The sequence below is a fragment of the Diabrotica undecimpunctata genome, chromosome 3, assembly GCF_040954645.1.
Source record: "Diabrotica undecimpunctata isolate CICGRU chromosome 3, icDiaUnde3, whole genome shotgun sequence".
Lineage (NCBI taxonomy): Eukaryota > Metazoa > Arthropoda > Insecta > Coleoptera > Chrysomelidae > Diabrotica > Diabrotica undecimpunctata.
Window position 1 is genome coordinate 8,272,084 of NC_092805.1, and position 72,089 is coordinate 8,344,172.

Below are 72,089 nucleotides of genomic sequence, written 5' to 3' on the forward strand. Positions count from 1 at the left end.
CTGCATATTCAGCTGGTACATAAATTATTTTGTTTTTCAGTTTCCTCTCTATGGTGGCATGCATTTGAGTCCGCTTCCATCTGGGTATGGCCTACCTGTAGATACTTTTGCTGAATCGTGACATTGTTTAATGTTGCCACCTTTAGTAATACATTTGCCAATATTACGTTTCTATTTTGCGCTGTACATCCATCGCTGTACAATATAATTTTAGTATCCTGTCCAGGTTCTCTGTGAATACTCGGCAAAAGTTTCTCTGTAATAAACTTGACAATTATGGTAGCGTACTTGTCAGAGGATAACCCACCTTCGGTCTCGTTCCAGAGATAACGAAATCCGTCTTTATTTTTTATATTAAATAAATAGAAATTGTGCGTGCATATATTAGTTTTATAATATAGAGATGACACATTAGATTTAGGTGCCAATAACACAGCTTGCGTGTCCATTGTGAATACGAATTCTTCTGTATTTTTATCCTGCACTTTTTCAAGTCTAGCTTCATTCTTTCTTTCTATGTGCTCATTGTGTTCTATGTCAGGTATATTTCCGAGTTTGTGAGAAAGGCACTTTTCACATTCATCCTTTTTTGGCTTAAACAGATATATTTTCAATTTCTAAAGTGTTGCTAAATTTAGCAATAGACGGAGGTTAGGTATTCCGTGGCGTGCACCAGTCTAATGTGTAGAAATTGTCCAAGGCTTTTTTTGATGTCCACTCTGGCAACAAATAAAGCTTGGCCAAACTTTTGCGGCAATAATGGGATTCCATTTTTGGAATATGATTCCAAATCTCTGTAAGTGATTTCACTTATACTCCGTAGGGATTTTTTGTTGCGTGTTGATTTGTTTTGTAAGAAATATTCTCTTTGCCTTTTTTTCCAGTTCCAGATAGTCATTTTGGTGTTTTGAAACATCATTCAAGACACAAAGTGTTTTGAAATATCGTTTGACAAACTCTCACGCGGCATTCGTTAGTCAAGTTTAAGTTAAATACCATTCTGCTTTTTCTTCTTGTTAATAATGGGTCTTTTATGTCTCTTGGCTGTTTTGTGGGTATCTCTTATACAAGACCATTCACGAAAACCCTTTTTTCCCCCCAAGTCATCCTCCAAAGCATTTCAAATATAGTTTTCGTTTGTTCTTCTGAAACTTCGCTACATTTTAAAGCACTTTTATCAGTTGTCCTTCATAAGCATCAAGGTTTAAGAACTCGTTTATTTTTTTGTGTTCTTTCCCATTTCCCTTCAATTTTTTTACGCCCAGTATACTGTTGCCCATTTTCCCTGTGAAGCTTGTTCATTTGATCTTTCCATGTAGCTTTATTTACCTGACACCTTTTCCTTCTCTTAATTCTCCTTGGTTCTTCTTCACTGTTAGGATCAGAGTGCTCAGAATAAGGTACAAGTTGTGCATTCATGCAGTCGCTATCATCACTGAAATATTTGTCGATCAAGCTAGTATTTTAGTAATAGATAATCACATAGTAAATCAGTAACAGATTTCAAGAAAACAGACGAATTATTATCTAGACGCGCAACAGTCATAATCTCTTGGAGTTAGCCACGTTTCGGTTTTGTTATGCTAGTGTTAGGAGTTGACCATTTTACGTGTTCGCCGTTTTCTCCGTAATTTTAAAAGCTAGGGAGATATTTTATTAAACATAATGTGAGCGACAACTAGCAGCAGTCGACAACGCCAAAACCTGTATTTCGGTAAAAAATGGAGTTAGCCGATTTGCAAGTTAAGCCATCGATATAAATATTCGTTATTAGAGAAATAGACAAATAGACAAATAGAGAAAAATTTCTTCTTCTTCGTCTTCTTGTAACAGGACGAGTTATTTCTGTTATTTATGTAATTGTATAGTTCAAATGCTGTTCCAACTATTTTGTGGGCCTGTGAATGGCTTTACCTTTAAATCTTAACAATTATTACGGGCAAAATATTGCCAACTGTCCAACAACAAAAAGTGTTCTATTTGACACGATGTTCTTCTTCTTCTTTTTCATTCGTGTATGTAAGTTTAAAGCCTGTTTCTTCTTTAATATTGGCCTCCTAAATTGTTGAAATTATCGCACCATCTTTTTCTTGGTCTTTCTTCAATTATCTCGTGCTATTCGTCTATCCTCTACTAATGTTCGTTACACTTCTGTTTCCGTTTTGTCACCCATCGGTTAATGTCCTCTATATTGCATGCTCTTCTTATGTTTCCGCTTCTCTCCCTATCCAACAGACTTTTCCCTGATATTCGTCGAAGTATTTTCATCTCTGTTGTTTCTACTAGTCGTCTTATTTTAGATGTGTCAGGTCTTGTCTCATTTTAAGCTTTGTCGTCGTACTTCTTCGTCAAGATCTCCGTAACTACTTATATGTATTTGCAGATATCTAAACCTTGCTTCCTGCTTTATTATTTTTCCATCAATTTCGATTTTACATCATAGTGGATATTTAGATGTTGTCATATATTTGTTCTTTTCTGCTGATATTATCATATTGTATTTATTGACTGTTGTATTGAAGATATGTGTTAATCTTTGGAACTCGTCTTCTGTCTCGGCGATTAATGCGGCGTCGTCTGCATAACATACTATTTGGATTTCTTTGTTCCTCATTCTGTAACCATGACCTTGGCATACTGCTTGTATTATTTCGTCCATTATTATATTAAAGAGAATTATATTAAAGAGAGAAATCTTTGTACTGGTATACACTGTGTTAGTTTTCCAATTATCTTTGCCTGTATTCGATTGTGAAACTAGATGTTTTCGATAGTTTGTATAATATTGATTGGTATGTTTCTTTTATATAGTAGCTGTAAGACGACTTCGACTTGGATCCGATGGAAAGCCTTTGTCAGGTCTATAAAACATAGCTATGCTGGTTTATTGTACTTGATGGCCTTTTATGAGATTTGTCTTAGTACAAATACGGCGTCTACGCAGGATCTTCCGGATCTTAATCCTTGTTGTTCACCTGCTAAAGTTGTTAGTTCATTGATTTTGTTGATTAGGACTTTTGTGGTAAGCTTAAGTGCGGTGTTCAGTAGATTTATACCTCTATAATTATTGGGGTCTTTTTTATCTCCTCTCTTGAACATTGGTATCATTATGCTGTTTCTTTATGCGTCTGGTATCATCTTGCAGTGCAATATTAATTTTTGTATAAGTTTTGTCACCTCTAGGGTTATACTTTCTCTTCCGTGTTTTAGAAGCTCGTTGGTTATTCCGTCTGGTCCTAATGACTTTCTATTTTGTGTGAATTTATTGCTATCTCTACTTCCTGAAATCTGATTTCTATTTCGTGTCTTAATTCTTTCTTTTAAACAGTTCTATCAGATATCTTTCCCATTTGTTTGCTGGTATGTTATTGTATTCATTCAGTTCTGCCATTTCTTTCCGTTGGTTTCTTGTATGAATCTCCATTTTTGTTTTTGTGTACCGTAGAAGTCGCTTTCCATCCTTTTTGTAAACTGTTTCCAGTGTTCATTTTTTGTTCTTCTTACCAACTGCTTTGTTTCATTTCGTATTGTTCTGTAGGTGTCTCGGGATTCTGGAGTATTTAAAGTTTTGTACTTGGCCGTGTAGGCCTTTCGTTTCTCTTTACATTTCTCTTTTATTTTTTTTTTCTGAACTATGGTTGTAACGATAATATTTTGCTTACCATAGGGTAAGAAAATAGGGGTAGTTATAAAATTGGGGACAGAAACTAATGGGGGTCAAGATAGGGCAAGCAAAATAAACGCTACTATGCGGACGGGCACTCAGGGGTTAGTTGGAGAGCTGGGGTCGTGGATAAGTAAAAGACAGGGTGTCGGATTGGGGTAACTACCAGAATATGAAACAAAGGGATACTTACATAAATCTGCTGGACAAATGGACAAATAAAGACAAAAAGAAATGCCTCTAGCTGTTTTTATTCGGACGCCGCTTCGAAGAAAACTTCCTGCTGGAAGAAAGAAAATTTCTTTTTCCCTAAAATAAAGAAACACAAACAGGGGTTAGGATATTTTTCTAAAGTAAAATAAACAAAATGGTTGGTGAAACAAATCAAACGTTTATTTTTGTCTCAAACAAACAGTTATCAAACATACAGATTGCACAAAAATTATTAAAAGTTGCAAAATACAAAATTACAAAAAAACTTACATGTGTTCTATTTGTTTACAAGTGAGCATTGCTACATAACTTGTTACAAGTAAAATACAACTATTTATACAGATCAACCTTTGTTTTTACAAACAAAACAAACTAATCTCACAAAATATGAATCATATGCCAAAGCTGTCATATGTCAAATTTAACAGAGAACAATTAAAATGACAGCATAGCCACACCCTAAAATTAACAATACGAATAAATTATTAAAACCTTTTATTTATACTATTGACTATTTAAATTATGAAAGCAATGATTAAAAAAATGTCTATTTTTATTTTAAAAGTTTAAACACAAAAAAAAGTGACCTTGATTTTCACATAAAATAAGCACTAAAATTTCTGAGATTTAAATGAAACTATACTGGAACCTCTGCTAGACAAAAGGGATTGCTTCACTTCACTTCACTTCTGGGAAGACGACCAGAGACAAATATAGATGGGGTTGAAACCAACTCACCGGCACATTGGACTATTGGACACACGAAGCTTTTTACAGCATTTCAAAACTCTGGTACATGGCACAAATCCTTTAATATTTGACAAAATAGTGGTTACTCTTTCCTAATCTGTCATATTACAGAGAGTAAATTTTCACAAATTCCACAAATTTTGCAGGTTTTGACAACCTAAACTGCCCACACGTCCGTTCAACCTGACTTCGTTCCCAAAACCTCCTCAACTCAACTGTCGTTTTCGTTTTTATTTCAATCGCCGGTTAGCAACACCCCTTCTTCTCCCGCATTGCCTACCATTTGCTGAATCCACCCGAAAATTAACCTTGAGACATTTTTCAACTTAAATTCAACAACGTAAACAAAAATAGCAGGAAATATATCTTAACATTTTAACTGCCTTGCAAACAGACAAACAGGGGCGTTTTTAGAAACATATCAATATTTCGTAGTTAAAAGAAAAATTTAAAACGCTACATGGTGTATTGTTGTTGTTTCTTTTGTTCAGTATGACTTTGCGTTTTCTTAAAGCTTCTGTTGCTGCTTCTTAAATGTTGTTTTTAATTTTCTCCCACCTCGTATTTATATCTTCGATACTGCGTCTATTTGTTTCAGCTGTATCTTCTGTGCTAGCCTCCTTTTGTACATTTCTCTTGAGAAGTCGTTCCACAGTGATTCTACATTGAATTTTTCCTCGGTAATTTCTGGTAGAAAATATTTGCATTTTTATTTTTGTTAGTACTAGTTTAGTTCACGTCCTGCGTCTGCTGAGTTCGCATATCTAGAATCCGCTTTGGGTGGATTTTTCTATTAGTGACTATAAAATCAATCATAGCTTCTAGTTTTCAAATGTATATTTATACTTTAGCTTATGGTCGAAAAATATATTATTGATTCTCAGTTCGTTAAAAGCACAGAGATTAGCCATGATTTCTCCATTTGCGTTGACATGGTTTTCAATAAATCTTTGGTTTACTCCTGAAACTATGTAATATTAAGATTAGTTTCAATGAATACGGTACAAGAAAGAAGAACTTTAGGTAAAAAGTAACTTGTGGCTGCTAGATGTAAGACTCTGATGCAAAATTCAAAATGACGTAATATTATAACAATATATATAGAGACAATTACCAATAAATTGCATTATTGAACTTCGTCTTTTCGTTTCTATATTCATCAAACCATACAACAATAGTTATAATACAACTTTTTCATTCTTTTAGTTTTTCTTCAGCTTATAATAAGAATTTATGAAATTTAAACAATAGCATTATTTAACAAAATTTACACAACAGGAATCATCCCCCGAGAAATGGTAAAGTCAACATTGATATGCCTGTCAAAGGAGGCGAATACAAAAGAATGCAAAGAGTAGCGAACAATTAGTCTCATGTCACGCATGGTAAAAACTCTTAAGAATTATACACAACAGAATACATTCCAAAATATAATTATACATTAGCGACAAGCAATTGGACTTCCGTAACGGTGTTGGCATAAGAGAAGCACTACTTTCTTTTAATATTCGTTTTTAAACGTTTAAATACTGATAAGATCTTTACGTGTAGTTTGTAGACTACAACCAAGCCTTCAATGGTGTGAGACGTAATAAACTGATGAAAATTTTCAGATCAACGGGATATAATATGAAACCTCTATTACCATCAGCAAGCTGCAGTGAAAATTTAGTGCCAACTATAGCTGCCCCAAGGCCAAGTAGATAAAAGGGAGTTTTTCTAACAATCTTTTTTATTCTTACACTATTATCTAGCATAGAGGGAAACAATTTTTAGCTTAACTTATGCTATCATCTTTATCATCCTTATGTATAAAAAAATGTTCTAAAAATGTTTTTACCTTATGTCGCGCACAATTGTCTTTTAATTACATCCTACAAATCCATTAAATATTTTACTAACTCATATTCAAAATGTCAGGAATATAAAACAGTTTAAAATTAGGTTAAAAATATATTACAGATATCTTACAGAAAATTATGAGTTAACTGGCATTAAGAAATATAATAATTATGTATGCGGATATTAGACTCATAATTATTGTAATTGTTTTTTTTATTTATTGCCATTTCATTTTTGGGAAAACATATTGTAGGGATATTTTATATTATAACACATCCATATCATAAATAAATATTGTTTTGATTGTGAAAAGAGAGAGAGAGAGAGAGAGAGAGATAAATTTATTGTTTTTAAATGAGTTTACATTTATAAAACATAACATGGTATAGTACAAATAAGATACATAATACATTAAAATTAATCCCTTCTTAATACAGCATATAAAATTGTGTCCCTGATACTTAACGAACGACTGGCACGGTATACTGACAATATAATAGAATCCTACCAAAGAGGCTTCTTGAAAAATAAATCTACCATTGATCACATATCATCCATCAGACAAATATTAGAAAAAACGACGGAGTACGACATAGACTGCCATTACATCTTCGTAGACTTTAAGGCAGCGTACGATACTATTGACAGGCCCCAATTATATTCGGCGATGATCGAATTAGGAATACCAAAAGGATTGGTAGAATTAATTAAAATGACAATGATGAAAGTCGAATGTAAAGTGCGCATACAAGGGGATGTTTCAAAACCATTTAAAACCAACAGAGGACAGGGAAATGCGCTATCATGCACGCTGTTCAACCTAGCGTTAGAAAAAGTTATGAGAGATTCGGGAATAAACTTAAAAGGTACGATATATACCCGTAGTATACAAATAATGGCATACGCTAATGATATCGTCATAATTGGAAGAACCGAAAATGAAGCAGTGGAGGCTTTCACGCGTATCAAAAATGCCGCAGAAAACATCGGACTTCTGATTAACATCCAGAAAACTAAATATATGCCGGCCATATCAAGAATTCAACAAAATAACTTAGTGTTGCACGAAACGATAAAAATAGTAGCAGAATTCTGCTACTTAGGATCACTGGTAGACTACAAAAATAACACATCCAACGAGATAAAAAAAAAATATGCGTGGCTAACCGCTGTTATTTTGGCCTGGGCCCTCAACTAAGAGCGAGAAGTATGTCAATAGCAACAAAGTGCAAACTTTATAAAACAATAATATGCCCAGTGCTCACATACGGATTGGAAACATGGGCAATGACGACCCGAGATGAAGAGTCACTGCGAGTCTTTGAAAGAAAAGTATTGAGGACCATATATGGCGGAGTAAACGAACAGGGTCTGTGGAGAAGGCGATATAACTTTGAACTCTATAGACTTTTTGGTGGTGCAGATATTGTGAAGACCATCAAAATAAACCGCCTAAGGTGGGTGGGGCACGTTATGCGGATGGATGAGAGTGATCCCACTAAAATAACTATGCTAAACAGGCCGGTCGGAAGAAGAAGAAGGGGGCGACCTAAACTCAGATATCTGGACGATGTACAGGAAGATCTGAGGGAAATTGGAGTGAGGGGCTGGAGAAGACAGACACTCGATAGGGAAGGATGGAAGAATGTTTTGAAGCAGGCCAAGGCTCACGAAAGGCTGGAGCGCCAACTGATGATGAATACATTAAAATACTAATTATAAAATTTCCATTATTAATAAAATAAAAAAAAAATATATCAATTAGCGCAACTGTCCTCCAAAAATTCCTCTATACAGTAATAATAATTAGATAATAAAAACTTCTTGATTGCTCTGCGGAATCCAAAATATTGCTTGAGGATCTTATATCGAGTGGTAGGTGATTAAACACTTTCTTACCAGTGTAAATAAATGATTTTTTAATTAATGTAGAAGAGGGAATTGTAAGTGTAATTGGAATAACATGTTTTCGGCATTTGTAGCATAAAATTTCTACTGAAATGATCAAGAGAAAAGCTACCCCAAAATATAATACCGTATCTTAAATTAGATTCAATTAGGACCACACAAACACTTTTTGCAATCTTGAAATCTAAATGGTGGGCAACTGATTTGACCGTAAAGCAACCCGATTTTTTTTTTCTTAAATATACAGTGTAATGCTTAAATTTAAGTTTATTATCAATATAGAGAACTAAAAATTTGTTTACGGTGTCAAAACAAATGCCTTCATTGTCCAGAGTAATGTTGTTTAGATCACTCGTAAAAGAAATTAATTTGGTTTTTGAGAAATTAAATGTCAAATGATTAGCTTTGCACCACTCTAAGATTTTAAGCATATCACTACTAATAATCTTGTTTGGTAACTTAGAGTCCTTGTTTTGCTATAAAATTGTGATGTCATCTGCAAATATAGTAAACCAGCCATTATTGTCGAGGTTAGTTATGTCGTTAAAATATATCAAGAAAAAGATAGGACCCAAGACAGAGCCTTGAAGTACTCTTCTTCTTCTAGTGCCGTCTCCACTAATGAAGGTTGGCTATAACCATGGCAAATTCGTACCTATCTTCTGCTTTTCTTAAGGACGTTTGTGTGTTTAACGTGTTTAACGTTTAACAAACAATTTAACAATAAGTCGATTTATACAAGATAGTTTAACAAACCTCTTTTTACCCGACGCTATACCAGTGAATAAAATAGTTTTAATGCTTTCAGATCCTGCGGCATATATGTTAAAAGCTGCTGTTCATTTAAAGATTTTTTATCCTAATTTAATTCATTGCACTTGTGTAGCCCACGGGGTAAATAGAATTGCTGAAGAAATAAGAAATCTGGTTCCGTTGGTAATTAATTTTAAAAATTTTATGAAAAAAGTTTTTGTAAAGGCTCCGTTGAGGGTGCAAATATATAAAGAAAGACTTCCCGGTGTCCCTTTGCCACCTAAACCAGTAATTACAAGGTGGGGAACCTGGCTTGAAGCAGTTTTTTTTACTTTGAACACTGCAATGAAATAGAATTAGTTATGTCAGAATTTGATGATGATATTTCCGAAGTCATTCGAGAAGCAAAAAAAATATTAAAAAATCCCAAATTGAAACAGGAACTCGCTTATATCAATGAAAATTATAAATTAATAGTTACCACAATTACCTTATTTGAAAAACAAGAGATAAATTTATGTGAGTCAGTAAAATTAATAGATAATTTAAAGACGAAAATTAAATCGACACCTGGAAGTAACGGTCAATTAATTTAAAAAAAATGTTTTCGACAAGAATGAAGGTTTTTCGTTTTTATCTAATGTTGCTAAAGTTTTGAATGGCACATTTTCCGAGGAATTTCAAATTATGCCAGATTTATTATCCGCTCTGAAATATGCTCCAATTACATCTGTCGATGTCGAACGTTCGTTTTCAATGTACAAATTAATTTTAAGTGATCGAAGACATAGTTTTAAGACCGAAAATATTGAAAAAACATTTAGTTGTTTCTATTAATGATAAAATTTTAAGTGGTTACAATGTTTAATTATTAACTTACAGTTATTTAGTTACTAGTTTATTTATACTAATGTTATGATTATGGTGTGTAAATATACCTGCCTTAAGTTAATATTACGTTAGTTCACTTTGTACAATAAATAATAAGTTATATTCCTTTATTGTCGATATTTTGCCTAAATGTTAATATTCTTGCCTTTTTTAATAAAAATCTTTGCCTATATAAGCGCCTTTTTCTTTAATTTTTGTTGCCTATAAATCCGAGGTTTAATAATGATATAATCGATTTCATTTTTGACACTGCCGTTTAGTGTAGAGTACTCACCTACTCCAATTGTTTGGAAATTTGGACAATTGTATCCTAAAATAATGTGCATAAGCATTTAAGTACAGGTTTAAATGTTTATTCGTATTTTCTAATGCACCAATAGTTCCATAGTGATATGCTGTTGAGTTAAATTGTTCTATTTGAAACAATGAGCGTCTTTTCATAAAAAATCTTGACATACACTGTGCTCCTTGTCTTGGTGGTGCTTCATATATCAAGATATGATTGATTTGGTTACTGTTTCAGACTCTTTATTTCTTATTACGTATTCTTGGACGTATTTGCTCAATTCGCATTGCAGAGTAAATAATACATACTTATTTCGTTCAATGTTCAGCTATGGTGAACCTACTAAGTCTGTAAATATTATGTCAAACGAACCGTCGGCTTTGACGTAATGGTTAAGGGTCATTTCACTATTAAGTACTTGTACTTTTGGTAACCATTACATCGTTGTAATTGTGTAATTACAAATGTTTATAAAACTGTGCACATCGTCCATTTTTTCCTGTCGTTGGATTAAATTTTGCAGTCCCTGGCATTCATTCCTCTTTTTATTTTGCGAGGATCGACGATGTGATGTTGGGTTAGCTCATCATAATATCGAAAGAAAGAACAGAAATAACTTAAATTGGTCTCTAACAGCAAGGACTGAACAGTTACATTAACAAATGGCTTCCAAAAAAATTTGTTGGGTTATGATATCGTCTACCACTGTATATTTTACCTTTATGATTTCTCACACTGTTTTGTTTTTAAACTGTTCAATATTGGTTTTATCTTGCACAGGTTTTTGTAGGTTATTGTAGGTTAGGTTATGAAATAGTTTCAATTAACGAAGTATAAAAAATTAAAATATAATATTAGTTATTCCATAATCCACTTTATAAAAACGTTTTCCTTAATGTACAAAAATAGTCCAAATATAGACGATACGTAAATGAAATAATGTAGATGGCATAAATGCAATTGGCAACAATTTAAATAATCTACCTTTATAATTTAAGTTCTAATTGAAATTAATTGTTGTACTGTGATGTTCACAACATTGTTACACTTGTTTACGTTACTGCTCCGCTACTGGAATTGAAAACTCTGGTACATTAGGAGTGTCTGTATTGCCAATACCGGAATTTATAACTTTACAGCAGGAACGAACTAGGGGATAGAAATTTTTTATTTATTTAGCTAGAAATTAGAAACAGAAAGTATCTTTTTATTATTAAGTATTAAGAAGAATTTAGATACTGTTACATATATGTACACTGACCCCCAAAAGTAATGGGACACGTGAAATTCCAAATTTTTGCCCTTTTAGTTTTGTTGAACTGCCCTGTACAATAATTAAATATATTTATCAAAATATAGTTGCTATTCATTTGTTATTATAAAACAGTTAAAAAGTCATTTTTTTTATCAGAACATCATTCTACCGTAACATCATAAACTCTTCTTGTAGTTTTAGCCATTCTAATTAATACCACTGTTCTGGCACATTGCTTTTTCTTTGCATTTTTGATAACAGCCTGTATAGTGCCACCCTCGTTCTGAGTGTGGCCTTTTTCCAGAAGTCTGTGAACAATATCAATGTGAAAAAGCAAACATCGAAAATACAAAATGATTCCTAATTGTCCCCCACAGTTGTCTGAGTAGAATATTATCGTTTTAACACTGTTGCCTTAAGACGAATTACATGCTATGATCTTTTCTGATGGATATTCTCAAGTTAAAGTTGATTTTATGTAATCGAATGAACTATCTTACAAGTAAAGTCGTCCTAGGAATGCAACTCAACAATATGGGCAATATCATATTAAAGTCGTCTACTTTAAAATGTATAATGTATGTCTGAATTATCAATATAAATGAGTCAGATAAAATTAAATTATTAGAAGAATTTTTCACCAAGTAACAAAAAAACAAAATTTGTTTAATTTACTAATGTTTGTATGTTGAGAACGATTTCCGAAGTAGAAATTGAAACGACAATAAACTTACTTTAACCTTTAGTTATGGTTTATTCCCATTTAAATAGTAATCACTTTAACATGTCACAATATAGCTTTAGAACAATATCAAGACACGATGATTTTCTACGGTTGTTTTTCATAAATCGGAGATACTATAAAACGCGTACACGTAATATTGGTTGCATAACTATATTTATTGAGATTACGAATATGATTCCTTCCTGGGGCAGAGACCATTATGTTTTATTGTTTTGCACTTGTAACTGAAAAAGTGGACAATTTGAGTTACTATAGTCTTCATTGGACCAGTCGAAATATTTTTATTCGTGTCTCAAATTGTATCATAAAGTTCGTATGTCCTTCTTGAAGGACGTCGATGTTTACAAAAATATATAAAGTTTATAAGAACGCTAAGTGTAGCTTTAAATAAAAAAGCATAAATTATTAAACTTCTACTTACAATGAAACCAATTTTATATACATTCTTCTTCTTCCAAATGTGCCTCTCTTCTAGAGATGTTATTAAATTTGACTTATAAATAACTCACAAATTTGCACATGTTTATAGTGTTGCCCAAAATTGGTCTTAGTCTTGCAGTCTTGGTCTTGTTCTTGCGTTATCGCAATACCAAGACCAAGACCAAGTGTATTGGCGCAAGATCAAGACCAAGACTGTCTAAGACTCGTCTTGTTCTTCCACCTGGGCATCATTAGTTTGGAGGTTGGACAGTTCGCGCAAAATTGGTCATTGCTACTGCTTCCACTTACAGGTAGTTTTATCATTCATAAATGAGTAAATACATTGTTTCCTTCTACAGGGAACATGGTATCACGGAGGGTTAAATGCCACCATTCGACAATATAATGAATAGAATAGAATATAATAGAATTGATTTAGTTAATATACAAAAATAGTTTTGTTTTTGACAAGTCAAAGGAATAGTGACAAAGCAAAAAGTTTGTGTCCTCGTAAGAGGACGCTTTGACTAAAAGGGGCAAAATACACCCAAAGAAATGGAACTAATGGAAGTAAATGGGAAAGAATATAAAATAGTGGAAAATATGGATAAATGAAAAGTCATACCCAAATCTAACAACTGAAATAGTAAAAAATGTCAAAAAGAAAGAAATTTGAAGAACGGTTTCAATATTTGATTTAATAGAGGTTTTATTTTTTTTTCTAATTAATTTAATGACTTTTGATGTAAAATTAATAATTAAAAGAACAATATATTATTTCCCATTGGGTTTCTTTAGGTTTGTTTGACGATTCACACCATCCAGTATAGTAAAACTAGAATTCTACTGATAATCTAGAAAGATGACTTTTCTGTACTGACTTGTAGAATGTAAGGATATGGATTTCGACAAAGAAAGCACTTAGCAAAAGCATTCTCTACTACCTTTTATAAATTTAATTATTAACGATTTCGGTCAAAATCACATTACTCCAGATTTATTGCCGCTTAAACTCAATGCATTTGCATCCAGCAAAGAAAACGCTTCACTGGGACGAAGTCAAAGGGTGTCTGAACTTTAATTTCAAAAGTGTATAGTTACGATGTTCCCCGTTGTCAGTCCTAATTTAATTTCAAACTCCTTTGCCATGTACTTGTACGGTATACAAGGCAACTGTTTTAGAGGATGTATAGCTTGTCGCTAACGGGAAGTTTGTTTTTGTAGTTAAAGTTTAAGAAGCAGCTGCCGAAGAGACAACGTTGTTGGTTTAGTGTGTTTTAGAAACAAAAAAACACGAGATGATATATAAATATATATATATATATATATATATATATATATATATATATATATATATATATATATATATATATATATATATATATCTAAAGCATTCAACTAGTAAATTCAGAGGTTTAATCGTTCATTCAGGTTGGCAAATAACAAAAAAAAAGAAGTCAACTACTTCATAAGTTTATCGAAGACGTTTCGCTTTATATTTCTAAAGCTTCACCAGTTCTCTAAAATACAATAGATGACATAGAGTTTATAAGAAATACAGATATTAATAGTTTATAACTTACAACTCAATATGTAGTATATTATCGATGTTATTATATATATGTACTGTGAACTTTACTCATTATTTAAAACTAACTTAACAAAAAAAAAAACAAAAAAACACACAAACTCTGCAGAAAATAATGTTCATATTCGTAGCTACGATGATTTAAAAAATTTTAAACGGACATTTGGCTTCATTTAGAGATGGTTCTCCATTGAAGACAAACAAAGCCCTGATTTATTGCAATCAATGCAGCCTATGACAGTGTGAAAAGAACTGCATTATCTGCATGTCTGCTGCATATGTCTATCATTAAGGCAATGATAGACTTTGGGATCCCACCTAAGTGAAGCTGACCCAACTAACAATGCAAAACGTAAGCTCATGCGTTAGAGTTGAAGTTATTTTACATTATTAATGGTCTACGCGCTGGGGGGGACGCGCAAGCGTGTCTCCTCTTTAATATTGCCTTGGAAAAGACAATTAAATATTAGAATGAATGGAACTATTTTTAATAGATCGACGCAAATTCTCGCGTTCGCTGATCATATAGTTATAGTGGGCAGAAATATGAGAGATATGGTGCAGTGTTTTACAAGGCTTGCGGACGCGGCAAGTAAATAAGGAATTGTGGTAAAAGAGAAGAAAAACCAAATATATGTTGGTTTCCAAAAACCCCCGAAATATTCAACAGAGAATTCTAATTAACAACCATACCTTTAAGCAAGTCAAAGAATTCACATATCTTGGATCGCTAATAAACGTAACAAACACGACAATCGGCGAAATAAAAAGATGCATACCAATAGCAAACACACCTGTTTACGGTTTCCAGAAACATTTAAAAAAATAAAAATATAAAACGTGCAGTAAAGCTCAATATATACAAGACCTTAATAAAGACAAGACCTGAAACGTGGACCTTATCTCAAAATGATGAAAGACTTGATATTTTTGAGAGAAAAATTCTTAGAAAGATTTCTGGGGCCGTAAATGAAAATGGTATGGCGTCGATCATACAACTTTGAACTATATCAGTTATACACTGATCCAGATATTGTGAAATTCGTTAAAGTGTAGAGACTTAGATGGGCTGGACACATTGCTAGGATATCAGATCACGAATACACGAAGAGATTAACATTTTCAAAACCAAAGGGTACAAGAAGTGGAGGACGCCCACGAAGGAGATATATTGATAATGTGGAAGAAGACCTACAGATTCTAAGGATCAGAAGATGGGGGAAAGTTGCCAGGAATCGACAGGAATGGCGACTTCTTTGCAAGCAGACCAAGATCCACAACGGATTGTCGAGCCACTTATGATAATGATGATCTGTAACTTAAGGAAAGTATGGTAAGGAACAAAAATGGGAAATTGACGTATTCAAGGAAATCCTACGTGTTGTAGTTCGCGGAACTGTGCGCTTCAACTGTATTGTTAGAAGTTGGTTAGACCAGTCCATCTCCTAAGATCTCCAGAGCCTATACATAATCTCTTGGAGAAAAAATATTTATTTATTAAGGCAGGAGGATAGGAGTCTTCAACAACAATGCTTCAAAGCAAAAGAAGAGATTCACTTCGATTAACCGCATGAGTTAACCTGTATAACCTAAAACTAAGAGCATGTATGAGGTTGATTTTATATTTAAATAGATGACAAAAAGGTAGTTGAGAAAACTATTGGACGTCATACGTACACCAACTTGTAACTAAGGTGTTAGCAGTACTTCTAAAGATATGCCTTTCTAAAAATGGTATGCTATTGGTGATAGAATCTGCTAATTCACAGGTAAATTTGAGGTGACGATCAAAACCGTTGAACGTGAAATTGACAGAGGGTGCCTGACTTTCTGTCTAGTGATAATGCTAGAATTAGTTCATTCACATAGCACTTAATAAAAGAGATTTTGAAAATCTAACAACCTTAATCAGTCAAATATTATATCATTTAAAACAAAATTCTTTAGGATAGGTGACATAGACGAACCCATAAATGTTCCAAACATTTGTAGATAATATTTATAATCAAAAAATAAAGTAGTATCGAAAACTAATTGAAATAATTCTGCAAACGTATCCCAACAAACAGAAGAGTTTGGTTGGTTAGAGCTAAGTAAATAACCATTGGAGCAAAAAGTGGCCAAATAAGTAAGTCAAATATCCTTGGGTATATTATATAAAATAAATGGGCTTCAAATGTTGGTAACAACAGTCTACCAAATCAAAAGCGTGCGTATCGACAGTGGAACGACTGTGTAGTTATATCCTGAATTTTATAGTTTTTTTTTAATAATTTTATCTAAACATAAATTTTTTCAGTAACTCTTAAAATCTTTTACTCATACTGTTTCATTATAAGCCATCCATCAAAAAGTTTTCAGCTATTTAAAAACCCGTTTACTCTGTTGAATCAAAATACTGCTTGCACTTGGAGCTTAGGAATTGCTATGAAAATAGAACGAAAAAACTTTATTTATATTCATTTATTCAAGTTACTTACCCGAGGGAAATATATTCTTGTGAGTAATACACAAATATGAATATATTCGAATGAAAAGTAAATAGTCCTAACGTTTGCTATATGGGGCTTTTGTGGCTGGTAGTTTTTAATATTCTATTCTTGTTTTTGCTTGTGGAAATAGTGCAGTTGGGGTAAATATTTTAATATGAACTTGGAGAATATTAAACTAATATTCTACAAGTTTTTGATGTTTGCAGCGTTAGTTGTGTTAAAAAAATATTTAAAATGAAGTTTAGCTCATTTATGTAAAATGTTTTCGTTGATTTTAGTAATTGTTACTCTCACCCCTATTTGTTTTCATTTAACTTGAATTGACAACTAAATTCTTCTAATTTATTTAGCGTATGGCTCAATACATGGAGTAAATACAGTAATAATTGTAAAAAACGTAAGTACATAATTCAAAAATACAAACATAAGATTATATAAAAACGAACATAGACAAAATACAGATAAAATACAAGATAATACAAACAGATAAGGTTATATCTTTAAGTCAAGTTGAGCTATCCATTCAAGGCTTGCAGGCGTAGTTTTGAAAAAGTCTTGTGGGTCCCCTCGATATGCCCTCAATTCACATGTCTCCACTATGTGTTGGATGGTTTGATCTGGAGCTCCACAGTCGCAGCTGGAGGTAGGCTGTTTTCCCCATTTATGTAGGTTGTGTGTGCATACTGCATGTCCCGTTCTAATTCGGTTTAGGCTCTTCCATATGTTTCGTGGCTGGTCGAAGCCATCAGGCTTTTGGACTGGGTCAATAAGGTTGGATACTTCAGGTGGGGCTTCCTCAGTCCACAGCGTGCGCCATCTGGAGGTAACATTGAAATCATCTGCTGTTTGCTGTTGGGCTGTTCTTATGGGTGGTTTTCTGGATGGGAGTCGGTTTGCTGCTAAACTCGGGATGTCTTCATGGATTGGTAGTTGCAAGTTGCTACTTACTTTCGAATACTCCGTTATCAAGGCCTTTTGTCTTCGTAGAATAGGCGGAGGAATATGGCTAAGGATCGGAAGCCAATATAGTGGAGTAGTCTTGATGCAGCCGCCAATCATTCTCATTGCTATATTAAGCTGCGTATCAACTATTTTCACATGACGACTATTTAGCCAGACCGGTGCACAGTACTCTGCTACAGAATAAACCAAACTTAGCACAGATGTTCGTAGTGTGTCCGCAGATGCGCCCCAGTTGGTACCACAAAGATTCTGGATAATGTTATTTCTACTACTAATTTTTTGTGCAGTTATTTGTAGATGTTTTTTAAACGAGAGAGTCCTGTCCAAGGTAACCCCCATATATTTTGGGTAGGGTTGGTAGGGTAGTGCTACATTTCTCATTTTGACCTCCAATTTTTGGTTTGCCTGTTTGTTATTGAGGTGAAACAGCTTACCTCAGTTTTATTTAAGTTGGGTATCAGGCGCCATTTTGGGAAATATTCATATAGTTTGTTGAGGTCGTTTGTCAGCACGTTTTGAGTAATTTTAAACTGTTCGTGTTGTACTGCTATTGCTAGGTCGTCAGCGTAGCCAAACTTTCTTCCATCAGTGTCAGGTAGGTCCGATATATATATTAGTTGAAAAGCATCGGAGCAAGGACTGATCCTTGGGGTAGTCCATTATTTAATTTCCTCTGTTTGTTTATGTCATTACCATGGATTACCTGGAAGTATCGATCAGAAAGCAAGTTCTTTATTAGTTGCAATATCCTTTGGCATGAGATTAGTTTGGTTTTCTGGTAATTCTTCTAATTAGTACATATGATTGGTCTAGAAGCAAAACCAGCAGTCTCCACTTTAACAAATTTTTCAAAAAATAGAATTTTTTAATAAAATTTTAGTGTTGTAATAAAGTTTTATTTTTTGTGTTATTTATATTTATTTGTACATTATGATTGTCATTTTCTAGTTGATCATGATGTTTTACGCTTCACTTCGTTGTAAAGTCTTTGAAATAAATTATGTTGAAATCCTAGTGCAGCAATTTTTTTTTCTCTGTCAAGGATTATTAGAATAGAATAGAATTTATTTAGTCAATATACAAAAATAGTTTTGTTTTTGTATAGGTCAATGGTCAAAGGTACAAGTCAAAGGAAGATTGACAATTTTTGCATACAAACATATAATTTTTTTGCGAATTTAAACATTACAAATAGATATTTAATATTATTAACAATTTAAGAAACGATAAACACACTAAATAAAAATATAAAAACATGAAATATCATCATAATAGGCAAATACCCTAACCAAACTAGTACTATTTAGTAAAAGCTGTGCTTAGGTACCTACTTCGTTTTTGAATAGAAACAATGTTTTAAAAACTGTGATTTGATTTTAATCTTAAACGATAACAAATGAAGACTTTTTACTTCATCTGGCGCAAAGTTAAAGAAACCAACATCAGAAATGGATTGGAAGGAGAGGTCCTATTGAGTAGCCACCGAGGTCACCAGAGTTACCTGACTTTTGCTATGGGGTTACCTTAAGTCAGTTGTTTATAAAACTTAACCTACGTCACTTGGAGAATTGCGAGAAAGAATTACGCAAGCATGTCGCGCTATTACTAGAACAACATTTGGCAAAGTTCGTGCAGAATTTGAAAATAGGCTGTAATATTATTTAGAAAACAACAGAACCCACTTTGAACATTTATTTAATTGACATTTTTAATAAATTTGTAGTTCAACAGAAACCTCATTAAATTTTCCATTTAAGCCAAAGTTTCACAATTATTGCGTCACCCTGTATAATAATTATTATTTATACCAATGAATAGATTTTTTATAGTCTTTTTAATGATGTATCACAAGTAGGGGTTTGCAATTTAAACTTTTTGGTTGTGGTGGGTGGGGCCTAGGGGGTTAATAGAGGTGAATTCTTCTTTATGTCATTTTAGTTCCCCCTTACTACCCTAGAAACAGTTTCAAGCATTTTTCGATATCAGTTTTTGTTCGTGAGATATAGCCCATTATAAGTTTTAAAATTGACACACTGTATATAAACTACATATACAGAGTGTCCCAAACTAATTTACCCACGCTATATCTCTTAAACGAGTAGAGATTTTCGAATGAGACAAAAAGTAATCTATTCACTTTAATATGGCGTAGAAAAAATCATCCCCTAAATATTTATCCCTTAGTTACAACCCCTAACTTAAATTTTTTAATAGCACCCTGTACATTTTTTATAGTTTTGAATGTGGTCTTCTATTATCTATTTAACCGATTTTTTTTTAATAAAATGGGTTTGTAAGGTATCAAGAAAATATCAGTTTATCTTTTATTTTTGTTAAATTAATCAAGATAGACTTAAAAAATAGAATAGAAAAGAAATTTCTATTGTCACTGAAATTAGATAAATCGTCAATATTACAACATAAAAGAATAAAAGTAAAAACAAAGCAAAAACAATTTATTGCAAATTTTAAAGCATGATAAAATGTTATGTATATAGTGTACTATTACATGGCGTGGAAGCTTGGACGTTAACAGTCAGCTCGTTACGACGTTTAGAGAGCTTTGAGATATAGGTATTTCGTCGTATGCTGAAAATTCCATGAACCGACCGCGTTAGAAATGAAGAAGTTTTAAGGCGTATGCATAGAGAACGTAAACTCACAGAAATTGTCAAGAAGCGTAAAACGTCTTATCTTGGACACATATTTAGACACGACAGGTATAACATTGGAAGACACATTGAAATGCATAAAAGAAAAGAAAAAACTACACATAAAATACCTAAACACCAAAAAACAGGAAGACTTAGACCTATATAGAGCGAAAAACAGAGAGGTAAAGAAAAGAGTAACAAATGAAAAGAACGAACGATGGGAACAAACATGCACAGAGATAGAACGACATATCGGAGGAACGAGAAATTCAGAATCATGGCGAATATTAAAAGCACTTCAACGAAATAAGACAGAGAAAACCCAGATCGGCAAAATTAGTAAAAACGAGTGGCAAGAATACTACGTAGAACTACTTACAGAAAACCGTCCCCAATTTCAGGAAGAGAATATAGAACATGCAGGAAATGGGGCATACGACCAGATAGAAATAAGCCTGGCAGAAGTTAAGAGAGCAATCAAGACATTGAAGAACAAAAAAGCCAAAGGACCCGGAGGAATACCAAACGAACTAATTAAAAACGGAACGGAAAAGTTATTCCGCATGCTACATAGAATGTTCGAAAGAGGACTAAATGGAGAAGAAATACCTGCGGAATGGACACAAGCATACATCACATCCATACATAAGAAAGGAAACAGGAAAAAATGAAAAATCATAGAGGAATTAGTATAATATCGTCGGTAGGTAGACTTTACGGGAAAATTATTAAGGAAAAACTAGAAACTGAAATAATAGGAAAAATTGGAAAAGACCAAGCAGGGTTCACAGTAGGAAAATCATGCCTAGATCATACGTACACATTAGAACAACTGATAGAGAAGAAAATGGCAAAAGGTAGACCGGTCCATCTGGCCTTTGTTGATCTAAAGAAAGCATATGACTCAATACCTAGAGTCAAATTATGGGAAGCAATGAATGATCTCGGAATCCGACAAACACTAATAAAAGCAGTTAAAGCACTATACAAAGAAAACAAGTAGCTATTAAATGTGGAAATAAAGCCTACAATCCATTTAAGACGACAAAAGGACTTCTACAAGGCTGTGCTACGTCCCCTACTCTGTTTAAAATATTCTTGGAAAAGACACTCAAACCATGGAGGAGAAAGTGCGAAGGAATGGGCATACCAGTAAGAGACGAATACCTATACACCTTAAGTTTTGCCGACGATCAAGTAGTCATCGCACAAGATGAAGAAGATCTCAGCTTTATGCTCAGAAAACTAGAAGAAGAATATAAAAACAACGGAATGGAAATAAACTTAGAGAAAACCGAATAGCTAACAACAGAAAACAAGGATATGAGAAACCTAGAGATAGACGAGGGAAGACAAATAAATGGAACAGATAAATTCAAGTATTTAGGAACCATAATATCGAACCAGGGAACAACAGAAGAAGATATAAACAACAGACTGAGATAAACAAGAAACTGTATAAGACAACTAAACTCAGTGTTGTGGGATAAGAACATTACGATAAAGACAAAAAAGAGAATATATAATACCCTGACAAGAAGTATCCTGACATATGGGTCCGAAAACTGGACAATAAATAAGAGAAATAGAGGTAGAATAAGAGCAGTAGAAATGGAGTTCCTGAGGAGAAGCTGTAGACTTACAAAAAGAGACAGAATTGAAAACGCAGAGATTAAGCGGAGAATGGGAGTGCAATCAGACATAATCGACTATATAGAGGAGAAGAGACTATCCTGGTACGGCCACGTCAGAAGAGCGGACAGAGGACGCTGGATAATCAAAATCACAGAATGGAGCCCGATTGGAAGAAGAAAGAGAGGAAGACCCCGAAGGTCATTCAGAGATGAAATCGACGAGGCTATGGAGAAAAGAACCCTGCGAGATGGAGACTGGAATGACAGGGAAAATTGGAGAAAACGGTTGAGTGAAGAAAGACAGTGAAAACTGTGGAAATCCTTAGTAGTAGTAGTAGGTATAACTTCCTTCAGCTTATTATAGAAGGGAAAATAGAAGGCAGACGCGGCCCGGGTACACGACAAATGATCTGGGTGCGCAACATCAAAGATTGTTTACAGGATTAGACTTTCAAAGTTTAATAAGGAAAGCCCAAAATAGGGAAGACTTAGCAGAGGTCATCGCCAACCTTCGCTAAGAAGACGGCACCTAAAGAAGAAGAAGCAAACTTTAAATAAATTGCAAATTGAACGTACTACTCGTACAAATAAAATACAACCTTAGGAACAATAAAAATAAATGTAATAAAAATTACATAAAAAACTAAATCAAAACACCAACTAACTAACTAATATTATTTACATTAAATATTCGAATTGTAACCCACCTGCTGCAACACACATTTCGAATCGTTCCAAAAGATTTCTGGTACATGTGGCTCGAATCATTTCGGGAGTAATTTGGCGACATGCTTGTCTTATTTTTTCTTTAAATTCCTCTAAATTTTGCGGTTTTGATTGATAAACAATATCTTTTATCGCTCCCCAAAAGAAAGAGTCAAGAGATGACAAATCACATGAACGTGCGGCCCACATAATTTCTGGAGAGTTGTTTGCTATCCAGTGGTTATTAAAACGGTTTTGTAGGTGGTCTCTAACGATTCTCGGATTAAGTGGAGGAGCTCCGTCTTGTTACCACCACATTTCTTGACGCTCATGAAGAGGAATATCTTCTAGCAAATCGGGTAGAATATTTTCTAAAAAGTCTAAATATCGAACACCTGTTAGAGTGCCGTTAAAAAAGTAAGGACCTATAACACGGCCATTAAGTAAACCGCACCACACATTTATATCCCAAATATTCTGAAATCTTGTTTCTATCATCTAATGTGGGTTCACGGGAGACCAATAATTGGAATTGTGACGGTTGACAACACCATTATTGTGAAATCTAGCCTCATCACTCCACAATATTTTTGATAAAAAAAGTGGATCATCACTGATTTTTAACATCATTTTTGCAATAAACTCAAGACGTCTTTGGTCATCACCAGACTGTAATCCTTGAACTAGGTGCACTTTAAAAGGATGGTACTTAAAATCTTTGAGAATTCTATGCACAGAACTTTTTGGAATGCCACATTCACTGGCGACGGTTCTAACAGACACCTTGGGATTAAAATTAACATATGCTAGTACATTAATAAGGTTTTGGATACATCTTACTGTGCGTTTAATTGTACCTCTTTTATTATTAGTCTCTGTCTAAGTGAGCGTTCCAAATTCTTAAAAGTTTTTTCGCTTGGAATGTTTCGATTTGGAAACCTTTCTTGATATAATTGTAGGGAAATTCTCCTATTTTTTAGGCATTCTCCATAAATCAAAATGATATCAACGTACTCGTCAGACGAAAATAAATAAGGCATATTGAAATGTTATAGATACACAATTACAACAAATATAATAATTATTACTGGTCTAATACCAAACTTCAAAAATAATAATTGTTGATTTGACAGATCAAATCATGGCAACCTGAATTAAGGGTAATATCCAAGATGTAAAATAACCGCAAAAGTTTTTCAAATATTGTGACTTTATTATAAGAGATTTTTTTGTTAATTTTTGCACACTTAATTTTGCACACTGGAAGATAACGAATGCTCCTACAAAAAACCAAATTTTGAAAAATTAAAAATAATGTTTAAATAAAATGAGTGTGTACTTCATACGCACGTAAGAAGTTATACTACGTAGTTAAAATAGTAAAATTTTCAGTGATAATAAAGCATAATATTTCTTTTCTATTCTATTTTTTAAGGCTATCTTGATTAATTTAACAAAATAAAAAATAAACTGATATTTTCTTGATACCTTACAAACCCACTTTATTTTTAAAAAATCGATTGAATAGACGATATAAGACCACATCCAAAACTATAAAAAATGTACAGGGTGCCATTAAAAAATTTAAGTTAGGGGTTGCAACTAAGAGATGAATATTTAGGGGATGATGTTTTCTTCGCCATATTAAAGTGTATTAATAGACCAGTTTTTGTCCCTTTAAAAAATCTCTATTTTTTTAAGAAATATAGCCTGGATAATTTAGTCTGGGACACTTAATTAACAAAAATAAAAAATAAATTGATTTCTTGATTATTTACAAACCGATTTTATTTTTAATAAATCTGTTGAATAAACGATAGAAGACCACATCCAAAACTGTAAAAAAATATACAGGATGCTGTTAAAAAAATTAAAGTTAGGGGTAACTAAGGGATGAATATTTAGGGGATGTTTTTTTTGGCGCCATATTAAAGTAAATTAGATCACTTTTTTCCCCATTCGTAAATCTCAATTTGTTTAAGAGATATTGTCACCTCGGGAGAACAAATAAGGGTCTAACCACCTTCTGTTATCTCCGGGTGCTCTGTAGAGGGCTTCGAATATCGCAGTCGAGAGCTCCTCTACCCAAGTCCATTTACTGGGTATGGACTTGTAAATATTTATCTTCTGATGGCTTGTCTTGAAAAAGACAAGATATTTCTTACATGACAAAGGTACACCAAGTCGAAATAAAGCATCAGGTCGTGGTCTTCTGAAGGCTTGTCTTGAAAAAGAAAAGATATTTCTTACTTGACAAAAATATAGGTCGAAATAAAACATCAGATTGTACTTGAATAATATCCCAGCCACAGAGTATAATTGGAACAGCAGGAAGAAGCGCCCCAAGAGCACTAAGCTCTCGGAGAGCCCGTGAGGGACTGACCTGAAAATCGCCAATATTTATATGTACCGTTCGAGCGATAAATAGGGATTTCCAGGTCAAGGGCCAATGGGAAAATTCGAGGCGGGGCGATGCGCATCGAAATGCGCACTAGTCCACAGACTATGGCATTCGATGACATCCCCCCTTCTCTGGAGACTCTGCGGCTGGGAAAAATATTTATTGAATAAAAATACGAAAATACAGGTGAAAATACACAAGAAAATAAATGTATAAAAATACAAAGTAAAGTAAAAGAATTGTCTATAAAACTCACACAACACTTATCTGGAACCTGGGGGCTGGATGTTACTGCATCTCCCTCTGTGGTAGGCTCCATCCACGGTCGGTGTATCATTTCTCTCAGCGGTTCATCTTCTTCTCTGCAATCAAATTCCCATCCACTTTATCCTGGGGTTTCGTAGGCGAGTTTGCCCGGGCCTCCGTGGTATCGCCACATTTCGGGAAGGGCAGGCAAGGACTGTGGCTACTTCAGGATCTCCGTAGTTTTCGAGACTTCAAGCCTCGAACAAGGCTGACTCGTTGAGACACCTGGCACACGGAAGGCATCAGGACTGCTACAGAGCTCGATGGCGGAGTGTTAGAGTATAGACACTCCGTGGCTCTCCCCATTGTTCTCTTGACTTCAACCCATGTTAAAGTCAATGATGTGTTGCGTTCTGTAAAGCGAGCTGGGTCGCAGGTTCAGAATAATCCACGTTGTCGGGCGCCATGTCACCTCGGGGAACAAATAAGGGTCTAACCACCTTCTGTTATCTCCGGGTGCTCTGTAGAGGGCTTCGAATATCGCAGTCGAGAGCTCCTCTACCCAAGTCCATTTACTGGGTATGGACTTGTAAATATTTATCTTCTGATGGCTTGTCTTGAAAAAGACAAGATATTTCTTACATGACAAAAATATAGGTCGAAATAAAACATCAGATTGTAGTTGAATAATATCTCAGCCACAGAGTATAATTGGAACAGCAGGAAGCAGCGCCCCAAGAGCACTAAGCTCTCGGAGAGCCCGTGAGGGTTTGACCTGGCTGACCTGAAAATCGCCAATATTTATATGTACCGTTCGAGCGATAAATAGGGATTTCCAGGTCAAGGGACAATGGGAAAATTCGAGGCGGGGCGATGCGCATCGAAATGCGCACTACTCCACAGACTATGGCATTCGATGACAATATGGCGTGGGTAGATTAGTCTGGGACACCCTGTATACACTTAACTGCAAGTTGACCATCCCTTATATACCCCGCTGACTATATGTCGACTCTTAACCAAACGTTTGTTATTTTACAACATTATAAATTTAAACAAATGTTTGATATTTACAACATAAAACAACCTCTACGAAATTTTCTATAAAATATCCCAAAAATTATTGTTTAATTTATTCTGTTAAATGTATAAGCAAGTGAACTTTTATTAGTTAACTTTATTTAAATTACAATTGTTCTGAATCGTACATACCTAATTTTATTACACTCTGTGTCTGTTTTAACTACTTTGGAAGAACACAGAATTTAAATACCTAATTTTCTCTTTTCTACGAGTAGTTAAACTGACACAATTCAATCGGTCCTTAAGGAATTTACTTCTTTACATCGTTACGTTCCTCTCTGTGCCGGTGCCTTCTGCTGCACGACCTTAAGGGGCTCCCGAGGATCTCGATAAACGTTTGGTCATTATTGTAAGGCAAGTAAACTTACATTTATTACATATTAAAGGTGTATTTCAGCTGGTACGTGTTCCTTTTTGTTATTCAGTGCAGAGAGCAGCTTACTACAGTTCTGGATTACCAGGAAATAACCCTAATTTAGGTGATCACTAGTGCCTCATTCGTCTACGTCTACAGAAAGCGTGTTACTCTCTTTAATATATTTTAAAGGCATTAAATGCTTTAATGATATCTACCGGGTTAGAAGGTAAAAAGTATTTTTACCTGATTATGTGGTTTTTATGGTAATCAAATATACACTGGGGTGCAAAATTAACCTCACACTCAGATTTTTCCTAAAAACTGGCGTTTAAAAAAGTTCTAGATGTTCCCAATTGAGTATTTAAGAACAAAGACAATTTAAAAGTAAAATTTATTACAACTTAAGAATGTTACACACAAAAAACAATAAACAATTTAAAAAATTTTAAAATCTGCAAATAACAAAAAGTATTTTTTTTTTAAATATAAACATTTTTTATGGAAAAAGATACTTAGTAGAGTGTATTACCTCAACTAGCCCTAATTACGGCTTTCAGTCGATCAGACATACCTCGGATTAAGGCAGCAAAGTCTACTTGAGGGATTTGCTCCCATTCGTCACCAACTGCTTGCTCCAAATTATTCATTGTTTCAAACTCACCATAATTACATCGAATACGTCGTCGCAGAATACCCCATGCGTGCTCCATTGGATTTAAGTCTGCACTCCTTGGGGGCCATGGTAATAAACGAATCCCAACTTCATCCAAGTAACCCCGTGTTATTCTTGCGATGTGCGGACGAGCATTATCTTGCATCAGACGAAAGTTTTCTCCAACAAATGGGGAAAATGGCACTACATGATCTTTTAAATATCGCTTAATATACCGTTGCGCATTCAAATTGCCCCCTTGAATTGTAAGAAGTTCAGTATGTATGAGCCTCTAGGGAAATGCCTGCCCACACCATTATATCACCTCCAACAAATTGAACTCTCGAAGTTAAACATCATTGCTGATAACGTTCATCAGCTCTTCTCCATATCCTAGGCCACCCATCTGATGAGTATCTGTTAATTCTTGATCCATTTGTGAAAAGTACAGCACCCCAATCGTCAACACCCCAACTAAGATGTTCGCGAGGGAAGTGTAAACGTTGCCTCCGATAATCTGCTGGTGATAGAGGTCCCGCGACAGGTATTCTGGACCTTAATGCATATTCTTTTAAGCCTTTTTGATTGGTATAAACCGAAACTGTGTTTCTATGGACATCATTTAATTGTTAAACAAGAAATGGTGCTTATAATGTACGATCGCGTAACGCTTGTTACCTAAGAAAGTGATCTTCAACTTGACGTATGGTTCTTCGTCTAACTTCACCTGGTCTCCTGATGTACTGTCCTGTTTCCCGAAATCTTTGTATTACATAACACTATACTTCGAGAAATTCCGAAAAAGCATTTGCGATGTAACGAATGCTCCGCCCATCATCCTGTAAAGCAATAGCTTGTGCTACTTCTTGTGGTGTTATAATTTTTTGAATGCCAGTTTTAAACAGGAAACAATACAAAAACCTACAGCCGATTTTATAATCAGGTACAGTACCACAATAAACTCAAATTAATACTAAGATACTATTTTACATTTAAAACAAAACTTATGTCTAAAAGTGTTGTTGTTCGCACAAAACATCTAAACAGGTTCAAACAAGAAAAAATGTTATCGCTAATAAGGCATAAAATACAATTCAAACAAATTAAACAAGTTTTGATCTAAACACCAACAAAAAATAAAAAAAATTGAGTGCCCGGTTAATTTTGCACCCCAGTGTATATATTTCTGTGGCTATTTGCCAAAATTTGATATATCAAATAGAACAAGTTTTTAGTAGAGCGAAATTAAAAATTTATAACTTCATGGCAATTTGTTTTTATTTTTTACTCGCTCAAATTTTCTTAGATTCTTATGAAATTTCGTATATAATTAACAAAATGCTGCTTAAACTGATAGTGTACTATAATTTTGGAAATGCTATTGTGAAAAGAGATTTAACTTACATATAATGTTTTGGCAAATATCTTAGATGACACATGCAGAACATATCTTGTTAGAGTGAGGTATATAAAATAATACAAATAATTACAAATTAAAAAATGAAGAAAATTATACTGAAATTAAAACTTTGATATTTAATAAAGATCTACACGTGACATAGATACAGCAGCTCAATACTTCATCACACTTGTGCAAAAAGCGGCATGGCAATCTACACCACGAACTGAATATAAACCAACACATACCACCAATGTTCCCCTGCACATTCGCCAACTCATTGCTAAAAAACGTCGTGCGAGGAGAACCTGGTGAAGATCTAGGAACAACATATGTAGATCTACATATATTAAATAGACTACGTACGCAGCTTGGAGTAGCCATCAAAGCCGCAAACAACGAAACCTTCGAATATTACATAAAAACCTTACAGTAAATTACCAGACGTTATGGAAGGCGACTAAGAAGCTTAAGAATCCATACACAACTATACCTCCCATCCGTAAACCAAATGGCGAATGGGCCTGTTCCAACAAAGAAAAAGCGGACATATTTGCTGAACATCTCACAAACGTATTTCAAACAGAGCCAGCAGACCCTGATGACGAAGTGGAAGAACTAATTAGCGCAGCATGTCAAATGTCCCCCCCAATTAAAAGTTTTACTCCTATAGAAGTTCCAAGCCAGGAAATAACATCTTATCGATCCATTAGCCTACTCCCAACCGTAAGCAAAGTTTTTGAAAGATTGCTGCTACAAAGGATATACGTAGATCATGAATTCCTAACATTACTTCCAAAACATCAGTTTGGTTTTCGGGAAAATCACTTCACTACCCAGAAAGTCTATCGAATGATAAATGAAATATCAAAAAGTCTTGAAGAAAAGAAATACTGCAACGCTGTATTTCTAGACATCTCACAAGCGTTTGACAAAGTCTGGCACAGAGGTCTGCTTTACAAAGTAAAACTAGCACCATGCAGTAATTAATGCCTCCTCCTTAAATCCTACGTATCAAATAGATATTTTTTTGTAAAATTCAACGACCAACAATCCAACTTCTGTCCTATCAACTCCAGAGCACTGCAAGGTAGTGTTCTAGGGCCGCTGCTTTTCTCACTCTATACAGCCGATATACCAGAGACTAATAATACTACAATCGCTTCATTTGCTGACGACGTAGCAATACTAGCTGTAAATGAAGATCACATACAAGCCTCACAAAACCTGCAACATCATCTGAATGTACTCTGTGATTGGTATACGAAATGGAGAACAAAAGTAAATAAAACAAAATCAACCATATTATCCAATATTATCCAAAGATTCCAGTCTAAAGTGCTAAGATCTATAGTGGATGGTGACACCATGGTAGGTAAGTAATCAAACACTTCACTACGACTTAAAGATTTCTTTCATCAGAGAAGACATTATCCCAAATATTTAATAAAGATGGTTAGTTTTAATCAATTTATAAATAACTTAAAATTCGCCATTTTATGGAATATCTAAATTTACACTGCAATATAAATCTCTTTGAAATAAATAACAATTAGCATACTTATTTTTCAGCACAATCTACATAAAAAAGCAGTGTTTACCATTATAAAATAAAACATTAAATTGTGGTACACTGGATCAAGGTATTGCAGCAGCAAAAGCAAGTCTTCCTTTTTTGTTGTTTTATGGGTTTAGGTCCACTATAAACAGGTTCCAATGTAGGATCCATCTGCTGCCCTCTGCATTTAATATTAAGCTTTGAAATGTCAAGTCCCTTATGCGAATATTTAATGTCTACACCACTCAACTCTTTACCAAAACGTAGCACTTTTATATCATGCCATTTCACATTTTCATTATCCACACCTTTATCACGCATTACATAGATAGTTTGGAAAAGTTTTGAATACGCTAGAAAATCTTTCCTCTGCATTTCGATAACTTGAGATTTTTTCCTACCAGGGACATAATATCTAATAAACTGGTACCAGTCATAAGGCATCCTTATTTCAATTTGTATTAATTTTTTGGCACGCTCAATTCTCGGATGGTGGGCATCACATTCCATTCTATTGGTTGGATCTATAAACAAATAAAGATAGTGCTCCTGCAACAATGATATTTTTATTTTGCCCGGGGCAAAAATCCGAATACAGAACCCCTTTTTCAACTGTATCGACTAAGCTGTCAAGGTATTTTAAAAGAAAGGAAGCTACTTGATATGATCCACGGTCTGACAACCTCTCATGCCACATGAAACATGAAGTTGTATTTTCAGTGCAATTTCTGATGGTAAGGTTATATGTCCAGAGCAATATTTTATAGTAGACTACATTTGAGCTTAAATTGGGTATTGTTAGGTTCTGTTGCAAGTCAAATACTAAAACATCCATTTTACCGCTACTATTTCTGGATAACTCTATGTGTGCTTTTTTTCATTATAGGCAATCTTTGCTAGCTGAAGGTGTTTATTTTTCTCTTAATTTGCGGCTGCACGTATGTCTTCACTATTAGAGGATTTTTTCTTGTTTTCTAGATAATCACAAGTCTTACATATATCAATACTCAGCATTTTTATCTGGTCGAGCATTATGTTGATGATGTTTTCCAGATCCATTAGGTTCTATGAAACCTGTGGGTGATAGTTGTTTTTATGTATCAAAGTATCAATTTTTTCTCTTGTGATACTATGTAGATTCTGGAACATTTCTTTGTTTGTCGTTATATGTGATATAATATGAAACCACAATTTGTCTGTTTTTATTATTTCCGCGTTCTCCTTTATCTTTTCTTTCTGTCTTCTTTAACTCTATCTTTCTGTATTCATTCTTTTAGAAATTACTTGGTCTTTGTCTTGCTTTTTTTTAAGAAAATATTTTAAAATTTCTTTTTGTTCTTCTAGGGAGAGTCTCTCGTGACATTTATTGCGACAGCATGTAGTAAGCGCTTGAAATACTTTTGCAGGTTTTTGTATACCTGTTCTTGTAATATGTTGTTCTCGTAACATCTTCTTTTCTTTTTCATTTCTACTCTGTTATATTTTGGATTTTAGGTTGAACATTAGTGTTATTTATTTGATCTTTGCAATCATCATTTTTATTTGTAAAATCATAATTACTTACTTTGTTACACATATTATTACTGGTAGTAGCTGTTATATTACACTTTTTAGATTGAATTGCTTGATATTTACCTGGCCTCTCATTGCCATTTGTGTCAGATGAAGTGTCCGAAGGAATATAATTGTCATCTTCATCCAAATTATCACTACCCGAATGTGACACTAATTCTTCAGAATGACCAGTTGCCCCAGAAGTTCAACTTATTTCTTTAATTTTGGCATCAACTAAATACCTTTTCAATTCTCTTATATTATTTCCGATTAATTTTTCTAAATCCTCACTTTGAGTGTGTAATACTGTTTCGATATTTACTAAAACCGCCGAATTTTCATTGGCTAGAAACCAGCTCAACTAACCGCTTTCCACGCAATAGACTTTTTACTAATAGTTTTACTATTATTTCTTGTGTCAACAAAGGTATACTTAGAACGAGAGAGGGACAAATAATAGCATATGCCGACGATATTGTGTTAATAACAAAGAACAGAAAAACAATGGAAAGTATGTTAAAAGAATTGGTAGCAGAAGGGAAAGTAATGGGCTTAGTAATCAATCAAGAAAAAATAAAAATAATGAGATTTGACAAAAAATATGAAAACAAAATGACTAGGTTGGGAGAATATATATTTGAAGAAGTAGAAAAGTTTAAGTATTTGGGAATATTATTAACAAACAATGGAGAAAGGGAAACAGAAATTAAAGAAAGGATAATTACAGCAAATAAGACATACCATGCAAATAAAAAACTTTTAAAAAATAAATTACTGAGCAAGAAATCGAAAATGAGGATATATAAAGCAATAATTCGACCGACTATGATGTATGCTGCCGAAACCCTTAGCATGACAAAAAAACAAGAGGAGGACCTTAGAATACTAGAAAGGAAAATACTATTAGCAATATTAGGACCAATAAAAATTAATGAAAACCAATATAGACAAAGAACTAATCATGAACTACTAAACGAAATTAAAGAGGATATAGTTTGTGAAATAAAACAGCAAAGGGCAAAATGGCTAGGACATATATGGAGATCAGGACCACCTACGACAATATTTTCAATATTGGAATGGACACCAGATGGTAAAAGAAGACGTGGAAGACCAAGATCTACATGGCTACAAGAAGTAACAAATGATCTTAACAGGGCGGGTGTATGGCAATGGAGAGAAAAAACCAGAGATAGGAAACAGTGGAGAAAAATAACAGTAAAAATTAAATAAAGAAAATGAGGACTGATCTACCTCGTAACACAGATCTAGAGAGCTTAAGCGGCGTAACCCCATGTGGGGTGTTATCCACAATATAATATATATATATATATATATATATATATATATATATATATATGTTAGCTGGTAACCAAAACCTGATTTGTCTATAAAACTGTCCACATTTTAAATCTGATGGTGACAAAACTTGATATGTCGACTTCTGGCATCAACTTTTGGCATAAATTAAAATGAAGTAATTTAATATATCATATTTAGTCTTTAACTTATATATCTTTAATACTATTTTCCTTACAAATATCAAGTTTTGGTATATAAAAATATAACTTTAAATGATTCGCAAAGCTAAAAACCGTGATTTTTGACATATCAACTTTTGGCAAATAACCACAGATTTAAAAAAAAAACCAAATATATCAGGAGCTCTATTTAAAAAGAAAAAAATCTAGTAATTTATTACAAATAAAGTCTAAAATACCCTAATTAATGATTCTGTTTTAGAATCTGCAGCTGAATCTTTTTAGAAAAGATTTTCATCCATCCTATTTAGGTATGTCTTGTTTTTATTTGATTCTGAATTTTTATTTTCCTACTTGTAAAGTACATAATAAGTTCTTAGTTTACGTCTTCATTTCTCTATACCAAGTTTTTTATTCCAATAGATTATTAACCTTTCAGTTAGAACGCCCTACAAAGAAGCAAGAATCTGGGAGCCGCGTCTAGGAGATACTTATGAAAATAAGTCTAAATTATGTTTTTTTTATTCTTTAGCAAAGGATGTTTAAATATATACCATTTATTGTTAAAAGAACAACAAATATAACTACTTGGAATAATCTTCATACATATTAAAAACTAATACTTTTCAAGACCTATAATACGAAAAACTAAGAAGTACATCATCATCATCAGTAGCTCGACAACCCTTTCTGGGTCCTGGCTTGTTCTAGGATTTTCCGCCATTCTGTTCTGTTCCTTGCTTTGTTTTTCCAGTTGGTAATCTTAAGTGTTTTCAGATCTTGTTCCACTTGTTCCATGTATCTAAGTTTGGGTCTTCCCTTTGACCTTCTTCCTACTGGTGTTTGCCTCATAATATGTTTTGGTGTTTCAGTCTCCAACATTCCTTCAACATGGCCCATCCAGCGCAGACGTCCGATCTTTATGGATGTTATGATCTCGGGTTCATTGTATGCTGTGTATAGTTCAAAGTTATATCTTCTGCGCCATATGTCATTTTCCTTTTCCCCCTTTTATATGTGTCTAAGGATTTTTCGTTCAAATGTGCCTAATAGGTTTTCATCGCTTTTCGACAGTGTCCATGTCTCTGATCCATATACAAGGACCGGTTTTATCAGGGTCTTGTATATTTTGCATTTGGTTTTTCTTGTGATGTTGTTAGATCTTAGATGTTTAATTAGTCCATTATATGTTTTATTAGCGATATGTATTCTTCTCTTAACGTCATCACTGCCATTGTTATCTGCGGTAACTAGTGAACCTAGGTATGTAAAATTTTTCACGCTTTCGATGTTATAGTCTCCTATTGTCAGATTCTGTAGGTTTCTTTGGCCTGTCGATTTACTGGCCTTCATGTATTTGGTTTTTATTTCATTAATGTTTAGGCCACTGTTTTGTCCCGCTCTTTCTATCGCATTAAATGCTTCTATCATCTCTCTTTCGCTTCTAGCTATGATATCAACATCATCTGCAAATGCCAATATTTGTACACTTTTTGTTATTATTGTTCCTCTGGTGTTGACTTTTGACTCCCTAATTATTTTCTCTAATGTGATGTTGAATAGAATACAGGATAGGGCATCTCCCTGTCGTAGGCCCGTTCTCACATGAATTGTATCTGTTAGTTCGTTTTGAATTCGAATTTTGCTTTGTACTTTAAGTGTTTCTTTTATGATATCAATGAGTTGAGTTGGAATATTAAACTCTTTCAGTGCATGGATTAGAAATTCTCGATGGATGCTATCATAGGCACTCTCAAAGTCAATGAAAAGATGATGTGTGTCTATATTAAATTCACTAGTCTTTTCCAATATTTGCCTCAAGACGAAGATCTGATCTATTGTGGACTTCTGCCTGCGGAAACCACATTGATATCCCCCAACTATTTGTTCCACATATGGTCTCAATCGGTCATACACAATATTTGACAGTATTTTATATGCCACAGTCAGTAGCGTTATTGCCCGGTATTTTTTACATTGAAGCTGATCTCCCTTTTTATGTAGTGGAATAATTACTCCAGTATTCCAGTCTTGTTATATACGTACCAGAAGTACATAATGTATCTTAAAAAAAATAAAATTATAAACAAAATTTATTGTTTTGATAAACATGCATGTTAAGCAATGGTTATTTGCGCATACTATTACTAGAATATTATTTTTAATAAAAAAAGATTTGTTGTTTACCACCTCAACTTCATCACGATTTCTCACTCTTTTTATTTAAGTTTATTGATGTCCGTCGAGAACTAATTTTGTTGAGACGTACTCTAAGACATTTCATGCACTGCAAATATTCCTTTCCTTCGGAAAAATATTTTCAGGTTTCTTTTTAGCAGTTGTCTGGAGTGAAATTACACTAAGGCTCATAAAAGTCGCAGTAAACTTTAAACATTCTCTGATACAAAGACTTTGTATTCTCCAGCAACGTTAAATACTAAGACTGCTTTAGTTTTCTTAAAAATAACAATTCGGTGAAAACAGGCGGTTAATAAAATTATCAAGAAAAAGTTTTTAAAATATAAATAAATGATCTTTTGTTAATAAAATTTTTTTTTCAATTGTTTTCCAATTTTCTGCAGGTACCATTGTCAATGTATAGTTTATAAGCATTGGGTATCATAAGTTCCTTTAGGCTCCGTTCTTCCTCTCTTTTCTACCAATTTCCTTCCTATATTCACAAACAATATTTTGTTGTTTATTCTGTGCATGGACCCTAACTAGACAAACTGTATACTTTCAGTAAACTGTGTTATTGATTCAATATGCAGGTCTGTTTTAATTATTTCATTTCTCACTGCGTATATTCGGGAAAACGTTTTATTTTCTTAGGTATTTTACTCAGCCACTCGTATTCTGAGATAAAACGTAGAAGTGATCCAGCAAATATTGCTTTATTTGCTCTTTGTTTTGCTGTTTTATATAGTGCTGCTATACTCTCCCTCTTATCAAGTTAATCGTGTAAATTTGTATAAACTTCCGTTTTAGCTTGAGCTACTGCTACTTTTGCTTTCTTTTTATCGACCTTTATTTCCACTGTTTGTGTAGTTTTCTCTTCTACTTATTTCTTAATATTTTTAACTTTGATTTGAGCATGAGATCTGCTTTTTCTCAAACTCCTTTCCTAAGTATTTCTCCAATAATTTCAATAGCCGTATCTCTAATAATACTAGCATTTTCCTCCAAATTGTACTAGGACTTCTTATTATATACAGCTCAGTTTTTCGATAATTTTTAAGTCATCATCATTCTCATTTCTTCGTCATTTCATTCATTTTCGTTCTTCATTTCTATCCACTTCTCAGTCCAAAGTAAACAATTTTTTGTTTTTTTTTTCTATCATATCAATAAAAAAAATTCTTAAAAATAGTTTTTGCTTACTTTATCATTACCAAGACCTAAATGGGCAAGAAGTATTAAGACAGTGGTAGCGGCTTTCGACAAATAAATAATTTTCTTTTCTAAATGTGAATGTTTGCATTTTAATTAATATTTTCGAAACAGTCAAAGATAGGCGTACGACATTGTATTCAAAAAATGTCTAAAATTATCTGAATAATCTAAAAATTAATTCATATTCAGAGTGTTCTATTTAAAATAAGCAAGTTGGTATAGGAAGCCGTAGAATGTCATGGCTGCGCAACCTGAGAGAGTGGTACGGATGTACATCAAATGAACTTTTCAGAGCATCCGTCTCAAAAGTCCGAATAGCTATGATGATTGCCGACCTCCGCCGCGGAGATGGCACTTGAAGAAGAAGAATTGCCCACCGTTGACTGATGCACCAGGTATAAAAAGTTTTTATGGAAAAAAAATGCGCAACTGTAAATACTAATCGACGTGTTCGACCGTTTTTTCGAATACTCCCTCATTTATTTATTAGCTAATTTATTCCATTTGGCTGACACACAGTATATATTTGGGTATCATATGCAGCAACTTAAACTTATAGTTCAGGAAATGAAGCTCGAAAAAAGTTAAAACCTCGCAATTTTTTCGTCCTGCATGGATTGAGTTGAAATTTTAACAGAAGGTAGGTGATAGCCCAAGGATCAAAATCTATATCGAACCGAACCGAAGTGGGTGAAAACCGAAGGGGTGAAAACTACCCCTAATTTTCATTACAAATCTTAAGATGAGTGAAATTTGGTTTGGATTAGTTAAATAGTGATTTTTTATACTTTAAAATTTAATTTCATAAATTTTCAACCCTTAAAAATCAATTGTTATGAGTGGTATAGGTGAAAACAATTTTTTGCCAAAATTTTGCAACTTTTCAAAATTTGAAAATCACCCTTTAAAACATTGCAGTTTTTATAAACTAATTTAATAGATATAAATTGAAAAGAGTAGAATTAAATACAAAAAAATTTATCAACATAAAAAGGCACATTTACATAAATAGTGAATACTAATAATTAATACATAAAAAAGTAATTAATACATAAAATATTGAAAATATTTACATTTATAGGTAAAACAATTATAATATTAATTTTATTCGTCATCAATTACATCTTCATCGTGATCTATGTCATCCTCATCTTCTTTAATTATTGGTGGACTATTATTGCACCCTTCACCCAGAGTTACAGTATAAACCAACTTTTCTGCACCCACATGAAACGCCACATCCTTTTTTGCATTGGCAAAAAAAAATTTTCAAAAGTTCAGCGGGTGCAGGTTGTTTGTTCATGCGTACGGGTAATAACAAACCATCTTTGGAATACCATCCCCAATCTGTTGCTCTGATATTTTCATTGCCAAGCCACTGTTGAATTTGGTAATAGCATCTTTTTGAATGCTCATCTAAGGCATCAACAGTGGGCAGAAGGGATGATAGCTTAACCGCACTGTTTTTCGTTGTAGCTTTGATGAACTGTTCGTACCACATCTGCTCGAGAAAAGCTTCCAAATCTTTTATTTTTTTTAACTTGGTAAGCTGCGTGTCTTTAACAGTTCCGTAGAACATTATTGCACAGTATCTGCCAGCATCTAAAATATCTTCAAGCTTAGCAGTACTACTGTAAAAAATTTCGGCATGTTCCCTCATGTCCGGTCTTTTTTGAAGAATATCAAAAATATTTTTTTTACCTTTATTGTAAAAAGCAGATACAGTATCAGAGCCAGTAAAAGCATGGGAAAAAGCTATTAATTTTGAACTATCTGGGTACCCTATTTCAAAAAATTAATTGGTTTTTTAACGTATTTCCTTCATTTTTAACGATAGAGTGTTTCTTTAAAAACGATTTTGTAGAGGTTTTTAAGAGCTACAAGGATCTGTGAATTAAATCTTTTTGGAACCCTTGGTTTTTAAATGATGTGAGTTTAAAGGGCTCGAAAAAGATGGTGCTTGATCGTAAATCGATGTTTTAAACGGCTATATCTCGCCAAATATTCATTGCACAACAAATCTAAATAAAGGAAAATTTTAGTCATTAAAAAAGCTACAATTTAGTACATTTTTATTTTTTTCATATATTCAGTTATTTCGGGGATATTTAAAAAAAAAGAAGGGTAAAAAATATGAAATTGTAAATGGTTTCTCGCTTTAAGCTGTACTTTTTCTAAAACTAAGCATTTTAAATGGGTCAAACTTCTTGGACGTATTAACAATTCATGTACAAAGAGAATTGCAGAAGGGTGAAGATCGATTTTAATTATGGGGGTGGTTAGGGGATTGTTTTCATCGATTTTTTCGTAAAAAAAATGAGGTATTGACCTTATTTTCATCATAACTCACTTAATTTTTGAGCTAGAGTCTTTTTTTTTATGATAGGTCTATTTATGCTCTTTAAAAAAGGTTCTATGAGTTTTCTTCCAAAAATGCATCATTTTCCCGATATTTGACTTTAAATCTTTCAAATTTGGCATTTGAAGAAAACCGCTGAACATTGATAGGCCGTATTTCGGTTCCTATTATATCGCAAAAACATTTTAAAAAATGAATTTTATTTGTCTTTTTAAAAGCTACAAATTTGTTCTCTACAATTTTTTTGATAAAATGCACCATTTTCGAGTTATTCGCGAAAAATCGATTAAAAACGTCGATTTTTTTGTTTAAAAGTTGTTACTTTCAATCGCGAATAACTTGAAAAATATCAGTTTTACAAAAAAAATGTATAGAACATTTTTTGTTTAGAATCACTTTTTTAATCGAAACCTGTGGTTAAAACGTAAAAAAAAATTTCACCCCCGAGATGGGGTGGCAACCACCCCCAAGGCTTTTGCGCACTTTGGTTCGGTATAGATTTTGATCCTTAGGCTATTACCTACCTTCTGTTAAAATTTCAAGTCAATCCACGCAGGACGAAAAAATTGCGAGGTGAAATGCTTCATTTCCTGGACTATTATTAGTTCGTAAGATTTTATTACGCAATTTAAAATTTATTTAAATTTTGCAATGGATTGTGTATTTTATTATCTTTTATTTTGTGATATTGACGATTTAAGTAATTTCAGTAATTTTTAAACTGTTATTGTTATTTTTCTGACTTTTTGTAAGCTTTGTCCATAAAATTGTACAACTTTCAGTGACATATTCAGGACTATTACCAGCTCGTGAATCAAGATGATTATACACTAAAAAATAAAACTATAATTAAATATTTTCAATACAATCCTGTAAGTGTTATCCCCGCACCTGAGTATTGCAGCATAATAAAGAACATTTTTTGTTTAATTTATTTGCCCGCGCTGCTCTTATTAGCTACAGTCCTTTTCATACTTTTTGCTTATTCTACTTTATTGGAGTCTTGCCAGAACCAATTTTGTCGAAATAAAATCTTGGTGCTGCTATATATTGCATCCATTCGCACCGAGAGAAACACGTTTTAACTTTTGTTTTTTTCATACTTAGATGAAATAAAATTAAGCAGAGGGTTAAGCAAGGTACAAATTGTTTTAGTGTTTTCTTTTTGTTGCATTTACATCTCTAATGGAAAAGACGGGATGCTAATATTTGTTTTAGAAGAGTTACTCTAGCTAAAAAGCTATTTAAAAAGTGAGAAATATGAAGTCGACAAAATTGAATATATCTCTCAGCACTACTGTAGACCAGAGAAATAAAAAATTATGAATACTAAATATTATCTAAAAATCTTTTAGTTTTTATATGGATAGAAAAATTTGAGATTTACCTGGAATATTGTTACATTAGTGTATGTGTATGTGTATCGTAACATTAGTATGTGTATTATAGAAAAATCTAGAGAATTTAATCTAATATTTGTACTTCGTCGGCTACTCGAAAGCGTTCGATAATGTATAGTGGCATAAAATGTGGGGAATACTGAGAGAAATGAGTACCCCCGAACATCTTATAACAATTATACAGTGTGGCGCACCGAAAACGAAACAGAGGCATTTACTGGCAGATGATTCCTTTTTTGAAAAAACGCTCGGACCCGTCGATTTTGTTTTCGAGGGGGACTCAAAATTGGCATAAAATCACTTTAACATTTGCAGCCCCTTAAGCGGGGGTGGCATCATCCCTAAAATCTTAAATGAAAAGGGGGGTCGAATGATCCATTATTTGAAAGGTCTTTCAACTCCCTTTATAATGATGTAAAATTCATGTATTCAATTCAGTAGTTTTGGAGATTTATTGATTTAAAGTTTAAAGTAGACTTTAATAGGTACATCAAATTAGTTTGGACTTCTTTCAGAAGAAATTTGAGTAAAAGCATTTTCTTGATAAGTAAATGCTTTTATTTACTACGCCCATGGTTTATTAATAATAAAAATAGCAATTGAAGTGTCCTTTGTGGCAAAAAAAGTTGTTTCTTGAAGAAAGATAAGTAGAGAATGCCACGTACTTATTTTAAATAGGAAATAGTACATTAGTTTGCGATTGATTTGACCAATCTTTGTTGTTAAAATATCATTTATTGCTTTATACATAAATTAACCATGGTATATTCCACGGCAGAAAGGGTTGAAATTATTGAAATATTTTTCGGAAATAATCAGTGCGCTAATAGAACAGCACAAATTTTTAATGAGCGACATGAGAACAATAATGTGCACCGAAAATATGTTCTAGAACTTGTAGCTAAATTTCGGGAAACTGGATCAGTCGCCAATAAAAAACGTAATATTGAAAATCCTATAAGGAACGAAGCAACAGAAGTGGGGGTTTTAGGGCAAGTTATTGTAGATCCTACATTAAGTACCCGCAAATTGCAAACTTCGTATGGTGTTAGTCGACGTACTATCCAACGGATTCTAAAGGCCCATAATTTTCATCCGTATAAAATTCACCTTGTACAAGAACTTAATGAAGACGATTTTGATAAGCGATTAGAATTTTGTGAAGTTATCAGTGAACGAATTACAAACGATGAACAATTTTTATTTAACATTTGCTTTTCCGACGAATGTTCCTTTTTTTTAAATGGCGAAGTAAATCGGCATAATTCTCGATATTGGTCGGACTCTAATCCCAGAATTTACCATGAGGTACACACACAGCAGCCACAAAAATTAATTGTTTGGGCTGGCATTTTTGGCGATCATTTGGTTGGTCCTTTTTTCTTACCTGGAAATTTGACTGGTGAAATATATTTGGAATTACTGCAAAATGCCATAGATCCTGCGCTAACAGATATAATTGAAAATCAGAATGATGGTCGATACGTTGAGAATATGTTGATGTTCCAACAGGATGGTGCCCGAACACATTACGCATTAAGAGTTCGGCATTATTTAGATCAGACCTTTCCAGGTCAATGGATTGGTAGAAGAGGTGCCGTTAAATGGCCCCCAAGATCGCCAGATTTATCACCTTTGGATTTATTTTTGTGGGGTTACTTAAAAAGCAAAATCTATGCTACTCAGCCAACATCCTTAGAAGATATACGACAAAGAATTGTGAATGAGTGCCATCAAATTACTCCTCAAATATTGCAAAATGTCCGGCAACGTTTTCAGCAAAATCTTTATTATTGCATGGAAAGTAATGGTGGTCATTTTCAACATTTACTCGGCTGACAGGTCAGTTCATTCTTTATTTTTTAACAACTTTGCTGCTATGTATTGATCTCCTCTTACGATGATGTATTTAAACTTTAAATCAATAAATCTCCAAAACTACTGAATTGAAGTACATGAATTTTACATCATTGTAAAGGGAGTTGAAAGACCTTTTAAATGATGGATCATTCGACCCCCCTTCCCATTTAAGATTTTAGGGATGGTGCCACCCCCGCTTAGGGGGCTGCAAATGTTAATGTGATTTTATGCCAATTTTGTTTCCCCCTCGATAACAAAATCGACGGGTCCAAGCGTTTTTTTTAAAGGAATCATCTACCAGTAAATGCATCTGTTTCGTTTTCGGTGCGGCACCCTGTATATCAACAACACAGCAAACGTAAGAGTCAACAATATATACCCCGATAATTTTAAACTAAAAGCCGGTGTTCGTCAAAGATGTATTATTTAAAAATTAATGGGAAAATCCCAGTAGTTGGCTGTATACCATCGTTTAAAAAAATATACAGAAGTTAAAACACTTCACCATTGTATTTAGGTATATAAAAACATATAGTTAAAACTTTTACAAGTGTCGTCAAAATTTATACAGTAGCATAACGTTTTCGATCTAATCAGATCATCTTCAGTGCCTTATGTAGTTAAAGCTAACAATGATATTCATTGTTAGCTTCTTAGTTTGTAAGTTTTTCTTTTGTAAAACTAGAATTGAATACAAATTTAAGTTAAGAAAAATATTTAATTAGGATGATTTAAAAAGAGATCTTATTGTTCAAAATTGGGATCACTGTTCTGATATGAATAGTCCTAATGATTTATCTTAAATAATTTTACCGACACTCTCATTTCATTAATCAATAAAAGTACAAAAGAAATAAAGAAAAAAAGATGTGAGGTTAAGCGAAATATCTGGATGACTGAGGCTATGGCTCCACGAGCGACAGATAAAATTACGGCGGCAGTAAAGCAGTAAAATCAGGGCTCCACGAGCGACAGTTTACAGCGCGCATATCGCCGCGTTTTGGTCTTGTAGTGGCTCCATGAGCGTTAATATGACGCAACTACAATCAGTGCTATCTTGTCCGTTTATACAATGTTCGTCTATATAGCAGATAAAATAAATAAATAAATAAAATAAATTCACACCGATAATACAATAATATAGTATGGATAATCTATCATTTCAACAAAATTTGCTTTAATATTGGCATTGTGCCGTCGACGTAGGGTTAAAAAACAACGGAAATGGTGGGATTCACCCTGTTCTAGTGAATAGACAGACAGAGGGAAAAATTTTTCTTTTACGCAACAAACTAAAAGTATATCCTGACAAGTTTTTTGAATATTACAGGATGTCAGCGTCTTCTTTTAATTTTTTATTATGTGAAATAGAAGATGTCATACGAAAACAGGATACATCAATGCGTGATAGCCTAAGCCCAGAAGAAAAATTAGCAATTACCAACCTTAAAGTAAGATTTCAAATACATATTTTTTAATCCTATACATGTATCTACCTAAAAATAAGAAAAACAAAATATTTAACTTTCAGTAGAATAAAAAGGGGCCGCCACCACTTCTTACCTCTGCGTATTCTGTAATTAGCTACTGAATTATCAAGTAGATCGACGGCTTCCATATGTCGGTTATATTCATTTGTCATATTGATGTAATGAATCGTCCTTTTCCAATATCTTACTTGCTTTTTTATGTTACAATAATTTAAAAAATTCTGATGCGACATAAAATCTGCTTTGCTGCATTCTTTTATTTATGAATCACGCCAAGCTATCGAAAACGAAACATTAGTACTCAAGGATAATAAAATTTTACTATAAACAATAATTATTAAAATTTTATTTATATGACATGATTAGACAACCACTTATATAGAAATGAATCACCAGTTCGAAGAAGGAAATTCAAAAAATAGATTTTCGGGAAACAATAAAAACTGTTTATTCTCTCTATTCAACTTTTTCTTGTTTAATAATGGCATCTATTATAAAATACAGTTTGATACGGTTAATTGGGATTGAAAAAAAAAACATCCATTGATTTTTGTTATCTAGAATACCGATAAAGAAAATATTGGATTTATTTCTTTCTTAGAACTTATAATTTTTTGTTACGATTTGAGATACAAAATTGTATGAAAAAACTTTAAAGTAATTTATAAAAACAAAGAAACAACTTAACAAACGCAGAGAAATAAACAAACAAGAACAAAAATATCCGATTAAATGGCAATTACCGCTACAAGCGACAAATTACTGCTAGTGGAGCCACAAACGCGCTGCAAATTACTGCTAAAAAATAGGTCCGGATCTATTTGAACGCGACACTACCTTGACGACGCGACTCGGTCTCGAAACGAAGCGACAATCTACAGCGCGTGGAGCCACTCAGTATCACTGCTGTTGTTTTCATTTATCAAGCTACATTTTACTGCTACTGCTAGCGACAATCTGTCGCTCGTGGAGCCATAGCCTAACGGTTTAGTAAAATCGGTTATTAAAAAAATGAACTTTACAGAAAATTTATGAACAACTCAGATGGCCATTATTAACATTAAAAGAAAGTACACAATTTACAAGAATAAATTAAATAAGGTGACAAAAAATATTTTCACTCCGAAATTACAAAATATAAAAACAGTTTTAAAGGTATGTGGAGTACTATTAAAAAATTAGATAATAGTAGCACAAAAAGTGAAATTAATTCTATTTTAAATCAAAAGAATGAAGCAATAACTGATAGTCAGAATATCAGCAATATTTTCCTAATGTCTGGTCTGAGTTTGCTAAAAATAATAAAATACGCTCTTCTCCTGATCCTTCAAAAACTACATGATATAGTACGTTTTTTTATAACCTGTATCAAAATCAGAAGTTCAGAGTATTATTTATTCCCTAAAACCAAAAAAATCTCGTCGCATAGACATCATTTTCGCTGACCTGTTAAAGATAGTTTCCACTTATGTTGTTGACCCGATAACTTATTTAATAAATATAATATTTGAACATGGTATATGTCCGGATCATCTTAAAAAAGCTATAATGATAACCATATTAAAAAATGGCGCTAGAAAATTGATGCAAAATTATTGTCACCATCACTTATTACCAGCCTTGCAAAAATCTTTGAAAAGGCCTTAGCCGAACGAGTAAATTAATATCTTACAAATTTAAACTGCTGTCTCCAAACTAATTTGGTTTTAAGAAGGGAGATTCCACTTCAGGTGCTATAACGTCTGCTACTGATTATTTATATAAGATGCTGGATAGTGGCTCTCCATGGTACACTGAACACAAGGTATGATATTGCGCATGACATTTGACAGCTGACCCAGACGTGTGATGTAGTCAAGAACGCTCGAACCCATTATTTGTAATGATAGTTAACGTGTTTTTTTGACACTGTATCAATTTACCGCATTTTTTCTTCAGTTAAAGGATTATAGTATATTAAAAAGTAACTGTGGTGTTTAGTAATTGTTTAGTTTATTATACTGTATAGTAGTTTTTTTTGTAAAACTAAAAGTTTTTATTTGCCATTGTATATCTATCATTATGTAATCTGAAATTTATTTAAATTTTGCAATTAATTTATTATCTTTTATTTTGTGATATTGCCAATTATTGTTATTTCAATAAATTTGAATTATTGTTATTTTCTGAGTTTTTGTAAGCTTTGTCCATAAAATTTTGCAATTTTTCTGTAACAATAAAGCACATTTCCATTTTATTCTATTCTATACCCATACGATATAAACAGTTATCTTTTAAGTATTTTAATCATAGTGTTTCTTAAAAGAATTCTTGATTTATCACAGTTTCTATTCAATTGATGAGTATCTGTCTAATGTATTGTATTATATTTTTTATGATTGACGAATATAATAATGTAGAAATTGACATGAATAAATCTATCTATCTATCTACTTTTTAAATTTTCCACTTTGTTTATTAACATGTTACAACAACAATATTAACTCTTCAAAAGACACTGCTAACGACTTGGTAATCTTGGCTAGAAGAAAAATAGAGCTGATGGAAATAGCCACGAAACTGAAAGAGAGGGTAGCAACCAAGGGAATGTACATAAATGAAGCAAAAACGAAGTATACGAAATGCACAAATAAGAAATTTGTTTGGGGTCAGTTCATAACAATGATAACAGCAAAGGTAACACAATATAAATTCGAATAAATTAAAAAATTTTAGTACTTAGAAAATGTCTTCACAAGAGAATCTAACTGTGAGGAAAAAATACAGAAAAGAATTATGTCTGGCAACCGCACTGTATGTGCTCTCAATGGGTTGTTAAGAAGCAAAAATATATCTCGAAGAGCAAAACTAAGGACATACATGACCGTAATAAGGCCAATAGTGATGTATGCTTCTGAAAAATGGGCCCCAACAAGAAAACACCATGAGTTTTTATATAATTGATATAATAGAAATAAATTCATCACATACTGTAAACGACAAATAGTTTATAGTACCGGTGCCGCAGTTTGCATATTTTTGCATGTGTTTTCATATGAACGAAATAAATTTAATTGTCGCTACCACACATTTAAGTACCTCCCCCCAATATTTTTTTTTTTCATTTATTATTTATTTTTCCAATTCAGTCTCAATGCGTCCGGTAATTTTAGATCTTGTTACATGAATTAAAATGAAGTTAATTTGGTCACTGTAGTTTTCATGCTCTGAAATTTTTTATGTACATTTTTACAATCATTCATCCCTTTTATCACTAGCATCGTTTGAATTTTTTAATTAAAAAATTAAAAACCTCTTTTTCAGACCCCAAAATTTACGGGCTTTAGGCAAGTGTCTAGGTTGCCTTGGTCTAAGTCCGCCCCTGATCTGCGGGTATTTCTCAGAAATTTAGCACAGCAAATCATAGCAATCGTTGCTATCTGTAAGATCCAAACCCAACTGAATTATTCCAAAGTTCCAAACACGGTTTTTTTTTATTTATTTCTCTGAATTAAAAGTGCTATTTCGATTCTTCTTATACAGTAACAACTAGCTAATATTTACTCAACTCAATACTTGTTTGTCATTCGGGGTTCTACATAGAATTTTAAAATATATCATTTTTCTCCTATCCAGAACTCATAAAATATCATTCCTGTCATTCAATGTTCAAATAATGTGCATCCCTATTATACAGCTCTATAAAGTAATTGCCCTTATCGCTCTACTCCTATGGTTTTCACAGCAACACTGATATATTTGGCTTTTAAATACAAAATAGCCTCTCCGCTTTTCAATAAATCTCGACTTTTCAAAATCCCGACAACTTTACCTCCTTGAATGTGTTTATCTCTCCGAAACGATATGACAGAGTTGCGTGTATAACATGTTGAATAAAGGTTAATATATCTCTGACATCCACCTTATCAATTTTCTGTATTTTCATGTTTTGGAACTTTCTAACTCAAGCTTACACTCGTATGTGACAGGATATTTAAAGGGATTTTGGTAAAAGGGAAAAACAAATATATATCATCCGCTCATTTCTCTAATTTGAAATAAAGAAAAATAATTTTTGTTCTGGACAACAGCCTGTACACATTTTAATTTTAAAAATATATAATTGAAGAATATAGACGCATATGCGTCTATATGTAATTTGTCGATTTTTATATATCAAATGTTCATCAAGGTCTATGGTTCAAATGGTCGTATGTTTATCGAATTTAAGTTCGATAGAATGGTTCCTGAGGAATTCCACTCCTATTAATGCATCTTCCGTCAACCCTGGCATTACTATGAATGTTTGTCGGGTTTATAACTTATTGATCTCGCATTCAATTGTCAACTTCTGGTTAAGCTCAATTGACGCTCCATTTGCTAGTCTTGTTCTCCCGCTGTAGCTATCTAGAGAGTCCTTGTATATCTGAGCTATTCTATCCCCGACGTAATTTTTAGTAGTTCCTGTGTCGATGAGCGCTCTGTATGTTCTTTGCCCTATTTTTAGTGATGCGAACAGTCGAATGTCATTGCTTGCTGGCTGTGTAACGGCGAAAACGAATGGAGTCGAATCTTGTTTTACAGACTGGGACGACTCCTTGTTTCTCCAGTCTGTAATTCGTTTCCCTGACGTCTGAAACAGCAGTCGCTGCTGTAAACTCCTTCTCTGCCGCAACGCGAACAAAACTTTTTCCATGGGTTTTTGCAGTTTTTACGGCTGTGACCTGGCATCTTGCATCTAAAGCATGCCGTTTTCGCATCGTACTCTGCTTGGTCCGTGCATCTCCAGTTTCCACGGCAAATCTGATTTGCTCGGGTCTTTTCGTCTTCTAGAGCTTCGTATTCTTGGGCTAAATCCTGTAATTCGGCTAAGTTTCCGAAATCCCGGCGGCGAGCATAAAGCTTATATTCTGGTAACAAATTTTTGTATATCCTTTCGAGTTCTTGGTTTTTAGAAAAAGATCCTTCTCGTCTGATTAATGTTTGAATCTCCGTGATATATCTATCTACTGGTTCGTTCGGTCTCTGTTTTCTGTTTCGGATTTCCTCTTCTAGTTGTAGCAAATATCCCCTGGGATAGAAAGCTTTTTTAAAATCTTCGCTGAAATCTGTCCATGACTTCCAATTTTTGTTATTGTTTCTGTACCATAACAAGGCGTGGTCTCCTAATAATTCTGGTAATGCTCTTAGTAGGTCTTGTTTATCGATCTCGTAGGCCAAGCTTAATTCGTCTATCCTCTCTAAGAATTCTATTGCATCCGAATGTTTCTTGTCGAAGTGTGTGTTCCACTTTCGTACTTGATTTAGCAATTCTGGTTGCCCCATTTGTTTCGTTATTGTTAATTCCTGTAATTGTCTTCGGATGCCCCAAATTTCCTGGGCCAGTGTGTCGGATTCTGTTCCCTTGGAAGTTTTTTCTTTTGGGATTGTTCCTGTAGCTTCCTCGCGATTTTTAAAATAGGTTCTGAGTCGTGCTCTCAATTCGTCGACGGTTCCCTTGGGATCTAAGCCGTATTTTTTGGCCTCGCTCTGCAATTTCTCTTTGCAAAGTCGGTTTATCCACGACGTACCTGTTACTGAGTCTGTGTCTTTATCTGTCGGCATGTTATTAATTTTTGCTCGGCCGCCAGTTTGTGATGGGTAGCTCTTCCGGGGCAACAGACTCAGTAAAACACAGGTTTGAAATAAAAATAAATCTATTAAGTATATATATATATACAATAAATAAAAACTAAAAAAAGGAATTCTACGCTGTATACTTATAAAACAAAAATAAAATAAATTCTACGTTTCCGTCTGGGTCCCGCGATGAATGAATTCCCCGGCAAACGTCTATAAAAGAAAAGAAATTAATTAGTACTACTAATATACTCGCTTTCGCTTCAATTCAGCGAAAGCTCCGAATATGCTCGCAAACAAAATATTTAGCTGTGCAAACCCGCGGCAATGTTCAATACACAATGCCGACGGGTTCCGCTTGGCTAAGGACAGAGTATGATCCTCAATACGGAAATCTCTGTCCCGGTTGGTTCTGTGCAGATCCACGGTAATGCTCAATACGCAATACCGATGGGTTCCGCTTGGTTAGGGACAGAGTATGATCCTCAATACGGAACTATCTCTGTCCAGAATGGCTCGCTGGTTCACTACACCGGCGAGTCAGGGAGCCTAGAGCGCTAGCTACAAGACTGTCTAATTCCGCTATTCACACGCCTTAAATAGCCGTTCTGATTCCCACTTCCGTCACGTTGTAGAAGTGGATGCGCAAATATTGACACTCCCACGGTTCGAACTGTTAAACGATCAGAGCATCGTTACACTATAATCCTCTAGTTTGCATAGAGTGAAAATTATACGAATGGTTTTGCATGCAGTTAAATCGGAAAATACTTGCCAAGTTGCTGGTATGTCCAAATTTGATTAAATACATCCAAGGCTTTACTTTCTGCAGACACATCTATAACTCATCTATAACTCGCTCGATTTGAAACGACTGACCGATTATGTCTTCCGTATGTCTAATACAATTTTGCCATTGTTCTGCCTTTATTTGTTCTAGCGATTCTTTCCATAAACTAAGAAAGCTAGCGTCATCTGCTGTTTTGGATGCCTGTTTATCATAAAATTTTTTGGCTATACCCCAAACAAAGTCTCTATAAGTCCCTATTTTGCGTAGAGTGAAAATTATACGAATGGTTTTGCATGCAGTAGAATTGGAAAATACGTGCCAAGTTGTTGGTATGTCCAGATTTGAATAAAATACATTCAAGACTTTACTTTCTGCAGACACTGAATTAAATAAAACCTTAAAACAAACTGGCACTAAATCACTTCCGAGTTTTCAGCAAAACAAAATGTTTAAACACGTGTAGTCCAATAATTAATACCAAAGCAATTTAGAGTATGCAGTCCAGTAAGTAGACCGAAGGTACTTTATCGTTTAACTAAAACACACCACAAAGTCCGAATTGAATGTCCGAAACACTTTTTTGTTACTTCTTTTTAGAGACACTATCAGAGTCTTCACTATCTGAATTGTCCATCCGAATAATTAGAGGCCGGACCTCATCTATAACTCGTTCGGTTTAAAAAGACTGAACAATGATGTCTTCCGTATGTCTAATACAAATTTACTCAATTGCATTATAGTAGCAATGGTAGGGCGGAAGTCGAAAAACTTCATGACCATATTTAAAAGCCTTTTGGTCAGTAACAAATTTCTTTTGAATTTTGTGCTCTCCACACCTTTGAAATAAATCGACTTTTAATAATATGTCACAGTGATAAATTTTCTTTTCTGTCAACCACATCTTTATTTCTTCTTTAGTCTAGCTGTTTGAAGGAAATCGCTCTTCTACTCTTGAGTGGTAGGATGCATTATCCAACACTATTATGGATGGCCACTCCAATTTTTTTAACAAATTTTCTTCAAATCATTCTTCAAAAATATTTGCATCCATATTTCCATGGTAATCACCTGTATTCTTTGTGGACTAAAAAACTAAACTAGCGTCAGGAATAAAACCCTCATCATTTCCAGAATGAAGCATAATGTAGCGTTTACCATTACCGGAACGACTAGAAGAATAACATTTCGTGGTGTCATCTTGCCAGGATGATTTTGGCATATTTCCTTTAGCGAAAATCCAAGTTTCATCTAGGAATACAATTTGCCTCAGACTATCGGACATTTTATTGTTCATGTATTTTCTTAAAAAATGCCTCCGTTTTGAAACAACATTAGAGAGTTCACACAATACTTGTCTATTATTTGTCTTTTTATATCGAAAACCTAAATGTTTCAGCACTCTCCACAAACTTGTTAAACTAATATCACACAGTTACTTGTCTTTTATTTTTTATAACACAGCACTAACTGTTACATGTTCTTTGGCTTTATACATATTATATATAATATTTTTATTTGCAAGGTTAATTTACTGGTGCAAATCTAAAGTTTTTGGATGTCGACGATTTCTCTTGCTTACTTTATTTATTTCAGTCTCGCTCATGTTATTATATTAATTCTTCGGAATGTCCTCTCTGAGATACCGCAAGCATCGCATGTGCGTTTCTTCGATATAACGCCGTTCTTCTGGAGATAACACTCTATATTTCAACTGTATTTTATTTTCTTCCAAATTACTCATTTTACTTATGAACTGAAGTACTGCTTCACTACACTACTACACAAAAAATAGGTAGATACTTATATACAACTACTACACCCTAAAAAGGACGAGGGTTGTACAACAGACAAAGCAATCGAACACAAATTATTTACCAGCCAATGCTAAACAAGAATAAACACTGCATTGATTGTGATTGCAAATACCGTTCCCATATTTTAAATTAAAAAGATTTTTGCTGATTATGTATTTTGTTAAATTATTAAATAACACCAATACAACCCACGATCATCAATTAATTTTTAACAATAAATAGAAGAGAAATATGATGACGTTTGAATTTGATCTACTTTGTCGATGACAGTGTCGTTAACAGAAAGATATTTTTAAACATCGTGAATCATTTTTCAATGATTGTGTTAATTTAAGAAATACATTACTTAACAAATTTTAAAAGTGTGTATAAAGGAGATTACAATTAGTATGACACATGGTATTTACTCCTTATTTTTCAAATAATATGTTCTTGTAAAGGCATAACTTTGATTATTGGGTAAACCTACATTATACGATACGTCAGAAGAAATTAAGAAAAAATTAACATGTAATAAATTCACTATTTAAATAAATATTATGTACTCGTACTATTGCAATAAAATATTAAAACCAATAAACGATACTTTGTTGAGCAGTGCTGATTGAAACAACAGAGCAGTAAAATGTTATTCATAAATGTAGTGTAAAATATATCGCCGCTTATCTGGTCCGCTAGTAATAAAGTTACCAGCGTTTAATTGCAAAGCGGTCTTCTTACTTGGAAAATATTATATCAACTTATGACTAAATCCTGATAAAACCCATAAAATATTAACAGGAATTATCGAGTTTTGTTTGAACTTAGCTATATAAGTGCCATATTATGGAAATATTTACTTTTGCTGGATCATGATCACTTTCGTATTTATTTGGCATGGTGTTTATCAATTTTAGCACGAGTCTTTATGAAAATATCGATAGATATTGGCTTTTAGATACCGAATCCATACCTAACTCAAAAATTTTAAATATGGACTTATCCACTTTTGTGTGAGTGCTCTTCATATAATATATATATATATATATATATATATATATATATATATATATATATATATAATATATATATATATAATATATATATATATATAATATATATATATATATATATATATATATATATATATATATATATTGAACCAGAAGTATTTGCTGACAACGTAAGGAAGTTAACGTTAAATAGTGGGTTTGCAGCAATAAAAAATGAAACGTGTACTCTTTTAAATTTTTATTCCAGGCTTTCGAACATTGGTTATGTCCTTCATCAGGGAGCTACAAATGTGATGAATAAATTGTTGGCGTTGGTATAATTAATTAAAAAATTCACTACCTACAAACTTAATGAGGTTGTATCAACGAAGATGTATTATAATGTTGATAAAATTTATCATAGTCTCTCATCTTTTTTAATATATAAAACCTATTTTTATGTTTAAAAATTTAAAAAATTACTGTACATCCAAAAACACTTAATTTTTAACCTTTACTTCCTTACGTTGTCAGCAAATACTTTTGGTTCATTATATATATATATATATATATATATATATATATATATATATATATATATATATATATATATATATATATATATATATATATATAGATAGATAGATAGATAGATAGATAAATTTGTATGTGTTTGTGTATTAATTAATTTGCCATCGAAAAATGCCTCTATTTTTCTGTAGAGTTCAACAAATTTCGAACGAGTTATGCACAATCATTTAACATTTTCTGTTATACTGGCTTTGCAGGAGAAATATACGTAGTCCGGAAGAAAGTCGAGAAGTATATCCGGACTCGAAGTTATTTAGACTGCAATATGAAACTGAAAACCAATAGAGATAAAAAGCATTTGAGCCGATAATGCATTTCACGACGGCACGAACATCAATCCGCAGCGAATAGCTCTATTGTCTGGCTCTCTGTTTAGAAAGCTATATTTTTGTTTTGTGTTTTAAGCTGGTGATATAATGAACTGGTGCAGACATACTTTTTATATGGCGTGTTTTTGGGGCGCACGTTCTTTTGTTTTATGGCAATACGAGCGAAGAAAAAACGAATAGTAAAGGTGAAAAGTAATTGTTGGGGAAATATATTTATGTGAGAATATGGTGTAAAGATTTATATTGTATAAAGTTTGGCATTGCATATGGGTATTTTTTAAACAGGCATAAAATATGATGCATAATATTATTTCGGTGTAAAAATAATATAATATAAAAAAATATTTACTAAATTTTTTGGTTTTTCTTTGAAACGTTTTAGGAATTTCAATTTAAAACGTAATTTTAATTTCCCATTTGGTAATTTTCTAGCTTTGATGCGTTTGCCTTTTGTTTTATCGCTCTTCAGATCACTTTTTTTCTAAAATAGGAGAAAATGTATTTGACGTGATTAAGTTTTTAAATCGGAAGCCTGAAAACTTATTTATTTATTAATATATCTTTTATGATATTATACTTCTTTCTAATCACTTTATATTTTATTCAAAACAGTAAACACTACTTGTTATCACTGTTGAGAATAAAATTGAATACAGAAAACAACATGCTATAGTCAAGAAGACAACTAGAAATACCAAACGCCAGTCATGGACTCAATATGTATCAACGTTTGCAAACACTCCCGTGACTGAAGTATAAAACAAAGTCCGAAGAATATCTGGATTAAACAGCAATCAGAATATTAAAAGCCTCGAGATAAATGAAAAGTCAGTTACTAGTAATAATGAGATCGCCTAAATCCTTGCTAACACGTACAAAAACCGATCCAGTAATATTAATTATAAAAAATCTTTTATTAATTACAACAACAAGAAGAAAATAAGAAAATTAGCATTATACCTAACACAAATGAATTGTTAAATTTACCCATTTCTCAATCAGAGTATACACCACCGGGCGATATTCCTAGTATTTTTATCAAACTTTCAGATAGCACTTACAAAGAACTTCTTAATCTGTTTAATATTATTTGGTTACCGCACAAATTTCCTAAAAAATGGCGTGAAACTACAGTTATACTTATTAGGTTAAATCCTAATAGTATTAAAACTAGTCCCGAGTCATACCGACCAATATCTTTAACATGCGCCATGTGTAAGTTACTAGAAAAAATTATTAAAAATAGGCTACGATGCCACCTGGAGAAACAAGATTTAATTATTCCAGAACAAAGTGGTTTTAGAGAGCAAAGGTCAACCATAAATAATATCAAAGGTTTAGAAAGTGATATTTCTGAAACATTCGCACTAAGGAGTAAATGTCTAGCGGATTTCTTTGACATATCAAGAGCTTTCGATATAGCCTGGCATGATTATATAATAAAAAATTACATAGTTGTAAGAAATTACATATCCAAGGTCACTACTTCTTCTTTGTTAAAAGCTTTCTTCAAAATAGAGCTTTCATAGTTTGGAAAAACAAAACAACATCAGTTATAATGTATCTAGAAAATGGTATTCCTCATGGCTCGGTTATAACTCCTATACTCTTCATAGTGGCAATCAATGACATTCTCAAAAATCTAAAATCGCCTATAAAGGCAAGCGTCTATTGTTTTCTAAGAAGCAAGGGTGGCAGGACATTCCAAATACTCTGTTTTTGTCCTATTAAGTTTTAAACCTTTTTCCTCAAGAGCTTGTCATCACTATTCTAGTTTTTGTCGCTTTCACTATTGCCTACTAACACTACATCATCAGCATACTTAAGTATCATGGAATATTTCCCTGTAGTTTCGCTCTTATTTGATCCTAAACTAATAAGAACAAATAAGGACTAAGTACTGAACCTTGGTACAATCCTACTTTCACATGCAATTTGTCAGTCTCTCCCACAGCTGTCCTAACACTAGTTGTTACTCCCTCATACATGTCTCTTGCAAACTTTACATATTCACCAGGGTCTCCTTTTCTTTTGATAACCCACCACAGAATTTCCCGAGGAACTCTATATTCTTCTTTTTCTTCTCTAGCCTTAAGTAATCCAACTTTGGACCTAGGCCTCCCACAAATTCATCCACTGTTTTCTATTTTGAACCACTTGCTTCCAGTTGTGTCTTCCGATCTTATTAATGTCATCAGCCCATCTCATTGGTGGTCTTCCTCTGCTTCTCTTTTTTGACCATTGTCTCCATTGTTGTATTTCGTGGTTCCATCTTTTATCCTTCAGTCGGACATTCTATCCTGCGAAGCTCCATTTTAATTTGAACCATACGTGAGTATAGGGAGGATACACTAATCCTAAATTCTGGTTTTCAAATATTGTTCTATTTTAGTGCTTTTCAAGATCCAACTCAATTTTCCAAATCCTGCGCATGCTAACCTTATTCTTTTGGTAATTTCGTCAGTTTGATTTTCTTTGTTAACTTTCATTATATGTCCCAGGTAGATATATTCGCTTACTGTTTCTAAATTTATGTCGTTCTTTCTCTAATGTTAGGTGTATTTGTCATTATTTTTGTTTTTTTTTTTTAAGTTTATCTTAAGAACTACTTTTTCCGAAGCTTGAAATAGTTGCGTCATCATGGTCTGTAGTTCTTCGAAACTTGTAGCGAATATGTCATGTCCTCATGAACTCTTCTGTTGATTGAACAGAGGAGTTCGCCAGGGAACTATAGTCATATATAACATGTAAATACTAGAGACTTCAAAATAAGACGCATGAAAAATCTAAAAGTTTCTAAGATTTTTATTACAAAATTCAAGATAAACAAAGGAAAAACACAACTTTCAATTTTTCATCCAAACCGATATATTGTCATAATTATTAAATATACAAAATTTAACTATTTATGATAAATTGGTGCAGTACGTGGAATTTGTCTAGATCTTCGGAAAATACTGTCCAAAAAGGAAAATATTCTTAGTTACACAAGTAAACACATCAGCAGATGTTTCACATGGCGCTGCGGGCGTAGATTCGTCCTGTTTGAAATTTACGGGTACACTCATAAGAAAAAGGTATATATGTATATTGTATTTCTCCAGTTTTTTCCAAAAAATTTATTGGTGTGGACCTTACCACTGTTCTATGGACAGATACTAAGAACGTAAAATTTAGTTGGGGTCCAACCATTTCAGAAATCTAGACAAACAGATAGCAAAAACGACTCGTGAGTACAATTTGCATATCGGAGGAGTTGACCGCATGTCTCTCATATGGGACAAAGTGGACTGCGCATTAAAACAATGGATACAATGACACGCAACTTTTACCATTTTCTGGATATGGCTGTCACAAATGCAGGTCATATTATGAAGATGCTGCGAAGACAGATTTTAAAGAAGAAGGAGCGTCACAAGAAAAAACATGAGACTATTCCAATTTCGTGTGAAAATTGCTCAAAGTCTGTACTCTTCTGTTCAGAAAAGACCCATTAGTCGACCTTCAAACTGATCACTCACTACTAATAACTACTAATAGTACTAATGCTGGTATAAAGGCAGCGCATCTTGTTGGAGACGTACGTTACGATGAAGTAGATCATGTTTCTGAATGGATTTCGGGTCGTAAAAAGTCCAGAAATACTGCAGAAAGTCGGAAACACACACTTTCTGCCCGAAATGTCAACTGTATTTATGTTATTCCGGGACCAAGAATTGTTAACAGGACTACCACGTCCGTCATTAATGTATCTCGTTTATTAGTATTTATCTGTTAATTTTTTTTTATCAAGTTTATACCAATAAAAATTTAAATGTTTTTATAAGCAACAAGAAGACGCATCTCCTGGCTCAACAATCTGAAAAAGTGGTATAATTGCAGTTCCGTCGACTTGTTCAGAGCTGCAATCTCAAAAGTGAAAATAGCTGTGATGATTACCAACCTCCTTAGAGAAGACGGTACCTAAAGAAGAAGATAAGCAACAAAAAAGCACTAGTTCATTTTTTCGTGTAGAACGATATACCGGCCGTATGACCGGCATTCTTCTTTTTCACTTTGTGGCTGACTCAATAACGATATCGAAAAATTAACTTTCCGTTTGTGTTTCACTTACCAAAATTACACCAAAATTTTCAAAAAGTTGAACAACCTACTTCTATTTTGCCTATTAAAGAATTAATGCTTTATCAAATGTTTCATTCAAAATTGTAATTTAAATTCATTTATTAAATTATTCGTTTACTTTATGCATTGCATGAAAAACTTTATCGTATTTTCAATTTCATTAAGTTAAACAGAGTTTGATTGCTTCGATTATCATAAAGTAATTCCTAAATTATCCGATTCAAATTTTATACCCTTAAGCTTGTTTATAACTTTTATAAGTGAGCAATTAGGGGTGGTTTTCATTCTTTAAGATGAATTTTTTAAGGATTGAAATAGTTTAAAATTATAGTTAGAGTATCAGACAATCATTATTTAAATTATCTGAACCAAATTTCACTCTTTTTAAGCTTTTTTTTATAGATTTTGGCAATAAGGGGTAGTTTTCACCATTAAAAAATGAAAAGGGCCTATCGGCACAATATATTTTTTGAGGTAAAGGATAAGTTGAACTTGGTCCCAAATTTTTATGTAAATGGGTCTTTGCCGAAAAATTTGCGAGGTTTTGTCCTATGTTAAGCCTCGTTTCCTGGGCTATGAGTAGAGTGACTGTAGATGGCAATTGATTGAATACCTTGTCGCATGGCGACGGAGAAAATCACTACCTTATAATACAGAAAATCAAATGAAAAAAATTTAAGCTATGTCTAATTGAATAGATAACTAAAAAACGGAATTCCAGAAAACAAAAACCAGAATAGTCAAAACGGTCATCCCTACAGCAAACCAAAACGTTTTACTCGTCTTTGACGAATATTTGGTATCATCTGGAGTAGTAGATACAAACAAATTGGACGTTTAAAATTTTCTCCCTCTCTCGTATCCTATTTTTTACCGCGACGCTGTGTGCTCAAAAAAAAAGGATACTTTGGTCTGCTTAATTAAATGACTACATTTGTCAACAGCCTAACGAAACTCAATTAACTTTTTTAAACAGAACAAATTATGGTCTTGGAACTTCTCCAAAACGGAAAAGAAAAGTAATTATTGACCGAATACTATATATTTTTTTAATTAAGTTATTTAAATTAGGAACTTCCTAGATTGCTGGAGGTGTTTGCAAAGTAATATTAAAAAATATAAGAAAGTAAATCTGCCGATCGTTTGATGACAGCCATGACCGGGGCCGGATTTTTTTAATTTTTATATATACACGAAATAACTTTTAGGGGTAGCTCACTGTTTAGACCAGTCTGGTTAAAAAAAAAGGTGGAAAAATGTTTCGCAGATATCTGAAGCTTTTAAGACATAGGTGGGGGATACTAGATGATAAACAGATGAAAAGATACTCCTAGTTTTACCTTGCGTTTTTTTTAAGCAATAATTTATGGTCACAATTTGATTTTTGGTCTATAAATTTTTTCCCTTCTATTTTAAATAAACAATATTTATGTCATTTTTTTATGTCAAGAATATCTTTATTTTCACGTTTTTTTAATTAAAATTGATAAATAATTTACAGAGAAATTTGCAAAAAAGCAGTTTTTTTGCACTAATTTATAAATTTTATTAACAAAACAAAATGCTATTAATACATTTAAACATCAAAGAATTACCATCTTTTAGATTTGTGCGAAATTTCCCCCCGATCAGTCATATATTTTATAGGTTATTTCATTTGTTTATCCCTGAGGCTAATTATTTAAACTATTGAGCTTGCCCTATGCATGATGCTAGACACATTCAGCAAATTTCATAGGATTCTTTAAGACTTAGACTATCTCAGAAGTTAAATGCATATTGAGTTTTCATCAAAATTATTTACAAAATAAACCTTTGAAAAAGGGGTATGTTTTTTACTTATAAACAATTGTAATAACTTCTATATTTTTCAAGCTACAGACTTGTACGTACAACCATTGGATAGCTGGTAAAAAAGCTCATATTAAAAAATAAAAAATCTTCTATGACCAATAGGAACGAAGTTAGTGACTATTTTTAAAAAATCATATCTCCATTGTTTATAAACATTAAGAAGTAAAATTTGCACAAATTTTGAATGAAAATCTAAACTTTATATTCAAACTTATAGCTATAAAATTTATCTAATTTTTCGAAACGACGGTACTTTCGAAAGATCGACATAGGAAAGTGGAGAGGATATCTGTTTCAGCTCCGTTTTTTTTTCGGCATCGGAACTTCAAATTGCAACACGTAGGAAAAATATACATTATCTCGGCTTCCTTTGCAGCTGCAAGCCTCTTTTTTTATTCTGGGGTAGCTCGTCGAAATATAAATAACTACATAGTTTTCACTGGCCGGAAAATATGGGAAAACTCGGAAAATTTAAGTCCATTTGAAATTCACCCTAAATACTTACTTATTTTTTATTTGCTCGAATAGTCTGTCGCAGTTCCTATGACCAATAGGAACGAAGTTAGTGACTATTTTTAAAAAATCATATCTCCATTGTTTATAAACATTAAGAAGTAAAATTTGCACAAATTTTGAATGAAAATCTAAACTTTATATTCAAACTTATAGCTATAAAATTTATCTAATTTTTCGAAACGACGGTACTTTCGAAAGATCGACATAGGAAAGTGGAGAGGATATCTGTTTCAGCTCCGTTTTTTTTTTCGGCATCGGAACTTCAAATTGCAACACGTTGGAAAAATATACATTATCTCGGCTTCCTTTGCAGCTGCAAGCCTCTTTTTTTATTCTGGGGTAGCTCGTCGAAATATAAATAACTACATAGTTTTCACTGGCCGGAAAATATGGGAAAACTCGGAAAAATTAAGTCCATTTGAAATTCACCCTAAATACTTACTTATTTTTTATTTGCTCGAATAGTCTGTCGCAGTATTAATAATAATGACATAATTTTCACCCCCCATAAATCTCGGAAAATCCCGGAAAATCAACATATGTTTTTTCATTTTATATCAATGATATAATAATACTTATATATTTTATAAATTAAATTTCAGGTAATTTTTTACACATTATATTATTATATTCCTTATATTAATTATAATTGTTTGTATTTTTATAATTAACAATATTGATTTTTATTCTATTTTTCTTACAAATATGATATACAATATTAATCTAATCTGCCTTACTGCTTTGATAAAATAAGTCGATTTTTTCATCACTTGCCTTATTAAATTTTGCAATGTTTATTGAACTTTACTTTTTTTATTTTCTTTACATACATTGGTTTAAAAGTTAAAATTTGGATCATTTATTCGACTTCACTGTCAGGTCTGAACCTTTTTGTTGCAGGTTGTTTGTCTTCACTTATTAACTCAGTCTTTCCATACATTAACATATTAATGGGCGATCTTAATGCCAAGGTGGGTCAAGGTAAGGTAGGAGAACAAGTAGGAAAATATGGGCTTGGAAACAGAAATGACAGAGGAGATCGATTGATTCAATTTTGCCAAAGTGAAGACTTCGCAATAACAAATACCTTTTTCAAATTACCTCCTCGACGGTTATATACATGGACATATCCACAACATACCAAACAAAAAATAGTGAGAAATCAAATAGACTACTTTATGATAGCAAGGAGGTATCATAATGCTGTTAAATGTACTAAGACGTTCCCAGGAGCTGATATAGGCTCAGATCATATCCCGGTAGTTACTGTGATAGAGGCGAGACCAAAAAAGATTAGAAGACCACACAGAAAGGCACTAGATTTAAATAAACTTAGAAACAAAAATATACGACAAGAAACAGGAGCAGAAATAAATGAAAACCTCCGTTCAGTGCAGCAACAAATTAAGGATACAAACAACGTTAACCAAAAATTAAAGTACATAAATACAGCTATACAAACAGCAGGAAAGAAACATCTTACAAAAACAACAACAAAGAATAAGGGGTGGATGACACAAGATATACTAGACTTGATGGAACAAAGAAGAAAGATGAAAAATTACCCAGACAAATACAAAGAAATAAATAAACACATAAAAAAGAGAATAAAAGAAGCCAAAGAGGAGTGGATTAAAGAACAATGTGAAAAAATGGAAACCTATGAGAAAAAGTACGATGCGTTCAATATGCACAAAAAAGTAAAAGAGATAACAGGAAACATAAAGAAATGCCAAATAGGTAAACTTAAAGACAAAGATGGAAATCTTATTGTAGATCTAGAGAATAAAATAAAAATATGGACAGAATACCTGAATGAATTATTTGAAGACGATAGAAACAACTTAACTCAGATAATCAATGCAACTGGGCCAGACATATTGAAAGAAGAAGTAGAATACGCAATAAGAAACGCTAAACGGAAGAGCAAATGGACCTGATGAAATTCCTACAGAACTGTTGAAGCTTTTGAATGATAAATCCGTAACCATAATATTAAATTTTGCAGCGAGGAGCTAAAACAGTTTCCCCTCCACTTTCCTATGTCGATCTTTCGAAAGTAACTTCGTTTCGAAAGGTTTTAAGTTTCGAAAAATTGGATGAATTTAATAACTATAAAATTCAATATAAAGTTTAGATTTTCATTCAAAATTTGTGCAAATTTTACTTCTTAATGTTTATAAACAATGGAGATATAATTAACAAAAAAATTGTCGCTAACTTCGTTGCTATTGTTCATAGAAGGTTTATTTTTTTTATTAAATGTGAGTTTTTTTACCAGCTATCTAATGGTTGTACGTACAAGTCTGTAGCTTAAAAAATATAGAAGTAATTGCAATTGTTTATAAGTAAAAAAACATACCCCTTTTTCAAACGTTTATTTTGTAAATAATTTCGATGAAAACTCAATATTCATTTAACTTCTGAGATAGTATAAGTCTTAAAGAATCCTATGAAATTTGTTAAATGTGTCTAGCATCATTCATAGGGCAAGTTCAATGGTTTAAATAATTAGTCCCAGGGATAAACAAATTGAATAACTTTTAAACTATTTGACCGATCGGGGGAAAAATTCGCACAAATTTAAAGGACGGTAATTCCTCAATGTTGAAATGTATTAATAACATTTTATTTTGTTAATTAAAAATTTAATTAAATTTATAAATTAGTGCAAAAAAACTGCTTTTTGCAAATATCTCCGTGAATTATTTATCAATTTTAATTGAAAAAACGGGAAAATAAAGATATTCTTGATATAAAAAAATGGTATACATATTGTTTATTTAAATTATAACGGAAAAAACTTATAGATAAAAAATCAAATTCTGACCATAAATTATTGTTTAAAAAAACACGCAAGGTAAAAATAGGAGTATCTTTTTATCTATTCGTCATATAGTAACCCCCACCTATGTCTTAAAAGCTTCAGATATCTGCGAAACATTTTGCCGTGAAATCAATGATTTTTGTATAACCAGACTGGGCTAGTTGTACTTTTACAATTTGTACATATCTATAGATGCGTAGTAATTATTCAGTAGTGATAATAATAGCACTATCGCAGCGATTAACCGCATGCTTTGTATGGCTAACTCAAATATATTACTATGATCTGATTTTTCTTACTTTTATATTAACTTTTTATTTATTAAATTACCTTAATTAATTATTTAATAACTTATCTAAGTGTCGCAAATCATAGATAAAAAAACAATCTCAGGGTTCCATTTTATTATACAAAAAAATATAAATCAGCTTAGGTTATACTTATCTTTTCTGGTGGCTTCCAGTATCTTAGTTGTTCCTTATCGGGATAAAATAGGAAAAGGAAGTAAATAGAAATAACATAAATAAACAAATACAAATATCTTTTATTATCACAAGAAATAATATGAAAATTTATCAAATAAATTCCATGGGCTTAACTGTCCCAATAAAAATTGTACCACATAAAATAATTTTAAATAACCAAATATTTTGAAATGAAAATGAAAAAGACAGAAAAGATTTGATTTCACGTCCAAAGCGTCTATGTATCTGTTGATACGTATTTCGACTTAATAAGTCTCATCAGAACAGTTATTCATAGCCGTTCTTAACGTGAAAAATAATCTTCTCTGTCTTATTAGGAAGCAACAATAAAATGGCTTCGTTATGGACGCAATAGCGACATCTTACCGATTTTTCAACCAAATATTTATCGGTTTGTTTTTTATAACATTAATAAAACAACATAAACAAGAAATTTGGATATTCGTAAAATAATTACATTTCCCATGAAAATTTTGAAATATTGGAATCTTTGTTCATATGTTTTGGACTCAAAAAAAAATAAAATTCTGAATATTACAAAAAAAAAACTTTTTAAATTTATTAAGCAATATTAATAATTATCCTTTGACGTTAAAAAAACTTTATTATATTTGCAATGTGAATCAGAATACTTTAATTAATTTTGTTTAAACTTTTATAAAATTTATGGTATCTATTTTAAAATAGCGATAATTTTTGATCTTCTGATGGTATAGAGTCTTACAAAAAAATTCTGTCATATTGACTTTGACTGACCTTTTAATTGGCATACGACGATGTCTCCTTTCGACCAAAACAGCTTCCCTTTGTTGATTATGTTAGACTACCAATCAAAGCCTTCTCCGTTCTAAGTATCAACCCATCAGCATACCAGCAACTCTTTCTCCGAAACACGAGCACGCCTCTTTTACCAGTACTCGTTCAACAAACTCCAAAATTCTCTCCTCTCTTTCATATACTAAAAATCTCGTGAGACCCAAGTATTTTTGTTACTTTTTGTCGCAAATATTTTTATTAGTTATAGTTCTTGTGACTTACTCACTTGGACTTTATAGAATCAAAGAGGTATTCGACTTCTCAACTTTGACCTATCTCTCGTTCCACCTTTCAGCAACCCACTTCTAACTATTAACACCCCTGACACTTGCTTCTTAGCTGACTACCCAAAACTTCAACTGCTTCTTTCGGATGACCTTCTTCTTCTTCTTCTTCTAATGGCGCTACAACCCTTTGTGAGTCTTGGCCTGCTTAACAATGTTCTTCCATTCTACCCTGTCGGATACTTTCCTTCGCCACTGCCTAATGTTCATGGTTTTAAGATCCCTCTCTACCTCGTCTATCCATCTTTTACGGGGCCTTCCTCTTGTTCTGTTTCCTTGGGGCTTCCATCTCTGGACTACTTTTACAGCTCGATTATCTGGCATTCTTTCTAGGTGACCAAGCCAGTTTAGCCTTTGTGACTTTACAAATCTGACAATATCTGCGCTCTGCATTAGTTCATCCAGCTCGTGGTTCATTTTAATTCTCCACGAACTATCGCTGCATTGGGTTGGTCCAAATATCTTCCTTAGTATTTTGCGCTCAAATATTCTCAGTTGATTTTCATCAGTGGTTGAGAGGGTCCACGTTTCACATCCATATGTGACCACTGGTCTAATTACTGTTTTGTAGATTCTCAGCTTAGACTCACGATTCAGGATGACCATCACATAATAATCTTTTCTACTCCAAACTTTCAAAACATTCACTCTCTTTCATCCCCATTACAAACTCGTCAACCAATCAGAAAATTCCTGTATCCCTCCTCTTATTTTACATCAGAAAAAACCCAAGCATCACTTCTAAACAACTTTCTTTAAAAACTATCCACAGAAAGAACAACGGGAAACTGCATTTCGTTTTTGCAAAGATGGGAATGGAGTATATTTGGAATATAGTCTACAAATAATTCAGATTTCTTCCCCACGCATCAGGAACAGCAGCATGAAGCCTCTTATAGGGGCAAATGATCATCGGAGGAGTTACTGAGCCAGCATCTGAGAAGGTGAACATCACAGTAATATTTTCCTTTGCTGTTCCTTGATCCATCTGGTAAACATTTTTAACACCGTGAGGAGCAACAACTTTATTCTCCTTGCGACAAAAGAGGAAACAAATTTCTTCCCCGTTGAACACTCTTTTTGGATCTTGCAATATATCAAAATAATTTTTATCCTTTAAAAAATTTTCGATGTTGGAACACCAGTTTTTATGTCCTTTTCAGAAATGCAGCAGCTTGCTTTAGTTACCACTTCTGGGGTTCTCAGGGTCAAGTTTGGATGACGCTTAAAGAAATTGACGCCAATTTTTTTGAATTTGTCACTCAGTCTATGTTGAAGGGTTTGTCTGGGAATTCCATATTTCCTTGGTGACAGTTTCTTGCGAATTTCATTTCCAATGTCTGTTAAAGCACTCTGGAGGACTTCCTCGGTATATCTTTTCTGATATTTAGTATCTATTTTGACCTTTGGCATTGTAAACAATCTGAAAAAAAAAACAGTTCAAACAGAATGTTCACTTTACAAAAAAAAATAATTATTTTTTCATATCTTTATGTAATCATCTCAAAAGTGTTATAATTAATAATAGAAAAGTCAATTAATATTGCTGATGCCGATAACTACATCTTACCAGTAATTCCGGAGTCTCAGTTATTGGAATAAGTGCCAATAACTGCTCGTGGCATTTCGCCAAGATTTAGTAATCGGCACTTTTTTATTTTTCATAACCACTTAAAAAATACGCAAAATTTACTCTATTTATTTATTTAACAATGTTTACTTAAGTTTGGATGAATTGACATATCTTTTGTTATTGTGGCCATATAGAGCCTTAAACAGTTGTTCGCTAATATCTAAAATAGTTACAGTGACTGTATTGATAAATTTTCATCAGCCTGGTCTATTATTTGGAAAAGTCATTAAATCCAACCGTTGAAACAAAACTGTTACTGAAATTACAATGTTTTTTATATCACTATCGATTTATCTAGGAAGGATTTTATATTTAAACACTTAAAACCAATCTATTACATAAATTACAAAAAACTCAAGTTGATTGCTGCGCAAATCTAAAGAATCTGTAAAGTTAGCAAGGTATTTCCTTATGTACTTCATTAATTATATTTTTTTCGGTCATGCTTGGCAATAAGCCTGGTAAATTTCGTTTTTTGTACTCTGCAAAAACACTAATCTAGAGTAACTAATGAATTTCTAAGAGGAAACGACTTGCACCTGTGCAAATCCCTTTCTTACATGCTTTACAGTTAACTTAATTGACATTTTATTCAATGAAGTGACCGCAGTTCTGTTTATTGTGTACTTTGTAGTTGTAAAATTGCGGTAATTATGGGACGGTGTTAATAATTTTGCCAATTATTCGATTTAGATTGGATGTTCACACATAACTAATGTATATTTGCATTAATCTCAATTAGCTGGAACTATGTACATAACAAGGTGTATGCCGTTCATGTTTGAATATTAAACTTTTAAAGTAGAAAACTATTGCAAATCACTATCACTATTTTATACTAATTTTACAGGTGTCTTACTTGAGCTGGAACTTATAAGCAATAAGCCATGTTTTAAGTTGAAAATCGTGGGGGTGGTAATTTCACCTTCGGGTTATTTATTATATTGTTGTTGTAACGAAAATATTTTGCCTACCACATGGGATATTACTATTAGGGGTAGAAAATTGGGGACAAAAACTATGGGGGTGGAGATACGGCAAGCAAAACAATCGTTACTTGTGCGAACGGCACTCAGGATTTGTTATAACCGAAAAAAGTAGAAACACATATATCACAGAAAGTGATGGAATTGAAGAAAGCTAGGCAAAAATTAAGTCTAATATCTTAGCCTCTGCCAAGGAAGTTCTTGATGAAAGAAATATAAATAAAAATAAATTGTTCCCAAGGCGAAGAACTCAATGAGAAGTGAAGGGAACATGATTTTTACGGTCTGCAACAGGAAATATGGCGCTTCATAAGAGGTCAAAGAACGGAGGTAAAGAAACTAATAGAACCAAAACACATAGAAAAGGATACATGGATTGCCTACCTTAAAAAGCTATATGCAGAGGAAGAACAAAAGACGCTAGAACCAGAAACACCAGAAATTACAACAAATTAAGACTTAATATACATGTTCAGAAAGTTCGGAAAATATTTGAAAAGCTGAAGAAAAGAAAAGCAGCAGGTAAAGACAGGATACCAAACGAATTTCGGAAATATGGCGCTTCATAAGAGGTCAAAGAACGGAGGTAAAGAAACTAATAGAACCAAAACACATAGAAAAGGATACATGGATTGCCTACCTTAAAAAGCTATATGCAGAGGAAGAACAAAAGACGCTAGAACCAGAAACACCAGAAATTACAACAAATGAAGACTTAATATACATGTTCAGAAAGTTCGGAAAATATTTATAGATACCAAACGAATTTCTGAAATATTGTGGAGCAGCAATGACAGAACAATAAACAACATTTATTAATAATATTATAAAACACAATAAAATACCGGAATAATGGAGAACAAGCGAACTAATTCTCCTATTAAAAAAAAAACATAAAAAACAGTCCCAGTCAGAAAACTACAGAGGTATAAACTTTTTAAATACTACCCTAAAACTTACAACTAAAATTTTACAAGTGCTAAAAATCAGAAGATAAGTTTAGCAAATCAACAACGAGGATTTCGTAGTGGAAGATCGTGTACAGATGCAATATTCGATATACAACAAATAACTGAGAAATCACTAGAGTATAATAGACCAGCATTTCTGTGTCTGATTGACCTAAAAAAGCGTAATCCATCTTCTGTATGATAGAGAAATTTCTCTAAACATTATAAAAACTATCGAAAATTCTACCAAAATTACAAAATAGATGGACAACTTACGACTTTTATAGAAATAAGCAGCGGAATAAGACAAGGGGATTTATTAAGCCCCATGCCCTTGGGAATGGGAAACAAAGAAATAAAAATACTCTGTATAGAGTATACGACGTAATATTAATAGCCCAAGATGAAGATGCCAATCTCATCTCAGAAAACTAAAACAATAGTAGTCAGCAAAGAACCAACCAGATGTAAACTAGAAATTGATGGCATCAGTATTGGACAAGTAATGAAAATAAAATACCTGGGAATTACACTGTCTAGCTATAGAGACCTGGACAAAGAAGTGAGAGATCAAGTACAAAAAGAAAATAGACTGGCAGGATGCCTTAATAACACTATCCGGCGAAACAGACACATTAAGACTAAGATGAAGTCAAGAATTTATAAAGCCAGTGTAAGACCAATAATGATATATACTTCAGAAACAAGACCCGACACAACCACAACGCAAAGGCTACTGGAAACGGCAGAGATGAGAGTACTGAGAAGAATTACAGAAAATATGCTAAGACTTCGAAAGAGAAGTGAAGACATTAGAAGAAAATGTAACTTACATTGTTTAAATGAATGGAGGAGACCCGTGTCTCACGGTCAAAATAGCAATAGCATAGAGATATCAACCTTCCATCATAGAGGTATTAATCCGCCAATGGACAAGCAAAATTGCTTATAAAGAGGAAGAAGAAGGAGATCAACAATTTGCTAAATAAAGCATACTGCAATCTAGGTTTTATCACAAGAAACTCTCGAGATCTTTCAGTACCTACATATAGAATTTAATATCCTAATTTATACTACTACTATAGAAGTAGCATGCTTCTATAGTATGGTCACTGTACCATTTTAACCATATTTACACCATTGGAAATATTCAAAATAAGTTTCTCCGAATTTGTGTTTATAGACTAAACTTACAGAACATGTCTTTGGTGGAACTAGCTAAATATCAGTTCCCTACAAAACTACAGAACTAAATGACCATACCATTGATTGTTCTAATTGATTAAGGCTTATCAACCTTAGGTGTAGTACTAGAATTCTTATAGACATGTCTGCTTTTCTATAAAACACTATCATACAGACAATTTCCTTATTAACAAAATTCAGACACTGGGAAATAACTTTAATCAATCTTAAGATCTTGTGGATATAAAATATATGCAATCTATGCAAAAGATTTATGCACTACTTGACTGATAATGTTTGAGATCGGCGATAAGTGGAGTAGTCATTTCATTTTAATAAGATTTTTAGGAAAGTTGAATGTAATTTATGAATATTATTTAATATTTAGTTTTAAGTACTTTTTATGGTTAGGATTTTCTATTTTTGTTAAACTTTTGTGAAAATCGGGACATCATATAAATAATATAAATTCAAAAAAAAAAAAAGTAAATATACATTAAATTGGAGCCTAGATTTTTGAAATTTCATGTTTAAAAGTGAATTGTGGTACGAAGTGTCATAAATTGATGGAATAAAACGCATCATTGATATTATTAGTTGTACGTCAGCATTCTTTATAATTACTAATAAAAAACTTACAAAGACACATCGATAAAATAAATCTGAATGCAATTTTAATATGCACAATGAACCCATGCCTTACCGGTTAAAATTATCGCTAAGACATGTTCGAGATTTAATCTAGCGGATGAAATTTACGGGATCGTTAGAACGGACGACAACTTAACGTAATTTATAGAACGATTCGTGCGTAATTGAAAGTAATACCGAATCGAGATTAAAGGAATGTCTCGACAAGTAGTAGCGATTTAGAAACAGTGTGTACGCAGATGTGCCAAAGAAATGGTACGAAACGAACGAAAATTTCAATAAAGGAAGTTCTATAGGCAAACCGTTAAGTTTTAATTTATTTCCCTTTATTTGATATAACTTTTGGCGATTCAGCAGCCGCATGTTGTTTAATATCTTCGAAACTGAAATAGGACTTTAATAATATAAATTAATATTACAACAATTAATTTGAGTAATTACTATTTAAATGAGAATAAGCCACAATTAAAGGTTAAAGTATGTTTATTGACGTTTCAATTTCCACTTCGGAAATCGTTCTCAAACTACAAACATTAGTGAATTAAACAAATTTTTGTTTTTTTGTTACTTAGTGAAAAATTTTGTTAATAATTTAATTTTATCTGACTCATTTATATCGACATTTCAGACATACATTATACATTTTAAAGTAGACGACTTTAAAACGATATTTCCAATATTGTTGAGTTGCGCTCCTGGGACGACTTTACTTATAAGATAGTTCATTCGATTACATGAAATCAACTTTAACTTGAGAATATCAATCAGAAAAGATCATAGCATGTAATTCGTCTTTAAAAAGACAAATATATGCCATGATGAGAGTAAACTTCTCCTGTTAGTGATTCCATAGTAAATTTTGAGGGAAAACCAGAAAAAAACCTAATAATACTATCCCGACATGGTAAGTATTTGGTCGTGCATTTAGTTCACCTTCAATAAACACCAAATTCCGATTTTATATGTTTGTTATTTAAAAAACATAAATGATGTATTCTCTATATGTTACTGACTTACCAATACTGGTATTTTTCTTTTAATAACTTCCTCTTTCAATATGGGTAACCAGATCCTACTACATTCTGCCGAGGAATTTGCGACACAATTGGTTTCATTTAGCATAATTAGAGACGGTTCTTTGATTTTTCTCTTTTTACCATCCGTTTCTTTTATGACTATATTTGAATCATTCCATTGAATCCAATGTTCATTATCCCATGCGTGTTTACATATTTGAGATCTATCAAATTCTCTATTTTTAATATAAGATTGATATTTACTTATTCTAACATTTAATGGCCTTGATGTTTCTCTTAAATAAAACTGATCGCATTCACAAAGTATTTTATCAATGCAATTCTTTGTCGTTTCTTGTTCATTGTTAGGTTTGGTTTTGGACAAAATAGATCTCAACGTGTTTGTTGCTTTGACTGTTGTTGAAATGTTGAATATATTTCCTATCCTTTTAAGTTTTTCTGATAATCCTTTTATATATGGTATTATTATTTTCCTCGTATTATTCCTTGTGTATGCTGTATGATATCGTTCTAAGTTATTCTGTTCTATTCGATCGATTGTTGAAAACCCCTTATTTATAAACGATAAAGGATAATCATTTTTTAATAAAACAGATGTTAACAAATGTTTTTCCTCCAAGAACGAATTTTCAAAACAACAAACACGAGAT